The following is a 72,089-nucleotide window of genomic DNA, read 5'->3' on the forward strand; positions in this document are numbered from 1 at the left end:
GGGTACCTGACGCACGTGGGGCTGAAATCTCGCCTATGCTGCTGGCCTAACCTGAGCCAGCAGACTGCATACTTCAGAAGAGTCGCCTTCTCTTAATTAACAGAGATGCGATGGGGCTAGCCTCGGTTCTGATCAATGCCACTGAGTCTCACCACAGCCCTCCAAAGTGACAGAGTAGTTATGACTACCCTGATTTTATACTGCAACAAAACAAAAACAAAAACAAACCCACAGCAGCTCCCACTGGGTACGTGATTTATCTAAGTTGAGAAATGAATTGGTGAGATAAAGATGCAGTTGAGGAAGATATTAGAGTTCAAGTTGAGCAGATTTCATTTGAAGAAAAAGGCAACAGGAGACTGAAGCGTTTCTAAATCAGGCTACATATTGACTTCCACAAAGTAAAACGATAAGTCACACTGTCCATTCGGAATAGATTGCCCTGGGCAGCTTGATGCCTTTCATCCAGCTAAATCATTTATTCTCCAAAACTTTGATCACTTCCTGCATTTGGATCAGACTTTCAGAGGCACCTCAATTTCCCTTGAGGGGTAAATATATAACCACCAGGATTTAAAAAGAGTAAGTCTGAAAGCAAGTATCCCTTCACCTCACTGCCTTTTGTAATTGAATTTTATAGGTCTCTCTCTCTCTCTTTTTTTTTTTTTGAGTTGGAGTCTCACTCTACTGCCCAGGCTGGAGTGCAATGGCATGGCCATGGCCACCACAATGCCGACTTGCTGGGCTCAGGTGATCCGTCTGCCTCAGCCTTCCAAGTAACTGGAACTACAGGCGCATGCCACCAGGTCTGGCTAATTTTTCTTGATTTATTGTAGAGACGAGGTCTCACCAAGTTGCCCAGGCTAGTCTCAAACCCCTGGGCTCAGGCAATCCTCTTGCCTCTGCCTCCCAAAGTGCTGGGATTACAGGTGTGAGCCACTGTGCCTGGCTATAGGTCCTTTTTAATTAGAGAGTTGTAATTGTTGTTGTTACTGTCTTGAGAGTATCTAGTGTTAGGCCCGGGGAGAAGCAGCACTCACCTTCCCCCATCTGCCCCTCCACCCACCAATCCCCTATGCGCCGCTCCACCTTAAACCCACAAACCACATACCAGCTTTCTGAAACCTGCTGGCAGCTGCTGAGAAGGGTCAGACAGAAACTTTCCAGCCCACGCAGGATATGACGCTTTGTCTCCCCACTTCACTGCCACCCCCAACACCCTCCCCAAATACAGCACCCTTAAAAACCAAGCCTGCCCCTCCTTGGGCGCAACTCCCCTGGCCCATCTTCCTGGACCACGGGACCTCGCCCGGGAGTTTCTCCCCCAATAAACGCTTGGTTTATACCGGCCCTTTGTCCTGTGCCTCTTTCGGTATCTTCGAACGTTACATCTAGGACTAGTATTTTTCTGGAGTCTTCTGAATGCTCTTACCTTACAGAGAAATGCTGCCACATGAACCAGATCCCTCAGATATACGAGACCATAGGGGTTTGCCTTTCCTGGGTGAATGTGGCATTTCTTCTTAGATTTACAAGCTTTGCTAGAATCCTTGAGAGAAAAGTGACTGGGTATAAACTAACTCATCTTGCCTCTAAAAATCGCCAGATGATACTGGCGGGCATTTAAAAACCAAACCAAACCAAAAATTCCAAGAGAGCGGTCCTGAAAAATACAATTTAAAATATTGATTTCTGATGAAATGTTTGGAAAATTCTAGACACTCAATCACTTCTTTGGTGCATCATGATACTCTCTGAAAGTACTTCCTTAGAAGTAAGAAATGTTTTTAATTTTTACAAACCTATTGCTGTCCATATTTTTAGCTAAGTGTAGACATTCGACATTAACAAAACTTTTAACAACCTTTTCTTATTTAGCTTTATCGTTTATTAATATCCTGATGAACCAGTGCTCTATGGAACATATTTTGAGCAACCCTGGCTCATAACCACAGATTAAATTGGGTATGGACAGCTAATTTGCTGTTTCAACTCAGAGCTATTTCCTCCCTGAGCCCTGGGCCCGGGGAGTAGTGACAGAAAATGAACCAGGACCTCTCTTGCCGAGGCTGGCAGCAACAGTTTTCAAACCTCAGTGGTGAGTGCTTTGTGCGTGTAAAATAGCAAGGGTGAGGCCAAGCAGGTGAGGCTTTGTTCTTTCTTCCCTTTCTTTGATCCCAGCAGCCCTTCTTTAATCTGCCTTAGATATTAAGATTTCTTGTAAGTTTTCATTAGAAAAATTAAAAAGATTCCATTGGCAAAAAAAGTAAATAAGTAAACAAAGACCCAAACAATCAACAAACCAAAAGAATGGATAGCGGTATTTTAACATCTGTACACAGTGCAAAAATCTAGAAGTGTTAAATACTCTCTGTGACTTCTATAGTCACTCAACCTCTCTGAGACTTGGTGTTCCCATCTGTAAAATGAGATTAATACTATTGTAAGGGGGAGGTGGGTGGCAAAATAATAATAATAATAATGATATTATAAAGATTAACAACTCTTTTTGGTAAAAGTAGAAGCTGTGTGTTTCATTCAAGGGAGAATGGGAGCAGCTAGAGGAGGCAGGACAGTAAACATTTGTTATTTTTTTCAGCTCTCCATCGTCTGAATGGAGACATGTTTGGTGACATCACCAGTGGTGTGGTGGAGTGCCAGTTGGGTGTTCCTATGGGGTTTAACATCAGCGTGAGTGACATAGAGAAACCTGGACCATTTAGGGCTCATCGTGGTAGTGGAGACAGTCACTCTTCAGGGGCAATGGTACCAGCCATGGGGCATCAACCCTAGAACCGGCAAGGCTCAAGCTGAGCTGTTCATGTGGCAGGAGACTTTGTGAGTTTCTTTTGTTTCCTACGTGGGTTTTAAGCCCAATCTCTAGCCTTTCTTTAGAGCCTCTGGGCCTCTCTGTGCTGTGTGATTGAGTTATTGACATCTAAAATTAACCAGAACTCTTCCAACTGAGAACTGCAACAGGCATAGATGGTGGCATGTCTGAGTGTGGGGTTAGTGACAGCTGAGGCAAAAGTAGTTTTAGGTCTAAAACACTCTTAATGTGAGAGTTCAAGCTGATCACTAAAATATGTCTTAAAGGGAATGGGAGAGCTTTGATCCCTAGTTGAAATCCCTACTCTCACAGACCCTAGCAGATATTTCAGCAGGGGAGAGCTTTTCTGCTACCTGACTTCATTTTAAATTTTCTTATGTAATCAAGTAGAGACCCGCAAAACATCTTTTTTATTTTAAACTTTTTCCTGTGCTAGTTTTGTTAGGATCTCATAAAAATTCATCTTTTAAAATGTCTAAAACTAAATTAGAAGAGAGCATATGACATAGCAGAGTAATATAGACTATCATAATGACAGAAAACATAATAAAAAAGAAAGAAAATGTAGATAAAAAATAATTCCCTAGAATCTTAACTCAAACAGCCCCTGACTTTCAGGGACCAGAAAATTCATTTCCCTCTTGCTTTAACCCTGAACTTGTCTTGCTATGTTGAAATCACTATTGCAGCTAATGTCTGTAGGAAGGCTGCCTTCCGGGACAGGGACAGGCAAGAATCCGTGTCCCTGTGCTGTGTCCACTAAAGATCTGGAAGTGTCTCTGCCACCTCATCTGTATTTTCGGGGATGTCACCTCAATCTACTATTAAAATATAGCTGCAGATGAAATCAACAAGTATACACTTTCTTTTTTTCTCCCTGTTCATTTTATTTTAAGGATGTGGGGTACAAGTCAGGATTAGGTCTATAAGTGGTCTATGTTCAGGCAAAGTTTTGACTAACAACTGTACACTTTCCTGCTAGCTTATTCATGTACCTCGGAGAGCCTCCAAAAGCCTAAAACTGTCACGTGGCCTGTGACATCATTATAAAGGGTATGGAAAAATAGGCAGGCAGTGGCATCACCATATCAACTAGGGGCCTTTTAGAAGTGGCTAAGCGTCCTCAAAGAGCTCTTTCTGCGATAGTTCAGTGTCCTGTTGCATTGAAATCCTTTGGCCTTACGAAGACAACTGGAGTTCCTTGCTGGTGGCCCCACCATTAGTACCTTCAGCTTGAAGAGCCAGCATTTAGGATGAAGCCAAAACAATGAGATTATGTTTTGGTTGCCACTTTGCTGTGATGACTTCTAAGGTTGGATATCACCTGACATCACCAGCCACAAATTTGTTGAGTCACTAAAGCCAAAAATAAGAACTCAAACTGTTGAAAGACCTTGACATTTTCAAATACTATGCGTACTGTACTCACCATTGGGGTCACCATTGGGGTCGCCATTTATTGTCACTTCCTTAATGATATAGAAATAGATACTCCCATTACATCTTGGAAGGACAATGGAGTCACAGCAACAATAACATAACAGTAATAATAATAACAGGAGTCAGAACTTACTGAGCACTCGCCATGTGTCAGGTCCTGGGCTTTCCATAGTTTATGGAAAACTTGAATCCTTACAACAAGCAAGACAGGTATTCCTATTTTTTAGATGAGGAAACTATGGCTCGGGTGTTATTTGATCTAAAGTTGCATGCCTGTGATTTGAACGTAGGTCCAGCTGCCTCTCAAGTCTTTGCTTCAGAAGCAGATAACTTATTTCACACCCTTAGTTAGGTGACTGCCAGAACTGGGTGATCACCTGGTCTGAGAGTTCTTGGGTAAAAAGCTCAGTGACCGAACCATAGTTTCAGGATGTGAGACAATAAAAAAGGAGAAAAGAGGGGGTCATTTCTTCCCTTCCACTGAAACAAACCTGGGTTGTATGTGTACACGTGTGAGGGTGAAAGGGGGTTGCCTGGGGAGGAACACAGAGGTGGTGAGGGACCAGGGGCCTAGGATGACCTGGCAGGAGAAGCAGCGACTTGGGTGGAGAAAAACCAACCATAGGCGAAAGGAAAGACTCCATCTTGCCAGGATGTCATAGAGAAAAAACAAGACGAAACTGCAACGGGGCAAAGGGAATCATGGATTAGCCACAAAGATCGTTACTGTCTATTGTTTGTTACACTCAAGTGCTAGTCCTAGTGCTTTACATGTATTCACTCAATATTCGCATTATTGCTAGAAGGTAAGTTCTGATCACAAGGTCACTTTATGGGTGTGGAAACTGTGCCACAGAGAGGTTAAACAATTTGCCCAAGTCACACAAGAAGAGTTGTAGAACCAGAATTTAAATGTAGGTTCTTTGTCTTCAGAGCTTGGTATACCCTCTACCACCATCCTTTAAAGATGCTGGGGGAAATGAACACATGAGGCCAATTGGCAGTGAAATAAACTACCAAGGGAGAGACCAAGATGTCAGACAATGGATATCAAATCAAAACAGAGTCGAATTCCATCTCTGTGTCAACATGGACTTGGTCACACACTTTAGATGGTGGCAACTGCTAAATGGGAACATTGCAGAGGGCCTTGGTATCTGATCATCATGTGTCAGAGGGTGACATGTGGAATGAATTATGATGAAGTCACTCCCTCTCACAGTTGCTAAACCTGAACTCATGTTCTCTATGTCCAAGGGGCCTATTTCTGCCAAATCTCTGCCAGCTGGGAGATGCCTTGTCTTTCCTTTCCTTAATTATTGGAGTCCTACCAAGCTCTCTTAGTTCTTTCTTGGAAATCTTACGATTTTCACTGAGTACAGGTCGCTCTTGCTTCACTTGCATTCATGCTTCATGGGTCACCCTGCCTCTTGTTTCTCCCTTCCAGGCTGAACCAGATGTCTCTGCCGGGTGAACCTTTCAGAGTGGCCTGGAACATTGGAAATTACTGTAAACTACAACTCAGAAGAGCCATGCTCTGGTCTAGCTTTGCCAGTTGGTAAGTGACACTGAGAATTTTTTAACTTTCTGGATCTTAAGAGTCCACAAAGAGAAAGGGGGGAGTTGGAACGGATGCTCTCTAAGGTTCATGTAAGTATATGAATGCCTGAATGAATCAGCTCCTTGCTTTTATACCTGCCTGTGGAGTTGTTTAAATCTTTAATCCTGGTGCTGAAGGCTCTGTATAAAAGTTTCCTCACATCATTTTACAAGATAGTCTTTCCTCCTATCATGCCCTGCTTGTTTCCAAATTCAGCTTTTCTTCCTGCTGTACTTGCTTCCCAGAAAGTCCATTTCTACCCTTTTCACAGCCAAAACCTTAAACCATCATAAAGGTTCTGTTCCAGAGCCTTGTCTTTCCATGACAGCTTTCCTGAGTGACCTCAGGCTGCAATATTTTCGTTCTACAGAAATTGTATGCCCGTGGTAGGCTGTGGCCAAAGAGTCTAGATTCTGGATCCAAGCTGCCTAGAGTAAAGTCCTGGCTGTGCTACTCACTAGCTGCCAGTTAGTTAACTTCTCCATGCCTCAGTTTCTCCATGTCATAATAGAGTCCACTGGGTAAGACTGTTGTAAGGATTGATATAGGTGTTAATGTTTGTAAAAGAATGAAAGAGTTTTAGGGACACAGTAAATACTGTGTAAATATCATCTATTATTATGACTACAACTAAATTTCACACACATTAAATAAATCTTAATAATTAAATTATCTCATTCATGTAGATATTGTCTCCTCAAGTAAATAGCAGGTCTTTATCAATTTCTATTTTTTTCATGTCATGGCAAACAATTCGTGCTTCATAAATGCTATGAACAAAATATGAATTAAGTAAATGAATGAATAAATGAAAGAATTACCATCCAGCCTCAACAAAAGAGGAGAAGCAGGTATAAAGATGAATTTTATATAATTCTGGAGCAAAGAGCCCAAATGGACTTGACTTCTTTAATGTAGTCTATGATTGTTTACTTAATTCTTAAGAGTAGACATTGTACTGTAACTTGTTTTGCAGGAGAAAACTAGATCAGGAAAAAGAAAACAAGAACAAAAATCAATCCAATATTGACTATCTTTGTATATTTTTGACTTTTAGAAAGCGTTTGTTCACAGGAGGTGTCTGCCCACTCATGACTCTCAGAATGATAGTGTATTTACTCAGCTCTTCGGGAAGAACATACGTTCACCATGATGAACTAAAAGATAGGAAAACAATAGCAATGCACAAGCAGAAATTTTAAAAACTGTGGCTCTCGACTGGGCTCAGTGGCGTATGCTTATAATCTCAGCAGTTTCGGAGGCCGAGGTGAGAGGATTGCTTGAGCCCAGGAGTTCAAGACCAACCTGGGCAACATAGCGAGACCTCATCTCTGCAAAAAATTAGCTGGACATGGCGGCGTGTGCCTGTAGTCCCAGCTACTCAGAAGACTGAGGAGGGAGGATCACCTGAGCCCTGGAGGTCAAGGCTACAGCTCAAAAAACAGGCAAAAAACCAACCAAACAAAAGCAGCCAAAAAAAACCATTTCTGGTCTTGAGTATCTGGTAGCCTTCTTTAATAACAAACTTCTGTTTAAAAAATACTTTTCTTTATGACTAAATGCCTTGTCTTAAAATCTAGGAGTCTGTTTCAGATCAACAAAGGACCTCCAGGTCATTAGAAAAACATTGTCACTAGGTCATTAGAAGAACATTGCCGTCAAGTTGATGCAATGGTCCCCAGGGATGGTCCAGTAGGTGACAGGGTAGGACACAGGATTTGCTGTGGGGTGTGAGGAAGGGACGTTAAGGCATCGCCACCACAGCTATTCCTCTAAACAACCACCGAAGGCAGGAAGTGAGGACCTGCTGGTGCTCTGAAATTTTAAACCATTTTGGTTTGACAAACAAAGAAGATTAGGACAGAAACAAACATAATAGAGACCCAGCAGCTGCAGCCCCCGGCATCTCCTTAATACCTTGGTTTCTTTCTGAATTTTTATAGCTGAATTGCTAAGAGCTAGGAAGGAGAATTTCTAATGGATTTACTGACACTACTTTATATAATTCAATGCATAATACAATGAAATTTCTTTGAAAATGCATAGGAGTGCCATTATGTTGTGGCACAGTTATTATAGGAAAGGGGAGAAAGTAAAAAAAATGTAGGGAATAAAATGATACAATTTCCTTATTTCATCAGCTTACCTTTTGACTCCTTTTCGTGAGTCCTAAATTTGGTCAAGATGAAATGTGTCTATTTTGCCTTGGACCTTCTCACTAATGCACCAAAGAGGCATTTCATGAATGCTAAGCTATGCAAATTCCCAGTAAAGCACCCTTAAGAGTGCTCTGGAAGAAAAATTTCTTATAGTTTTAGGTTACATTTCTCACCACCAAGTCAAGCCAAATCCCAATGCCAGGTTACACAGGAAGGGGGTCATGACATCAGACATTCCATCGAAGGTGAGATGACCATTCATAAGCCAGTTTGGTCTGAGGAATGAATGGTCATCTTACCTGTTTGCAAGTGGACCTCATGGGTGACCCAGAAAAATGCACATAGCAGCGGCAGCATGGCATGGGGGGAAGACTTGGAGATTCTTAATAATTCTGAATAGGCTTTGGAAGCGATGTGGGGTCTAGAGCCTTAGAATGGTGTGGTTATAATTCCTGAGGTGAAAATATAACAACACTTCAAAGCCATGATGGATTACAGCTGAGTGTAAAATTATATTCTTGAGTGATGATCACAGGGAAGATGACATCATCCAATGGCTTTTCTCATTAAATGGGATGATCAATGGGCTGACATTTAAGCTATGCTGGTGGATAAGGTCATTGCTGTCATCCTGGTCTCTACTGGATTATGACACATCTCAAAAACAAGGCAAAACAATTCTCCTCCTGCCCTTTCCCAAACAAACAAACAAACAAACCAGAAGCAAACTCTAATGCCTGTTACTCCAGAACACTAGGGAGTTTGACTAGCCATTAGAAAATGACATAGATGTCCACTTTGATTGGTACGTATGACATATTCACAAATATTCCTTGAACCCTACCTAGCTAGGTGTTTGGGTTAGAGAAATAAATAAGACATGACTCCTGCTCTAAGGGAGCATACGGTCTGCTAAGATAAGTTGTTTTGTATCAAAATGGACACATACATGGCCAGCTGGGACTTGATATTTACAGCAGCAGATATATATATATAATTTTTATATATTTTTTGTCTTTCACCTGCTGTGGTTACCTTAAGATAATTTGATATTTTATGTATTTGGGGATGAAATTATTTTCCTAGGATGTATAGCTGTCTAGTTCAAGCCTCATACATTGAATGGGGTTGGGGGAGTGAAATGTAAGTTTCTTTTACTCAACTGAACTTTTTACTAGCACCGCTTGGACCCTCTGAATCTTGGCAACGTGGTAGAATGTGATGCCAAGAATCTGAGTATCTGAAGAACTAAATGAACTTGAACTTTGCATTTTATTGCCTCCTCACAAAATGAACTCAGAAGAGATACAGACATATAAGCTTACTGATTTACAGCTTTCAAAATATGTGTTATGTTTCTCTACAATGTATTTGTTTTAAATATTTGGAATGGGTATTTGGCTGATAAGGATATGCACTATAAATGCTTCCAGAAGATAAGAATTCCTCTAGCTGGGGGAAGAAAGAGAATGAGAATGACTCTGAAACTTCTTGGAAAGGACTCACTTTATTTAATTTCTCCTCTAGACTGTGAGCAACTTGAGGATGGGGCTTCCTTACTCATCTTGGCCACTTCCGCATCTTTTTCAGGTGCTCCCCCCCAAAATGTTTGTTGAATGGATGTATGAATAAGGAATGGATGAATGTCTGGGTCCTGAAGGAAAAAGAGGTAGTGATAAAAAAAAAGACGGGGAAGAGAAAGAGGAGGAGGAAGAAGTGTTTGTACTGTCTGGGACGTGTGGGAGGTGCGTGTTTGGGGAATGCTGGCAAGTTAAATGACATTGGTATGGTTGAATAGGAAGGCATGGGGGCAGAGGAGGCTGCAGACAGACTCTGGGACCACATTGGAAAAGATATCTGCTTTCCATGGTACTGTGGCAACTCATTCATTATTTCCACATCATTTTTCTTTTATTTAATTTTTGAAGGTCACACTAGCTCAAGCTCCAGTAATAGGTATTCATGTGGTTCCCATATTAAGAAGCCTGTCTTTTGGGACTACCAGGTGAAGTGGAACAGGCTGTGCACTGCACAATTCTGGGACGTACTCTCTATATCCAGTACAATGTGTGGCAGCTCTGTGCTCCCTTAACCTCCCTATATGTGGAATGGAATACATTGACACATCGATCAGTTGCTGGAAGGGCAACATGTTTTGAAATGCTTTGAACTATCTTTCCTCTTTATCTATTGTATACGAGGGGCCCCCACAAAACCCAGAACTTATTTATAAAAAATTGTGTATTTATTCTTACATGTTTAAACTTCAGTAGCCTTCAAAGTACTCTTTGTTTGATGCAATATACCTACTAAGATGCTTTTTCCACTGCTCAAAACAGTTTTTGAACTCATCAACCTTGGTGCCTTTTAGCGCTTCCGCCATTTTTTCTTTCACCTCTGCCACATCAGTAAAATGTTTCCCTTTGAGAACTTTTTTCATGGGGGAAACAAAGAAAAAGTCGCTCAGGCAAGATCAGGTGAATAGGAAGGGTAGAGCACTGGCCATGTTGTTTTTGTTCAAGAACTGCTGAACACTCACTGTGGTGTGTAGGTGTGATGCCCATAGGTTCCTAGAACACTTACCTAGAGGAGGAAGCCTGGACTACAAGGGGCTTACCCTCCAAAAAATAATTCTGTTCTTTTGGGGGAGGTCCCCCTTATATTCCTGAAGATCCCATGATTTTTCCATTTTTCTCAACCTGTGAGGGTTTTTTTTTTTCCCTGAGTCGGAGTCTCACTTTGTCATTTAGGCTGGAGTGCCGTGGCATGCTCACGGCCACTACAGCCTCGACCTGCTGGGCTCAGGCAATCCTTCCACCTCAGACTTCCAAGTAGTTGGAACCACAGGCGTGCGCCACCACACCCAGCTAATTTTTGGGATTTACTGTAGAGACAAGGTCTTGCCATGTTGCCCAGGCTGGTCTTGAACCTGTGGGCTCAGGCAATCATCTCACCTCCACCTTCCAAAGTGCTGGATGACAGGCATGAGCCATCGTGCCCGGCTTATCTATGAGGGTTTTACTGTAAAAACAAATTGTGTCACTTTCTTATAATTATTCTACATTCTAACCCTCAATACTCAAAAGGTACTAGTTTTTAATCATTTCTTATTGGGTGAAGTTCTGAGATCTGAGTACTTGGGTTCATATTCAGGCTCCAATACTTACTGTCTGATCTTCTGCAAACTACTTAACTTCTCTGTGCTTCAGTTTCCTTCATTGTAAAATAGGAATAATAAGAGCACCCGCCTTACAGGGTTCATGCAAAGAATGAGATAACCTATGGAAAGTACTTAGCACTGTGGTTGGAACATGGGTGTCTGCAATTAAACTACTAAAATTACTGCTATTGCTGGTACTGGACTTCCAGATTTGGCCTGCTGGGCATTATTCCTTCGGAGCCCCTCCAGCTGGGACTGCCCACCAGAGCCTGCTACTTTCTAATGAGCAGGCAGATATGCACACGCCTCCCGGGCTGCTCATCCAATGAGAGTTAACTAGACATCATCCCTAGCTATGACTGATAGGTCACAAACATATACACACACATGCCATGCACACACACTTTCCTTGTTCAGGAACTGCTAATGGCAATGCTATAAGATCAAGATGCCATTAGGGTCTCTCCTCCCTGTCTCTTTTTCAGTCTAGTCCATTAAACAGAGTTCTTGGATTTGAGAGGAAAATCGGAGAACTTTGAACCCCAGGAACATTTCATGGGTACCAGCAACAGAGCTCTGCCAGGAAACAATGGTTTTTGGTAAAGAGTGAGCCCAGAAAAGAGAGAGAAGACCGTTCTGTTGTTGTTTTTAGTGTGGTGAGTGTGCCTGTGTCAGACTGTGAATGTGATGGAGAATCTATCATACTTGGAGAGGGACCAGGAGATCAATGATCCTGTGGCAGGGACATGGGGGTCTAGGATCAGGTGAACAACGAGAGAGGGTAGACACACTGGCAAATCAAAGACTCGGATTCGACAGTGAGTGAGGGTGGGGAATCGTAACTCCTTCGTCTGACAAATTGTTTTTGTGCATTCACTATGTGCTGGGATGTGTTAGATGCAGGATTCAATAGAGAACAAGGCAGGATTCCTGCTGCCATGGAGCTTATAGCCTGAAGTATACACATCAACACATTCTCAGTGAGACGTTATGCCCCAGAAGTAAGTGTAAGGCATTATAGAGGTGGAAGAGAGAGTGGTCTGATAGAGGTTTTTTTTTTTGGAAGAAATGTAGTGCTTTCAGAGAACAGCCATTAGATCAGCATGGGGTGCATTGTGGGAGTGAAGACAGATGAGGGTGGAGAGGTATACAGGAGAAATATCACAAAAATCATCTCAGAATCAAAGGTTCTGGAATTTGTTCTTTATTTGGAGGGAACTCTGAAACACAAGACTTAAATATGAAATAGATCTCAAGGATTAGAATCCAGGGAGGAAAACAGGATGGCCATTTTCTTGAAAACAATATTATATATGGAGAACTCAACTGAGAATATTTACTGGAAGGCGTCTTCTCCCTCATGTTTTCATGAGAGATGGAAGACTGTCCTTGCCTGTAGCAGGGCAAGCTCTGAAGAGAAGCATCTCTGCCTTTCTAGAGCAAACCTTGTGGCAGCCTATATGTTAGCTGTGGATGAGTTTTCATAAAGCTGTAAAGAAGAAGAAAAGGAAACCTGTCATTTATTAGCTTCCCATAGCCACATCCAGATTCCTAAGCCTGACCTTCAAGGTCATTCAGCTGCTTCTGCCCAAACTCATACTACTTCCCTGCACGGATCCTCCCTCCAGTCAAACAAGTCTCAGAACATGCTTTGTACCTCCCTGCTTTGGTTCTGATCCTGCTTCTATTTCTAGGCTTGCCATCTTTCAGACTCAGTTTCCTCATCTGTAAATTGGGGATAATAATACCTGATTCAAGATGTTATATAGATCATGCATCTGAAAGTATCACGCACAGTGCTTGGCACAAAAACATCATTCAACAAATGCAAGCAGTCATAAAACTCGGGTTCTAGATCCTTGCCCTCATGTCACCAAGTTCAAAATTCAAGAGTTTTCCGGGCTGGGTATGACATGAAGAGTGGGAACCAGAGCAAATAGGAAAGGGCATGCCCTGCTTAGAGGCAATGAACTAAAACCAAAATGTCAACAAACAAATAAAACCATGCCCGGGACCTCATTTGGCTTAAAGTCACCATTTTATAATCCTTTTCACTTTTGCCTCATTACTTTAGATTGTAAGTATCTCTTCTTATGTGATTCTCTTTCATCTACCCTCTGTGCTTACTTTGTATTTATTGTGGTGCTATTTATATTTCAAAGTAAGTTTTTTGATTTTCAGGACTGTTTCAAGAACTAAGTGAAATGACATAGGTAAAGAATCCAGCGCCTGGCATCCGTGGGAGCTTTATTGTTACAGAGTGATAATGATGCTATTAAAAGTCTCTTAAATTCAGACACTGGGTCTCCAAGAGTTCCAGAAATCTCCTTCTTGCTTGTTGGCTTGGCCAAGAACAATAATAACAAGAATAATGGCTACTTCTTATTGGTTGATTAACCACATGACAGGAAATGTTCTGAGTGCTTTATGTGCCTGAACACATGGCTGGATGTTCATGGTAACCTGTGAGTAGGCCCAATTGCTATTATACCTATTGTAGAGGTGAAGATACTGAAGCATCAAAAGATCAAGGGATTAGCCAAGTTATACACCTAGGAAACAGCAGAGCCAGGATTTGAAACAGGTGGGCTGGCCCCAGAGCCCACGCACTGAACTACCGCTCAGATCACTCACTCTTTGACCAACTTCTCTTCATCCTTGAAGGGCCGGGTCACCTACTCCCTCCTCTTTTGACTTCCTGTACAGATTTAGTTACTTCATCCTATGCACTCCCATAGTACTTTGAATACAGCAATTATTCCCAATAGCAATTGTCTCATTAACTTTGTGAAATGTGTATGTTTATTTGCCTGTGAGTTTCTTAAGGAAGAATCTGTGAATCACTCAAGGTTGTATACTTAGCATAGGGCTTGGCAATATCTGATATGCAAAACTATATGTTGAGGTTTAATTGAACTTGTAACTCAGTTAAATTTGATGTCCCTGATGATGGTGGCTGCTGGAGAAAACATGGCTGAATGGAAATGTCAAGTGATACGAGCCACAGTGCTAAGCTATTGAATGTTTGTGCCATGGCTTTGGTGATATTTCTTCTCTTCTTTTCTTGACTGGAGTTCTTAATTGCTTCCTATCAAAGATGTCTCATTTAACCAGAGTCCCAAGCCTTTTTTAACAACGTGTCTTCCCACCCCATCCTTTCCAATAAGGATCATCAGTTCATGGCCGATGTGACTGCTTTGTGAATGCCTCAGAAGAAACAGAGAATGTGCTGAAACCTTTGCCTTGCAATGATTATTAACATTTCACCAGAGGTTATACAAACAAGCCGAAAGAATGACTGGAGGAGGCTCAGCCCCACCCCATCGTGAGCCAAGGATTCCTGTTTTCTTATAACAATGCCTTCCATTGGTATATGCTTAAACATTTATAATCTCTCCCCTCATCTGATTCTTACAGCAGCTCATTGTAGCAGGCAGGAAGGCTCAAGGGGAGGAAGACACTTGCCTAACATTATGTGGCCAGTGGAAGATGGGATCAGGACGAGGACCTGACTTCGGTACAACTATATATGCAACAAACCTGACAAGATGGCCCAAGTATCTAATTTGATGTCAGGAGGTTCCTGCCCCAGAGTGCACACATCTGGACTCTTAGGAGCTGTGAAGACAGAGAAGATTTTGCAGATGGTGGAGATGAAAGCACTGAAGGACTGGGCTGAGGGACAACATGAAGAGGTTCAAAGAAAAGGTGAAGGTCACAAGCTTAGGGATGAAGCATGGGGTGATGTCCACTCACGGGGGGCCAAAAGAGAAGCCCTACCACAGAAGGAGGTCTCATCTTGAATTTTATAGGATAAAAATGTTTAGAAGCATCCTGGTTCAAAAGAAGGGATGAGATAGGCATGTTTGAGATGAGAAGATAGAGGAGATTTAAGTTAGCATGAACCATCTGGGCTAACTACATTAGTTAATGTTCACATGGGTGCTTTAAAAAATTTTTTTTTTAAATTTGTTTTTGGTAGAGATAAGGGCTTGTTATGTTGCCCAGGCTGGTCTTAAACTCCTGGCCTCAAGCGATCCACCCGCTTTAGCCTCCCAAAGTGCTGGGATTACAGGCAGGAGTCACTGCACCCGGGTACACGTGGGCTTTTAAAGGACTCTCTTTTTCCTCTACGTTGTCATGATCTTATAGGGAACCTAAGAGAGCCATAGGATCCCCTGTTCCCACCCATCCCTGGCTTATTGTCTGCACTACAGGAATGTGGAGAAACCCAGAAACAGGAAATGATTCGAATGCCTTCTTTGACGTTGGCACATACGCTTGCTTTGCGAAAGCTCTTGCCTTGTCCCTCTGTCTCCTGCAAACTCTGTGAGCTCTTGTCTCAGACCCTCTTCCTGTGGAACTCTCTCCGGGGTCTCGCACACCAGGTCTGCCCTGATTCTTGGCTGTTCAAAGTCCCCTCTGTCTCAGGTCTGCCACTGCTGATCACAGGCTCAAGCTGGACTTGCTCCATCCTGGCCCCTGAGTACAACCTCTTGCTGCCAGCAGCTCGGTGGACAAGGGTCTCTGATGTACATTTGCTTTCTCTAGGACTACAGGACCACGCCAGACTCAAGGGAGCATTTGCCCCATTTGGAAGTACCTGCTGTTAGGTTTATGTTCAAAAAGTTGCCGCTTATGGTGTGTATGTTGGGGGGGGGGCAGAAAAAGGGAGAGAATGAAGGAGAGAAGAAAGGGAGAGAGAGAATGAAAGAGAAAGAGAATGAGGGAGAGAAGGAGAGAGGGGGAGGAAGAGAGGATGAGAAAAAGAGAATGAGGGAGAGAGGGAGAGAGAGAAAGAGAGGGAGAGAGAGAAGGAGGGAGAAAGGGAGGTAGAGAGAGGAAAAAGAGAAAAAGGGAGAGAATGGAGAAGAGGAGAGGGAGGGAGGAAGGGAGAGACAGAAAATGAAAGAAAACGAGAACGAGGGAGAGAGGAAGAGGGAGGAGGGAAGGGAGAGAGAGAATGAGGGAGAGAGGGAGGAAGAGAGAGAAGAAGGGAGGGAGGAAGAGGGGAGAGAGGTACAGAGAGGGAAAAAGAGAAAAAGGGAGAGAATGAAGGAGTGGAGAAGAGATGGAGGGAGGAAGGGAGAGAAAGAATGAGGGGGTGAGAGGGAGGAAGAGTGAGAGGGAGGAAAGGAGGGAGACGGAGGGGGAGAGAGAGAGAGACAGAGAGAGAGAGAGAGAGAGGAGGGAGAGAGGGAAAAAGAACTGCAGGCATCTGCAAGTGCAAACAACATGGCAGAGACATAGCGCTTTCTAAAATACAGCTGAAAGCACTGCAGCCTGGACAGCTGAATCCCATTAAGAAATCATGAGGAAGCTCTGTATTCCCGCCATTGTGATGAAGAGGAGAAAAATCTCTGAGGGTTTCATAAAGAAAACATTTTCTGACCAGAGACTGAGAGCTCTGTGGAGCCTCATGAAAACGGAAACATCTTGAGAGGCATCCAGCAAGCGCATGAAAGAGCCCTGCAGGCTCCTACAACTCTCATAGCCCTTACCTAGGGAAGCCACAGAAGGGAAATTCCACCCCCTTCTGCCCCAGGAGCATCTGCGGGAGGAAGTCAGAGCCAGGTGGGCCCCTCAGCCATGCAAGACCGAAAGGCCGAAAGGCCGGATGCTAAGGGAGCGCAGACAAAGCTGCCTTTATATTCACAGGTTGTCTTTTTTTTTTTTTTTGAGTTGGAGTCTCACTCGGTCGCCCAGACTGGAGTGCAGTGGCCGCTCCCGGCCCCCGCAGCCTCGACCTACTGGGCTCCGGCGGTCCTTCCGCCTCAGCCTTCCAAGTAGCTGGAACTACAGGCATACACTACCGCACTCGGCTAATTTTTTGATTTATTGTAGAGATGAGGTCTCGCTGCCCAGGCGGGTCTCGAACCCGCGGGCTCAGACCATCCACTCACCTCAGCCTCCCAAAGGCGCGGGATTACAGGCTGAGCCACCGAGCCCGGCTGCAAACTGATCTTACATGAAGGCAACATGTTTACATTGTATTTTTTTTTTTTTTTTTGAATTGGAGTCTCACTCCGTCGCCCAGACTGAAGTGCAGTGGCCGCTCCCGGCCACCGCAGCCTCGACCTGCTGGGCTCCAGCAATCCTTCCGCTTCAGCCTTCCAAGTAGCTGGAACTACAGGCACGCGCTACCACGCCTGGCTAATTTTTTTTTTGATTTATTGTAGAGATGAGGTCTCGCCAAGTTGCCCAGGCGGGTCTCGAACCCGCGGGCTCAGGCAATCCACTCACCTCGGCTTCCCAAAGTGCAGGATTACAGGCTGAGCTCCCGAGCCCAGCTTACATTGTATTTTAATAACACAAAATGCATCTAGATCTCAACAACAACAACAAAAAAGATCTTTTACTAGGGTAAGTTAAAGTCTCGATGGACGTACATATTGTTTTTACATGTACCCTGATAAATGCTTAGAAGACCACAGCTCAGTAAATTCCTGGCCACGACCAGAAGAGGAAACTAGGAAGGCTGAACTACGAGGAGAGAGAGTACATATTATACCGTTCAGTCTGCAAAGGTGGAGGCTGAGGGCACAGAGGATGACTTTATAAAACCATAAGGATAAGGCAGGGCTGGTGGGTCCACACTACCAAGACAGTCCTTGAAGGTTAACCAAAGGTAGTATTTGCTCAAGTAAAGGAAGCATGAAGTCACACGGAGGTTAGTAATTCTATGGAAACATTACCTAAAGAGATGCTTCAATTAGAAAATTTAAAAATAGACTGGGCATGGTGGCTCATGCTTACCATTCCAGCACTTTGGGAGGCAGAGTCGGGAGAATTGCTTGAGCCCAGGAGTTTGTCTCTACAAAAAAAAAAAAAAAAAAAATTAGTCAGGCATAGTGGTGTATGCCTGAAGTCCCAGCTACTCAGGAGGCTGAGGCAGAAGGATCACTTGAGCCCAGAAGGTTGAGGCTGTGGTGAGCTGTGACCATACTACTTCAGCCTGGGCAACAGTGAGACATCTCCCCTTCCCCCAAAAAATGAGTTGAGAAGGATGATGAATTTAATAATAATTAATTACTGTGGGATTCTTGGAAGCATACACGGCATACAAAGCAACCTTCTTTCTTTCTCTCAAACTATTTCTAGTTGTCATTGTAGGGTCAGATTACTTGGTTAGAGAGACCATCAGGTCTGTAGTCTGGCAGATACATGGCCTTTCTTTGGTTCTTTTATGAGAATGATGATCTCAGCAGATCATCTGCCCTCCACCTTGCCTTCTTTAAGAAAGGGTGTCCTGCCTCCTGAATTTAATAATTTGGGCATAGAGATAGATATGAGACATGAGAACTTCTTTATTACCATCTGAATACAAAAGACCAGCATGAGACTGTCTCCACAGTGGCATCATGGGAGTTCAGCATGCCTGCAGAATTTCATAAATACAGCTTCTGCCTAATGCAGGATTCCTTCTATGCCCTCCCTGAGATCTGGCTTCTCATATTTACTCTCTTATAAAGTATTAGAGAAGAGTAGCAAATTGATGAGGGAGAGGCATGCTCCTGGAATATCTGTCGTCTCAAGACATTTTCCTTGTCACTTTGACCTTTCTTTCCTCTCTTCTCTCCTTTTCCTTTGTCTCTTACTAATGTAAAGGGTGGTAAAAGGCCCAGCAAGGGATTGAAATAAGCCAGGGGTCTTCTCAGAATTCCAGCACCAGGTCTCCTCACCTGTAACGCTTACTCGCCTTCCACTAAGTGACAGGTTATGGGCTCAGCAGGGGTATTTGAAAGCATTGACTGAGAACACTGTGGGATTTAAGTGATTCACAACTTCTCCCTATCTTTCCTGGTTGATCTTGGCTAGAATCCTATCCATAGAACGATCAAGTAGCCCTGGATCTTCCCTCAAAATGAAAAACAAAACAAAACAAACAAACAAAAACAAACCTCATCCTATATCTCAGCTGTGTCTGTAATAAAAGGGCCAATGTCAGGGTAGATTCCCTTCTCTTAGATGATTCTTGTGTGTGTGTGGGGGGGGAAGTGTTGACTATGAAAGAATATGATATAACTTAAGAATATGAAGAAAACGAGTCTTCTCGCTCTCTCCAAAAATTGGCTGTTAAATTTCAAGTGGGTCTGCAAGCTTTAACTCTTCAAGTGTGTATTGAAATGGAACAAAAGAACTGGTTTAAGGAGACAGCATTAAGCTTAGTTGATGGAGAGTGAAAACCCTTTGAAAGGATTCCTCGGCACTCTGAATTTAATACATTCTTTTTCAACCATCTTAGGCATTTGTTTTTAATAAGTCTTTACAAAGTAAATGATTCAACAAAGGACCTCAGAACTGTGTTTCTGACCAGCAACATAAGCACAGATTCCAGATGTTTCTCATTTTTCTATGTCACTGATTCAAACTCAGGAATCTCTAGTTCATTGGACACTTATTGAATTGTAATGTTGTACATACCTTTTCTTCCAGGAGTCCCTTTCCTATTTGCATCCGTCCCCTCACCAAAGCCACCTCCTTGTCATAGAGCAATTTGCCATAGACAGAATTGTGCCTTTCCAGCATATTCTTCCTAAGAAATATTTAGACTTATGCCAAAATAAGATTTCATAATCATACGTAACTTATGTTCATTCACTTGAGCATTTATACAAATGTTTAGGGAAACTTCCTTCTTCTGAAATCTTTGAAAATTGATTACGTGTTTTGCTTTGTTAAGTTGAACAGACCTCAGGGAAATAAATTATTTTTGAAGGTCGTCTTCAAGTCTTTTGATCTCCGGATGCCTGCACTTGGGTCACCCAGCTTACCTTTTGGGTTTGCTCCAAGGGCTGATGGGCATTAGAGCCGCTAACAGCAGGCGCTATTCTGTGATGTCCTGGCACTATGGATGATGCTTTTCCATGGTTTATCATAACCCTGGTTCTACCTGGCCTCATGTTGAGGTGCCAGCAGTGGCCGAGAAACTAGAAGAGCAGAGGAGAGGGAGGTGACAAAAACAACAGCAAACCTTCACAGAAAATAAGACACAATAGTGGTAGTTCTGCTGGTTTGGTGGGAAGGGGGTGCACTTCTGGGAGATGAACCATGCAAGGGAGAGGTGCTTCGTGTCTTCTCTGTGTGCTTGTTTTTAATGGGACAAGGTCTGACGTGACATTTTTGAATTTATAATTCTATTATTGAAATTATCTTTTTAAACATTAGTCAATTACATTTTCTTTCTTTTTTTTTTAACAGAGATGAGGTCTCGCTCTGTGCCTAGGCTGGTCTTGAACTCCTGGTCTCAAGTGATTCTCTCACCTTAGCCTCCCAAAATGCTGGGATGGCAGGCTTAAGCCACCATGCCTAGCCAAAATTATCTTTTAAAAAAAATGTATATTCATTTATGTATTTATTTTTTCAAGGTAAGGTAGGCATTTATTTATTTTTGAATCAAGGTCTCACTCTATTGCTCAGGCTGAGTACAGGGGCATGATCATGACTCACTGCAACCTTAACCCCTTGGGCTCATGTGACACTTTTGCTTCAGCCTCTTCAGTAGCTGGGACTACGGGTGCATGCCACCATGCTCAGCTAATTTATTTTTACATTCTTTTTGTAAAGATGGGGTCTTACTATGTTGCCCAGGCTAGTCTCAAACTCCTGGACTTAAGCAGTCCTCCTGTTTTGGTCTCCTAAAGTGCCGAGATTACAAGTGTGAATCACCATGCCCAGCCTAGATTCTATTATTATCTCCATTTTATAAATGAGGAAACTGAGCTTTAGAGACTCTGATACCAACCTGTTGCTCAAGAAATCTGTATGCTATGAGGAAGAAATCATGCACATCTTTGCAAATATGGGGTCATCTTAAGCAAAGGTGCTTTGGGGGCAATATTTAGCAATCATTTCAGAATGTCTGTATCTATAGATATATAATCTTTTTAAATTTAGTAGATGATTAATGCATAGCTTTCCCCAGGGTTACACCAACTCAGATAAGCTTGGAGACCAAATGGCCACTGGGCAACCATCTAGGTTGGCTTCCAGAATCAGCAGTCCTGGATAATGTGGAGAACTCCAACATACCCTAAACACTACACAAGGACAAGATCACGTTTTGGACAATGTAATCCTTTGCAAATGCTTTAGAGGTAACAGTTCAATTCTTCCAGCCCATATAAAAATATTGATTTCACTTGTAAAGAGAAAGTGCTTATGGATGTTAATTATAAAAAGCAACTGCCTTAGAAGTTGGACACCTTATTACAGATGTGTCATCTGTGACTATCTTCTCAGATATAACAAGGGTTTAAACCATTCATTAGCTGACAACTTCAACTGAACACCTGGTTTCAGTGGGGTTCAATGTTAGATAGCATGTAAGGGGTCATAACGAATGTTTGAATTAACTTTAATGAAGTATGATTTTATAAAGCAAACTTTAGCTCACTAAATGAGGAATGGATAAACCTGAAGGAAGAAAAGGCAATGAGGGAAAGAAAGGAAGGGGAGAACTTCATATCCATCAAATGCCATCAATCCAGAGGAGACATTTTCTGTTCTTTTGGCCTGTGAAGCCTATCGAAAACTGGTCCTCAAAACTGTGTGTATATCAGAATCATCTGGGAGGTCTTTTTTAAAGCACAGCAGAGGATCTGAGAATCTACATTTTTAACAAGTTCTTGGGTGAGGCAGATGCTGGTAGTCTAGGGACAAAATTTTCTAAACCACATCTGTAAAATGTATTCTGAATTGTACACGATCGGAGATCCTGTTTGCTCTTACCCAGGCTACATTCTAGGCATCTGTCCATCTTTGGATTTTCTAAACTTGGATTTTTTGGGGGAAACTTCATGTTTTAATAATAAATTCTATTGAATAGAAAGTGACATTGGTATCAGAGTTACAACTAAATATTCTAAACGATGTAAATTAGGTTTATAAAGTTAGCATTTAATACTTTTTTTGTTGTTTTAAGTCAGAGTCTCCCTCTATCGCCCAGGCTGGAGTGCAGAGGCATGCTCACGGCCATACTAGCCTCAACCTGTCCGGCTCAGGCGATCCTTCTTCCTCAGTCTTCCAAGTAGCTGAAACTACAGATGTGTGCCGCCACACCCTCGTAATTTTTAAATTCCTTGTAGAGTTACCCAGGCTGGTCTCGAACCCCTGAGCTCAGGCAATCCTCTTGCCTCTGCGCCCAAAGTGCTGGGATTACAGGCATGAGTCACCGTGCCTAGCCAGTACTTCTTACGTGATGAAATTTTAAACGTTTCCAACCAGAAGAGGCTTCATAAGAAAAGGATAGGCATGAAGGATGTTGAGAGAAAGGAGGGACAATCAAGAAAAGAAATATGTATTTCTCCATTATTATAATGAGCATTAACTTTGAACAGAGCAAACACCATTATCCTAAGGATATATGAGTTGTGTTTTCTGCAGCACTGTTTGTTAGCAACTTAAATCTGCAGTTGAAGGAGACGCAATTACAGTGGCTAGTAAAAAAGGAAATTTCATGATTTAACAATAAATTCTATTGAATAGGAAGTGGCAATAATATCAGTATTACAATTAAATATTCTAAATAGTGTTAATTAATGTTTATTTTGGTACAAATATTGTTTGTCCAAGTTAAGGCACTACTTTTAGTAACTAGAGCATTTTGGTTACCAAAAATTTCTTTTTGCATTCTGAGGTCTATTTCCTAATGAAACACTGCAGTCTGCTTATTTGATGATTTATTTCTTTTTGGGTTGCCAGACAATAGAGGGAAACTATGAGAACCGTAAAGAAGTGTCTGAGAAGCACGTATGTGTGGTGTTTGTGAGGGTGAGTTTGGAGGTAGGACTTCTTCAATGAAAGCCTTTCTGGATATTTTATCAGTGTCTCCGGGTAAGGGAGGAAGCAACCTTTTTCTTTGGTCAGGCAGTCAGTTCACACCAGAGCTGGTCCCGTCCCCTCAGCTTCTGGATTCCCCGTCACATCAAGTGGACTCAGGGATCCACAGGGGTCATCGTGTCCATCCTTTTTCACTCACGAGTGGTGCTGGACAATTCAAACCAAACACCAGGCTCACTCTCAGACCCACCCTTGGGCAGGCTGCATACATGCCCAGCTGTTCTGTAATTTTAGCCTCTTCTTGGCAGTGCGGAAATAACTATAATGGCCAGGACATGGCAAAAGTTGCCATTTCTCAGCCACCCCACCCTCACATTCACATAGGAGCAAAGATACTGGACACTTGTTTCTGGAGCTTCTACACCTGCTTTGGTCCTCCTCCCATCACGCCTGTTGCTGGGTGAAGGCTGATTGCTGCCCATGCTTTGCTTTTCCAAAGCCCTCTAAGAAGGCCTAGAGAGTTCTGAACCGTGAATGCAAATCATGAGCTTGACCTTCTTTAATGGGGCCTACCATTCCTTTGATGTCTAAATCAATGGAAGGTTTCCTGCAGACAAGAATTGGCTCAGAAAATTTCTTTCACTGTCAAGTCTTGGAAAGGACCACACCACCTCCACAGGACGAAATATAGCCTACCATAGTCTTATTCTAGAAAAGACACAATGAACTCCTCCCAGCTATTTGGCCAAGTGTTTTCTTTCTCAAAAATTTAGTACTTGCAAGGCTGAGGCGGAAGGATCGCCGGAGCACAGCAGGTCGAGGCTGCGGTGACCGGGAGCGGCCACTGCACTCCAGTCTGGGCGACAGAGTGAGACTCCAACTCAAAAAAAAAAAAAAAAAAAACTTATGGCAAGCCCTTCTCAGCTCATCAGGGCAAGGTGCCCACAGATGTTAACTTGTTAGCTTGCCTAGGCTAGAAATTCAGGAATTTCAAGAAATTAAGCTCATTCCTAGTGGAAATACATATTTGTGTGTCAGCAAAGGCTATTTTCTCTTTATTAAAACAAAAAGCTGAAAACATTTATTGACCTTTGAGGTTGCCATAAAATAAGTATTTGATATGAGTCTTGCCCTGGAAGTACTTACAATGAAGTCTAAATACAAGATCTGTGCATATGAAATAATTAAAAACAATGAAAGAAGGATAAAGTTAAGCATTAATTGTGCAGCACAGCCCTTACAGACGTATGATGTCAGAATGTTGGGGACAACTTAAAGAAAGAAGTGATTAAGGCAAAGATTAAAGGATGCATATGATTTCTATAAAAAGATGAGTGGTCTTTTCCTGTATTTTATTTAGAAACTAAATGTGCTAGTTTATACAATTTAATACCACTCAATGAATATCACTGTAGGGTCTAGAAGTCTCATGCTGGTAACCAATGGGCCAAAGAACTCTTTTGTTTAACCATCACTTGCAATGTTTTAAAACAAGTTTGAGTCGGTTTCCAACATTAACACGTGGAAGGATTTACATTTAAAAGTCTGGATTTAGCTGGGCTCCGTGGCTCAGCCTGTAATCCCGTGCCTTTGGGAGGCTGAGGTGAGTGGATTGCCTGAACCCGTGGGTTCGAGACCCGCCTGGGCAACTTGGCGAGACCTCATCTCTACAATAAATCAAAATGAGCTGGGCGTGGTAGCACACGCCTCTAGTTCCAGCGACTTGGAAGGCTGAAGCGGAAGGATCGCCGGAGCCCAGCAGGTCGAGGCTGCAGTGGCCGGGAGCAGCCACTGCACTCCAGTCTGGGTGACAGAGTGAGACTTCAACTCAAAAAAAAAAAAAAAAGTCTAGATTTATATTTTCCCTTAAAAAAGTTGAACAGTCTATCCAAACCTGGCCTATGTTTCTGCACGAGAGCCATGAACTGGAGCTGAGCAGTGTCCATCCTACCAACGAGGCCCTTGCTACCCCTCGCCACCGCCCAGACCACGTCCTGTGGCTTCTTCCACTTAACTGGCTTTGCTCATCAGTATCATCTGTGTGGCCCTTGTGAGTATTTGGGGTTTGATTCCTCATGTACAACAGAGCCCTCTGTGCACAAGGGCTGTAGCAAACACTCCACTGCACCAATTCAATGAAAACAAGTGGCTCCTGCCCTCTCAGCCCCAAGTCCGTAAGGTAAAATGACTTAGTCATTGAAAGATACCTCATCAAGTGTTGTTGTCAGTCTAGGGAGGAAACCTTCACAGACAACGCATGTAAAGAGTTCAGCTCGTAGCTGGTCACATCCCCATCTTGAACAGCTGGTTGGGTCCACATCCTCAGTCACCTTGAAGCTCTCACACTCAAACCACTTCACACCTGCTCTGATTGTCCCAGTGAACCAGAAAGAGCCCCTTGACTCCAGAGCCTGCTCAAATTATTCAAACGGACCAATCTTCAGCCTGCCTACCCCGTCTCACCCATCTCTTCCCTTGGAAACTATATTAAAGGCACTTGCCCAGTTTCCCTCTCTCCCTCAACCTTATGAATGACCTTAGTCCTGCCCCACTGACCCTGCATAGTATGCTGAGTTCTCCCCAAGGAGCGGTGAGTATAAAAACTGTAAAATTTTCTGATTTCTTTCGCTTGGTCTGAACCTGGCCTCACCACACTTCAAATCTGGGTGAAGACAATATCTATAAAAGTTATATTACAATGAGTCACCAGGAACATGCAAATTTAAATCACAATGGGAAATTAAAAGGCAACATGCAACATATAAGGGTTTCAGTTTCTCCACATCTTCATTGACAACTCTAATGATCTGAATTTTAATTCTAGCCATGATCACAGGTGTGAAATGATATCTCATTGCTGTTTGAGGCCCATTTCCCTGATGGCTAATGATGTCAAGCATCTTTTCATGTGTTTATTGACTATTTGTATAATTCCTTGGAGAAACATTTATTTGGATCCTTTGCCAATTTTAAAATTGGATGTTTGTGTTTTTATTTGAGTTGTAACAGCTATTCTATATTCTAGAAATGCATCCCTTATCAGATATATGATTTGCAGATATTTTCTCCCCCCCAAAAAAGAGTTTAGCTTTTGGTCCTGAAAGTACATTGGGGATGAGAACTCAAAATGCATATTCTACAAGGGTGGGTCACCTGACTGTGTTGTATAGGAAAGACTGGGGCTTCATGAACTCTTTTAGTATACTTAATTTAGGAAGACCCAGGTGAAGCAAATATTATGGAGGAAAATTTGGATGGATAAAGCCGATGGATTGAGGTTGCTTATTCTATTTTTCAGAAAATGTACATATTTTACAAAGAATTTTTTTAAAACACAGAGTTGTTCACATGTATTTGAAATATACTCAAATCTATCTGTAAAGTAGTGCTTGTGTTCTATAAAACGGCACATCTGTGTGACTATCTACTCTGGACAATCCCTCACTGTTTGCTCTGAGGGCATCCAGATGATCGGGCAATGTAAGCCACATGTGTTAGATTTGGAATGAGTTTTCATGCCCCTAATTAAGCATCATTCACGGGTTCATTCGGCCACCTCAAATGAATGCATTTCTTTAGTCCAGTGAGCTTTGTCTTGGTCTTTTATTTTTTTTTTTTGAGTTGGAGTCTCACTCTGTCGTTTAGACTGGAGTGCAGTGGCATGCTCATGACCACCACAGCCTTCACCTACTGGGCTCAAGCAATCCTTTCACCTCAGTCTTCCAAGTAGCTGGAACTACAGGTGTGCACCATCACCCCTGGCAAATTTTTTGATTTATTGTAGAGATGAGGTCTCACCAAGTTGCCCAGGCTGGTCTGGAACCCCTGGACTCAGGCAATCCTCTTACCTTGGCCTCCCAAAGTGCTGGGATTACAGGCATGAGCCACCACTCCCAACTTCATCTTGGTTTTTCTAGTAACCAGCTCTGTGAACTTGGGAACTCTATTAACCTCTCTGCTTTTTGTTCATCAAATGAAGGAGACATCACAGTCTAATGTGCCACATGTGTGCCTTCCATCTAAGGCCTTGCTACTTCGAGGAAGGAGTGTGGAGGCTCCCTTTCCTTTGTTGTTAATGAAAGTGATTGGGTGAGTGAAAGGAAGAACCTGTAGAAACCTAGAATAAACTTAGTTTGGTCTTTCTGCTTCAGCATAATCATTTTTGCTTAGACTTTACCCCTGAAATACTTTGAATCTAGCTCAGGTTAGACATAGATAAGACAAATTTCCAATAGCAGGTTTTAGGAGGCGTTCAGACATTTAAAAATTCTATTTTATTCCAATTCTTTGCATCTTTCATGCAGCCGAGGGACCGCACACCAGACACTCATACCCCCAGTGGGCCTGACCTAAGGTTCTGGAGGCCCCGCTGGGAGTGTGACCCTAACACTGAGGTCTTCAGAGTCCATTTTGACCATGGCATTCTGTGGTTCTTGGTGATTCATTCAAACAAAACAAGGACAGCCACCACCACCACCATCAAAAACCTCTGCCCACTTCTGAAGATTGAAAGTGAGAAAGAAGGGTTGTTTCTTTTTAAATATTTTAAAACAAACACCAAATTACTGCCGGGCAGGAAGCCCAGAAAAGTATGCCTCACCTCATATCATCAACTCTTGGGACTTGACCTGGTAGGCAAATCTTGTGTTGTTCCAGCAAACCCTGAACCTTACTAGAACTCAGCTAAGCAGCCCCCAAATGGGTTACTGTAGTATTTGGCACATTGAGGCCCAGGTGTTTTCTGTGAAGAAGTCATTTCAGTTTGGGAAAAATCCTGTACTGTGTCCATGCAATTTGCATTGTTCTGAAAGTTGCCCGACTTGTCTTGCCAGACATTCGTGTCTAGAACTTTCATCTTCCTTAGCTCCACCTTCTCTTTCTGGGTTCAGAGCAGGACAAAGGGAGCATGTCCCGAGGCTGAGCCATCAAAGGAGCCAAACCAGGCCTGGGTTTTGAGTGGATGACTTCTGAATTATAAAAGCTTTTCCCCAGAAGTTTTCCCTCAAGACTTTTATGAGCTTTATAAACAGAATGCAAGCTGGGCGGGACATCATGGTGAGTTAAACAGCCTGGACAGGTCCGCCATAACTCCCTTCCATGAAAGACCATTTGTCTGTATTTTATTCTCTTCAACTATATACACATAGGGAACGCATATACATATTTTTCCTTATATTTTTAATTAGGAAATGTCTCACACATGTTGATAAACTTTTTTCTCTGAATGACTTGGTATCTGCTTTTAGCAATACAAGCTTCAGCATGCAAGTGAAGTCACCCTTTAACTATGATGGGAACTGCTTATTTAAACATTTGCTTTCCCTCGTGCTTGGAAGAGGTTGTTGCCCTAGGGCTTTTCAAAAAGGGCCCTTGACCCGGCTTTCTAAGGCTGTTGTGTTGCCCTTCGCAAGGAGGTTGTTAATTATATCCCTTAAACCACCTATTATTCTGGGCTGCTGCTGTTCATAATCTCTTTGTCAAAGCTGTCCTTGGTCTGCTCTCTGGGACCCCAGAGCCCCCTGCTCAAAATGGAGGCCACTTATTCTCCCTGGGCCCCTTCAGGCCAACCCTTTTTACCGCGACCCTTCTCAATGGTGCCAATTTCTTTTTCATCTTGTCATGTAAAAGCCTTTTATGGTTTTTTTTTAAAAGAGATTTTTGCCTAAAATTAGATCATACAGGTTTAAGCCAGATTCATTAATGTAGGGAGGAAACTGAGGCTATGAGACAAACTTAAACCACATAGCGCCTCAAAGATCAAAGACACCAACATGGATGTGTTTTCTCTAGCCCTAATGAGAAGACAACACAAGCTTGGGAGTTTAAATGTTTAAAAATGATGGCAAATATGAGTACTGTGCAGACAGAGACTCAATAAAATGTGGTGTTAAACTTGAACATGACCAAAGGAGGCTTGTGGAGGAAATAGGGCCTCTCTGTGGGGTGGGAAGTAATATTAAGCAAAGAGGAGTACACATAGTCAGTAAAGCTATAATAAATGAAATCAGGACTTAACTACATTCCCAAAAAGAAATTTTCAATAATAAAAAGTGTTAAAATTGGTAATAAAACAATAGTTTTCAAGAGGTAAATGTGTTAGAACTTAGAAGATTTATGACTCGCAATTGTAAAGTTATTTATCTTGCGGGAATTCTGAAAATAAAATTGTTTCTAAATATCTCTATGTTAGAAAACATAATGTAAAGCAAATCTAAAAATTCTTTGACAAAACTAAAAATGGATTTACTATTCGACCCATCAATCTCACAACTGGGCGTATACCCAAAGGAGCACAAATCATTGTTTCAAACAGACACCTTCACTGACATTATTGCAACACTATTCACAATTGCAACGACATGGAACTGACCTAGGTGCCCAACAATAGTGGATTGGTTAAAGAAAATGTAGTATATATACATCATGGAATACTGTGCAGCCATAAAAAAAGAACAAAATCATGTTATTTGCAGCAATATGGATTGGAGCTGGAGGCCATCATTCTAAGTGACTTAACAGAGAAACCAAAAACCAAATACCACATGTTCTCACTTATAGGTGGAAGCCAAACACTGTGCACACATGGGAATTAGGATGGGAACAATAGACACCGGGGATTCCAAAAGGGGGGAGGGAAGGAAGGCTTGAAAAACTCCCCATTGGGTACCACACCTACCACCTGAGTGACAAGCTCGATGGAAGTTCAAATCTCACCATTACACAATATACCCAGTAACACACTTGCACATACACCCCTTGAATCTAAACAAATTTTTAAAAATATAGTACACAGATTTTTAAGAAATTAGATACTTAGAAATTTAAATTTACTTTGATAAAAGTTATAAATGACTTAAATATTTAAAAAGTTCTTTGACACATTGAGGGATGGGGTCATTGACTTCGCCCCTTGAGTTCGGGTTTATAAGCAACAATTCTATTACTGTGGAAATGACTCTGCGTGAAGCTAGGTCAGAAAAGGTCAGAGAGCTTCTGCCTGGGTCTCTTGTGACACTTACTCTGGGCGGAGTGAGCCGCCGTGCTAGAAGTCTAGCTCTTCTGAGCCTGCCATGCTGGCACTTCAGTCAGCAGCCCTACTGAGCTCTCAGCTCACCATCCACATCAACTGCCAAACATGTCAGAAAGAAACTTCAAGATCAGTTCAGCTTCAAGCATCAAGTCACCCCCAACTCACGAGCTCTCTGGCTGAGGTCCCAGACATTGTGGAAAGAGACAATATCCTCCCTATGTCCAGTCTGAATTCTTGACCCATAGAATCCAAAATAATTGCTTTGTGCCACTGAGTTTTGGGGTGGTTTGGTATGCAGCAATAGTAACTGGAACAGTCCATAATCACTGTAACACACTGTGTGTCTTAATCCACCATGTTAACTTAATTCAGGTTACAAAATCTTATGCTGCAAGAAAGCCTGTACTGAGTAAAATATTCTTTTTATATGTTTTTCCAGCCCATTATGATTTAACCACTATATGGAAATTGCACTGGGGTTGGAGAGAGGGATTGCAGGGAGAGGTTGATTTGGACACTTTTTGACAAGAAGCAGACTGGAGAAGCTTTATCTAGGCTGATACTGCAGGGCCTCATGCAGTCACCACACATGATCCCACGCCTATGCATTCTTAACTACCTTGGCATCAGGGTTTTTATGAAATTGTATCTCCAGGATGCATACGCCTGGGACAGCTTGAAGATCCCAGGTTGCATGCGACCTGAACAACGCTCCTGCTATCTTCTACTACCTGATGAATGTCATCACACATGCCCTCCTGGACAAGATGTATTTGTCCTCCTGGGTAAGATCTAGTTCCAGTCTCTTGACCAACTCCCATGAGTCCCTACATCTAGGAAATCTCTGGTTAACAGTTAAAATCTGGTTAAGGCCGGGCTCGGTGGCTCAGCCTGTAATCCCAGCACTTTGCGAGGCTGAGGCGGGTGGATTGCCTGAGCCTGCTGGTTCGAGACCAGTCGGGCAACTTGGTAAGACCCCATCTCTACAACAAATAATAACAACAACAACAAAAAGCCTGTAGCGCGGGCCTGTAGTTCTGGCTACTTGGAAGGCTGAGGCATAGGATCAGCAGGTTGATGCTGGGGTGGCTGTGAGTTGTGAGTGTGCCACCGCACTCCAGCCTGAGTGACAGAGTGAGACTCCAATTAAAAAAAAAAAATTCTGATTAAGAAAGCAAGCTACTCATTTTTGGACTATGGCTCCTACAGATGCAGGGATGGGGCAAGGTAGAGATGCGGAGGTGAAAGATGCTTTGTAGTGACTTATGGTTCCTCAAATACTCATTTCTCAACTCATCTTGAAGTTAATGAACAATTAATGCCAGACTTGGGCCCTGGCAGGCAGAATAAAAGGCCAGCACAAGAATCTTTGATTTCAGCCAAATTCGACAGAATAGGGAAGTAAAAATGAAACTGACCAATTCTGGAAATATATTTATTAATTGGTTTAACACTAGGATCTTTCTACAATATTAGATTTTCTAGGAAAGATAAACTATATATTTATTCAGTTGTGATAAGATTAAAATTAATTTATGCTGACTTCTTCCTTTCTTCCTGTTTTTTTCTCCATGAATCATGACACTGAAAAATTCTATTAAAATAGTTTGAAAGGATCATACATATTATTCAGATGCCGTTGACTTTCATTTTCACTGAATAAAGTTAGAATGTCCATTAACTCTCCTCTGCTGAGAAGTGAGTGCTCTTCAATTCAAGACTGTTTTTCTAAAGTGCATCAAGTCGATGTCAAGTTGGAGTCTTAAAAAAAAACACACCCAAACCTGCTTTCAAATTCGGTATAATCTTTGCGTACAGCAGTCAATTGGTAAGCAAAGATTATACCGAATTTGACAGACATCAGTTCTGCTACTTGAATGATGATTCACAGCTTTTAAACTCTATGGTCCATGGAAGATGATACTTCTCCCCAAGCACTAGTAGATAATTGACAGTACATTCCTAGTGCTGGACCACAGCAGGCACTAGGACAAAGGGGGGGCCTTCTCATGTAGAAGGAACTTCCTTTTTTTTTTTTAAATTTTTAAATATTTTTTTTGAGATGGAATCACCCTCTGTCGCCCAAGCTGGAGTGCAGTGGCATGTTCATGGCCACTGCAGCCTTGACCTGCTGGGCTCAGGCAATCCTTCCACTTCAGCCTTGCCAGTAGCTGGAATTACAGGCATGCACCACCATGCCTGGCTAATTTTTTGATTTATTGTAGAGGTGAGCGCTCACCAAGCTGCCCAGGCTGGTCTCGAACGCCTGAGCTCGGGCAATCCTCTTGCCTCTGCCTCCCAAAGTGCTGGATGACAGGTGTGAGCCACTGTGCCCAGTGAAGGAACTTTCAAATGTAATTGTTTGCCTTCATTCAATTCCATATGCTAGCCCTTGATGATTAAAAATGCCCTCTTTCTAGTAAGATTGTGGTTGGAGGTCATGGGAGGAAGACCATACTGACAGTCTGAGAAGTGAACGTTGTCATTGCTAGAAGAAAACAGCCACAGTGTTTTCTTCCCTCTGTAGTCATGCGTGGCTGAATTAATCGGAATCCTCCTGATTCACCCTTGAACATCAGCTGGTATAACTGCCTCGTACAGAAAGATTTCATCTTAAAAGAATTATCTAGATTCAGAGGGCAAATATTCTAAACTCAGGATTTAGCTTATCTTTACTACCCCATGACATTTCCAAGTGGATTCCAAGTTGTTGACCCATGGTCTTCTGATGGTGGGGAGGGGACTTAGAGAAAGGGACTTCAATGATATCCATGATTCGAAATCCACTTCATTCAATAAAGTTTGTTTATAAAATGCAAACATCAGGTTACTTTCTTCCAAATACCAAAATGGTAGACTGAACATTTTTATGAAGGAGGGACAAAGAGTAATTTTGGAATTTGGAGAAATTCATGGGTGAACAGGTCAGGGTAGAATGTAGGAAGGGCCCATTTGGAAGGACTTTGGATTCCTAAAAGCAAAAAAATAAAAATAAAAAAAGGAGGGCGGATAAATGCAAAGGAGTGGATGTCAGCAGAGATCACCTGCCCACTTGTCTAGCACACCAAGTCCATCTCCCATGCGGCTTCTGACACACTGTTGCTAATCTACGTGAATATGACTGTATTTCTGAGTACTACCACTCCATTCAAGGTGTAATTTGCTACATAAAAATATAGGACACTGATTTAAATGCTTTTATTTTCAGAGCTTTCTTATCAGAGAAAATTAAAATAAGTATAACATTTAATTTAGTTTTGTGTTGAGTAATGTTCATTTCATTGTAAGAGACGAGTCTCTCTGCCTTCTCACACCTTGATTATGGTAGAGAAAATGATGCAAAATATAAATCAATACAAATTTATTTGATGTCAGTAAATGGATTGCAGATTGCCAGTGTTTGCAATTATAAAAGATACAGATGATAGAAGAACTTCAAAACTACAAAAATAAAAGACTGCCAAAAATGCCTTAAAAGGGAAAGGACAAAAAGTAATACATCAAGTTACTATTTACAGTGTAAAGACTCTAGATAGCCTGGAAATGGCTTCTTTATGTCATCTGCTTCATCGTTCTACCTATGAACATGAATGTGCTTACTACCCAGTTCTGAAAAGCTTCCAGAAAAGGTGCTCCCATCACTTTGTGTAACCATCTACCTATCTTTTAGATTCAGAAAAATGGTTAGGCAGATTGCAGGGATTCTATGTGCAGAAGGAAAATGGTTACCTTATTTGTTCCTGATTAGGATAATATTAGTGAAGGACATAAAAATGTTCAAAAGAAGGCTCTGGATTTGGGGGGGTCTGGAGAACAGAAAATTCAAGTAAACGTGGATAAGCAAAATGTGTGAAACTGGAAAAGAAAGCAGAGTTAGGAGAAAGATTGGCAGAGGAGAATTGTGAAGAATGCCAGAGAAGACATAATTGCTTGATGATATAAACTTTAGTATGTCTGAGAATCAGTCACCAGGGGAGCTTGTTTTTACTTTTGTTTTTGAGTTGAAGTTTCATTCTGTCACTGAAGCTGGAGTGCAGTGTCACAATCACAGCTCACCATAGCCTTGACCTCCTGGGCTCAGGAGCTCCTTCTGTCTCAGTCTCCCAAGTAGCTAGGACTACAGGCACATACTACCACACCCAGTTAACTGTTACTTTTCTGATTTTCTAGAGACAGAGTCTCATTATGTTGCCCAGATTGGTCTCAAACTCCAGAGCTCAAGCAATCCTCCTGCCTTGGCCTCCCAAAGTGCTGGGATTACAGGTGTGAGCCACTGCACCCAGCCCAAGGAGTTTATGTTTTTGTTTGTTTGTTCTTTGTGTTTGTTGTTTGTCTGTTTTTTAAATACCTGAACGATATCACCATCACCAAAGGATTCTATAGGGCCTGAGAATCTGCATGTTAACGTGCAATCTGAATGTTCGCATATAGCTGGCCCAAGCACCACACTTTGAAAAAGATGATGGTTGATGTCTTATAGAAGAAGGAAAAAATCATGACTTTGTTTTCCTTTTAGTTTTTTATTTTGAAGACGTGAGGTACAATTCAGGGTTAGGTATACAAATGTTGATTATGCGGGTATCCTTGTTGATGAGGTGTGCCCCTCCCTCCCCTAGCAGTTTCCCTCAACTGCCAATCCCATCCTCCATCCCTGGCAGTTTCCCATTACTGCCAACTCCTTTCTTTTTATTTTTTATTTTTTTGAGTTGGAGTCTCACTCTGTCGCCCAGACTGGAGTGCAGGGGCCGCTCCCCGCCACCGCAGCCTCGACCTGCGGGGCTCCGGCGATCCTTCCGCCTCAGCCTTCCAAGTAGCTGGAACTATAGGCATGCACTACCATGCCCGGCTAATTTTTTGATTTATTGTAGAGATGAGGTCTCGCCAAGTTGCCTAGGCGGGTCTGGAACCCGCGGGCTCAGGCAATACACTCACCTCAGCCTCCCAAAGGCGCGGGATTACAGGCTGAGCCACAGAGCCCAGCTGCCAATTCCTTTCTTAAAGTATAATAATAATTGTTCAAGATCTGTTTATGAGTGAGAACAAAAAATCATGACTTTTAAATAGGAAGAGGTGGAAGAAATAAATAATATTTTCCAACTGAATTTGCAATGACAGATCTTATTTCTTTTCTGAGTGAGAGTTGGTTATATTCTCTAGAATCAGACTTAAGGTGCCAAACGCAAATGAAGCATGATTTGCCATGTCATGTTTCTCTTGTTATGCAACTTTCTTTTCTCTAGCAACTTCATTTATCTGACAGTAAAACTAAAAAAAAATGGGGCAAGAAATGTTTGAGTGGACAAAACTTACTTAAACCAATCCACACACTGTACCCATAAAATAACTCCTCTGAACCTTGCTTTGAACTGAACGATTTTTGTTTTAGAAATGTCTAAAACCTTAGCTATAGGGTTTCCTAACTCATGGCAGTTAAAATCATAAGACTTGGCAAGGAGGGACGAGAGTGGGGGCTGATGCTGAAGGCACAGATACAAGAGACAGCAAGAAAGGACAACTGGCATCTAGACAAAAGAATATGAAAAGCAGGCAAAAGAACTCATTGAGAAGAAGGCACATTTTCAAAACTGATCAATAAAACCTAAGGGCCGCTATGTTCCTGCATGTTACTGAAACTGTCATTTATAATAGTGATCTCTAAGTTTTAAAATAAGTTATGTGTAGGATATTTTGTTGAAAAAGATTTATGACATTTCTGAAGTCCTTTTTCTATTTAAGATGACTAAAACTTTTAGCTCTTAAGAGAGTTAACTTTGGTTTTCCATGCAATATATTGCTGTTCATTCATTCATTTGATTTTTCAAAATGTATTTATTTATTTGCAAATTGTATATATTTATGGGATACAACATGATGTTTTGCTATATGAATACATTGTGGAATGGCTAAATAAAGCTAATTAATATGGCTACTAACTCACTTTTTTTTGTGGTGAGAACATTTAAAATCTATTCTCTTAGTAATTTTCAAGTATACAATACATCATTGTCAACTATAGTCGCCATGTTTTACCCATCTACTTAACTTACATATCCTGTCTAACTGAAATCTTGTATCACTTGAAGAATATTTTCCCCATCTCTCCCTCTGCCCCGTTCACCCCTACCCTTGCCTCTGCTCCTGCCCCTGCGCCTGCCTCCGAGTCTCCCCTACGCCCTGGTAGCCACCATTCTATTCTATGGGTTCAACTTTTTTAAAGATTCCACATCCTTGTTGTTGCAGATGACAGGATTTCCTTCCTTTGAAGGTCTGAATAGTATTCTATTGTGGATATATATCACCTTTTCTTTATTCATTCATCCATTGATGAATTCATACTGGTTTCATATCCTGGCTGTTGTGAATGATGCTGCATTGCTTACTTATGGCTTTTTGTTGTTGTTAGTATTTTCAGAGATGGGCCCTTGCTATGTTTCCCAGACAGGACTCAAACTCCTGGCCTCAAGTGATCCTCCTGCCTTGGCCTCTGAGCAGCTGAGATTACGGGCACTTCACTGTGCCCTGATGACTTTCTTAGTATGCAAGGCGTTCTGCTAAGTGCCAGGAGAAAATAGTATGGTCTTTCATAAAGCACAATTTGAGAGTCTGGAGATGTGGGCATCTAGGATTTAGAATAAAAGTCAGAGGTACAGATCTGGGTTTGGAAACCACTTGAAGTTTTAGTTGAAGCTGTAGAGTGAGGTGGAGGGGGTGGAGAAGGAGACAGGGAAATCTTAGGACAGAAGTAGGTGGTGACTCACTCTTCAATAACCAGTAAGGCTAATATTACTCTGTTGCATAGAAGATGTACATTAATCCTTCTAACAACTAGAATGGACTACAAATTGGGAAGTATGTATATAATCATGGACTAAATCTCTTTTGAAGCAGACACCTAGTCTGATGCTCCACCACTTGAATCCCCTTGCCAACCAAGAACTTGATCTAAGCGCATAATAAGACAAAAAATAAGAGTTGCTGAGAAAGACAAGCTTGACTGAGCCTCGGGCTTGTAAAGCGATTAATTAAATGTCACCACAGAGCCAATTTCAGTGCTTGAGCTTTGACTCTGATCATTAATGCTCTCACCTACTCATGATGGAAAATTTTACAAAGTAAACTGGTGCTATAAAATGTTTTGACACTTGTTAAAGAAAAGAAGTGTCTTCTAATTGTTCAGTGACTGATATAAAAACAGTACATTAAAATACACAATATGCAGTGCATTAAAATACATAAGTCAGTTATGCTTTCCAGATTTTACCATTGATGTTTGCAGGTAGAAAGGAAGCATTAAACGAGACAGAATCTTCTGAGTATGCTGTGATTCTAATGAAGCCTCATAGTAAGTTGTAGGAGCAAGAAAGGCGAATCTTGCTTAATTCATTCACCAAAATGTACTGAACATCTATGTGCAAGCCCTTTGGTAGTGATGTGGGAGATACAAAGATGAAGACTATTTAACCCTGACCTTGAGGAAGCTGATGAGTAGCTGAGGTATGCACAAACAACTGCATCAGCAGCCAAGAGGTGATTATAAAACGTCTCTGTATATCTCTTGTTCAAGCCTTTGAACAAATCATCCAAAGAAGTTTGGACTTTACATAAGAAGTAAACTGAACCCAACATGTAATTAAGTTAACAACATCTTCAAGGGTAGTATCTTTTCTTTAATATATCACTACTATTTATAGATTGCCTTTTTAACCAGAAGCACATAGCACCACAAATCTAATTAAAGCTACAAATTTATAAGAGCTTAGAAAGAATCAGTTCTAAAAGCAATTCCTACACAGCTCAGTTGTGAAAATCAAAGGTACATGGTTAAAATATTTCCTGGCCAATAGTAGGCAATCCTTACATACTAATTGAATGAATAATGAATACAGCTTAGTTTGATGTTGGTATGAACTGAGTTATATATTTATGACATGCACTAATTGCTGTCACTTGAAACTGTTAAAATTATCACATTATTTAGACAGACATAATCTGTGGACCTCTTCTTTGGAGGTAAAATGCTCCCCAACATGTATCTGAAGATCATGGATTCAGCCAGAAAGTCCAGGAGAAGACTTTTGCCAGATGACAGCCATCTGGTGACCCTTAGGTAAAATGATGTCTATGTTTTTATATCACTGCCCTTTTAACCAAGAAATCGACTTGAGAAATCATGCACTGGAGACCAGGGTTCACAGCATGTGGACCATTTGTAATTGCTAGTATGGGCCAGGGTGTTACTTTTTTTAAAAAATAAACATTTTTTAGAGCAGTTTACAGAAAAATTGAAAATTGTGGAAATAGTACAGAGTCCTCATATACCATGTGCCCAGTTTCTCCTATTATTAACATCTTATATTAATGTGGTATATTTGTTAGAATTAATGACCCAGTATCGACACACTCTCTCAAGTCCATAATTCCTTAAGGTTTTACCTAATGTCCTTTTTCTGTCTCAGGATTCCATCCTGGATGCCATACCACATTGTCATATCTCCTTAGGCTCCTCTGGGCTGTGGCAGTCTTTCAGACTTTCCTTGTTTTTCATGACCTTAACAGTCATTTTGAGGAGCACTGATCAGGTAGAATACCCCATTATAGGGATGTGTTTGATGTTTTTCTCACAGCTAGACTGTGGTTATGGGTTTTGGGAAGACAATCACAGATACCTCAGATGCCATTTTCATCATATATCAAGGACACACAGACCAACATGACTTGTCCCTCCTGCTTTTGGTTTTGAGCACCTGGTTGAGGTACTGTTTGTTAGTTTCTCCCACTGTGGAGTCATACTTTTTCCCTCTTTCCATATGTACTCTTTGGGAAGAAGTCACTGTACACAGCCCCCACATAAGGAAATGGGGAGTTACATTCTGTTTCCTTGAGGCCAGGGTATGTTCATAGACTATATATAACTTTTTCTGCTTGGAAGATTTGTCTATTCTACCCTATTTATGTAATCATTTACTTATGTCATATGAACTCTTGGATGTTTATATTTTCATTTTGGGGTTATAATCCAAATACTACTTTATTTATTTGGTTGCTTGAATTGTTCGCCATTGAGAGAGCTTTCAGTTGGCGCCTGTGTCCCACTGACATATCCTCATCACTGTACGGTTTAGCTTTTGTTTTGTTTTGTCATAGGATGGCCTTACTTTCTGGCTTTACAGGATGCTCCGGGTTCACCTTGTACATTTCTTTCCCCCAGTTCTAGAATTGTTCATGTCTCCAAGGATCTTTGGTTCCTTTTATTGGAGAATGACCTTAGGAACCAACATCTGGGCATCAGGTGTGCCTGCTGCTAGTGCGGTATTAGTGTGCTGTTTTGATATCCAGGTGGAAGCTTACCCTAGACCTCCCAGAGGTTCTCATAGGCCCATTTCTCCTTTTTTACTTTGTAAGTTCACAGTTCGCCCCTAACCCTTTTGGTAAAGCCCACTCTTTCCCTTCTTTTAGCTATTTATTATTTGCAACTACTTCTGGGCCAAAGCAGCATAAGAAAGAGCCATTAGAAAAATAAAGTCCTTCAGAAAATTGTATCTCTTAGAACTAGTCAGTTGGTATCCTCAGAGGAAATCTGATCACTACTTCTGCCTCCAGGTAAGTGTTTCAGTTCCGATGCTTTCACATGCAGCATCAAGCATTCACTCACCAGGGAAGAGGACCCTTTCTTAGTAACTAAACATTCAACTCAAAATAAATAATAAAGACATAAAACAATAAACAGTAAAACCAGCTCAAAATTGAACAATAAGAAAATTTCTAGCCAAATCAGTGGCTCAGCAATGACATCCAAACCATAAGATCTTCCTAACTTTCTGCCATGCCATCTTAGTGTGCAGACCTTGTTGTTAGGCCAGGTGCCCTCATGACCTCAAGATGCTAGGAATCACATCTAAACACAGCAAGTCTACTTCTTGCCTTTGGAGTATAAGAAGCAAATTTCTAGAATCCTCCAGGAGACCTCCTCTCATGTCTCATAGGCCCCAATTGGGTCATATGTTCACCTCTAGTCTAATCATTGGTAAATGAAATGGTATTTTCATAATTGTTTTAGATCAAATAGAAAGTATCATTAAACTTCCCTGAAGGGTAGATACTTGAGTAAATTTGGATTCTATTAACTGGGCAGAAGGGGGAAATTACTATTGGATAGGCAACCAAAAATGTCTAGCAGGGCAGGTAAAGCATTATTCCCTTACAATCCTGATCAAGTTGGTTCCATTGTTACACACACACACACACACACACACACACACACACACACTCAGAGTCATTATACTTCTCTATAACCCAGGATCCTTGAAAACAGAGTCTGAGAAAGGCTTACACGAAGGTCGTTTATTTGGGGATTAATCTCAAAAGCAGAAATGGGAAGCTGGGGAAATGAAACAGAGAAGAGGGAAAGCCAGTCAAAGGAGAGATTATGATTTGGCCACTGCTGTGGGCAACTGATTCCTGCTGGGACACTTTGAGAAGCCGAATAAAAATCATCTCAAAACTGCCCACCATGGGATAAAAAGGAGGAGGCCTTAACTTATTAACCTTAATTCCCAAATGAATAAAGGTGGCCCCTGGGAATTCATTTACCCCGACCCCCCCCCCCCACCTCCATGCTAAATAATTGTGAGTTCTGAGCAGGCAACCACATGTCAGCATCCCAGAAGCCCCAGGACAGGAAGCCAGAAGCAGCCCTAGGCTGAGGACAGGTGCTCTCAAATGGTACCTCTGTGCAGTTGGCCAAAGCCTGTCTGGAAATGGTGGCCACAGCAGTGGTTGGATAAGAGGTGGAGCTGGAGGATGTGAGAAAGGTGCAAGAGAGGTGCCTGATACATGGCATTTATCCTGATTATAGTTATTACCATGTGTGGGACTACTTTATATGAGTCTCCACCTGAGTGCAAGCTTTATCAGGACAGAAACTGTGTGTCTGGGTTACTATTTCTGTCCCTGTCCCCAGCACAGAGGCTGCCACATTGTAGATGCTCACTAGAAATATATTGAATGGCTGGACGGATGAATGGATGTCACAAAATGAGGAAAAAAGGAATCTAATCCCCAGACACACGATTTCAAAGAGAAAGTGGTCAGTGATAAACTACAAAATCAGTCCAATCTCACCCAGGTAAAGCCCTAAATCATCTGGGATGCTCCAAGTTCCTGAGATCTGTGAGGGACCGGGTTAAGAACAGGCTAAGTCAGGAAATACACTATGGCAGCTCACTACAGATCCCAGCTAGTGCTTGGTTTTGAGAAAACCGAATGGAAAGCATCCCTTCCAGCCTCATTCCTGTGAGCATTTTGTGTAGTTCTGAAGGAAACACACAAGTTCTCATTCAGGTGCGTTTTCTATGGAGTAGCTCCTAGTATCTGCTAGGATATTGGGAGGCCAGTTCCTGAGGGTTCCTCAGTGTCCGCCTGCCCCACTGAGGTGCCATGGACTGTGGCACATGACCTCCGCACCAGGTCTGGCTTGTTGTACGGCCATAGTCTCAGGGAGTACCCTTGCCAACTCGGGAATGGGAGCAGTGTCAGATATGTGCAGTGCCTCAAAAGTGTGCCAGAGTGGCACAACTGCCATCTCAGGACTCCTAGCATTCACTTACAACTTCCTGCAGGAGCCACTGAGACTCTAGGTCTGGTTTATGAGGGCAGCATGTTGCACCCCTTGATGAAGGCAGGCCCACCCAAGTTTTTGAAGCAGACTTCCACCTGGCATTTAAGTATCTGAGCTCCCTAGCCTAACCCAATGTTCTACCGAGCTCAATGTTCTCAGGTGGATTTTGTTTGGCCTGCATAGTTTTATATATTATGAATTATTTCAGAATTAAGAATTTCACATAAGCATTCAAACTTTTGGCTTGTTTTGAAAAACTGAGAGGATTGGATACCACTGGTGCCCCTGTTGCCACTTGAATGGTGTTCAGTTGTGGTTGCCCTTGGAAAGGGAATGGGCACTCCAGTTTTGCAGTGGATTGACATCTGCACCGTGCCCAGTTCACTTCACATGTGACATCACTACCTGGCCCCTGAAAGCACCAGGGTTTGTGCCTACTGACTGGGGATTCAAGGGCACTTACCACTCTTGTAACTTTTTGCCCAATCCCTGAAAACATGGTACTTAAAGCCCCCACAGTTTAAAGGAAAAATTGTTAATGGATTTGCGGTGTTGAATTAGTCCAAACAGGGTACTAATACTAAATCTGTGTTCAGGTCTAAGATGAAAAGTCTGACACACAGAAGGTCACCAACTGATGTTAGTGAAGACCCGCCTTTGCCTCCCCCTGAATGAGGCTTTTTTTCCATGTAAGCTTTTTATAACAATTTATAAACAAATGGACTTAAAGAAAATCCAACCAAGAAAACTCACAATGTACACAGAAAATAAATTAGGATATGTTTCCTAATTTATTCTAAATATATTTATTCATTGTGTACCGTTTGGACCAAGCAACAGCCTAGGCATTGATTTGCTTAAACAATGACTTATATTTAATAGCACAAGGGATAATCAATTGAAAAAAAGCAAGTCATAAAGCAGTAAGTGCATTAAGATCATGTGTGTGTGTGTGTGTGTGTGTGTGTGTGTGTGTGTGTGTTTGTATTTCTGATAGTTTCTGAAAACATGGAACAGTTAGAGGCAAATACATACCTATACTCAAAATGTTTTAACATATATTTATACATTATATGTTAATGTATTTTATAATATATGCATTTATTTGTACATTTATATGAAGTATATCAGTATGTATGTGTTCATTTATATAAAGATTCAAGAGTTATTCACCAAGATGCCAAATAATGGTTCTTAATGTATGTAAAGATTATGTCTGACCTTTTTCTTCCTTTTTTATCTATATTTAAATCAACTTTTTTCTGTAATGTACCTATACATTTTAAGTTATTTTAAAAGAAAATGATTCATAAAAGTTGGTAATTGCTTCAAAAATGCTAAAAATACTGAACTTTGAAGAGGAAGTACCCTACAAATAAATCTCCTAGATTGTGATATTTTTGAACAAGTCAGATACCAGTAGCAAACAGGGCAAGGTTTGTCCTTAGGAATGGCAGATCCTGGATCTAGAAATATGTGCCAGGTACACCAAGGGTCTAGTGGATGGTCAGAGATGGGCAGAAACTACTGTAGTTCTTGGAAGAGCATCTATGTGGCAGACCATGATTTTAAAACATGGCCATAAGAGACAAATGAAGGTCATCCAATAGAATATGTGACTCTAAAGATATCCTACACAAGGAAATGAGGGTACCAAACAGTATGAGTATGCATGGCACCAGGTCGAGCAAACTGAGAGGGAATTAAAAACATTCATTACGTGCATGAAATGCTCCAATTACTAAAGTATGCAATATTTTTATGCATCGCAACCAGGAAACTGAGGTCCAGAGAGGCAAGGAAAACTGGCATTTGGCAAACGCTCACTCCTTGTCATATGTTGTACAATGTGTTTCACAGAAGTTATGAAAATTGCCAAGGTCACACAAGTAGCGAGTGGAAGAGTTACAATTCAAGTCTCATTTTCTGGTTTCACGTCCAGTACTTCTTCTACTGACTCTACTGCCCTTCTTCTGACTCTATACCATGAAGCATCGTCTCAGGAATCCATTCGGCCCTAGAGCATGAAGTGTCTCCTTTCCAGCTGCTCTTTGATGAGACTGGCACTGGCACTGCCTCTCAGGGAGAAGAACTTGCTGAGGGCAGTGGCAGTGTAGACCCATCAGCACAAATACTGTTTTCATCAAGCTACCCACTGGGGTCTACACAATTTTTGGCGACTCTAATTTCCAACAATTTATTGCAATTTTATTTTATGCAATAAAATGAAACCATAGTAAAAAGACATCTTTCCTACTTCCAAAAGAAACAATGAATTTAGGAATGAGAAAGGGAGGACACAGACTGTCCCTCTCTGGAGTGAATTTCTTCAAGTTGTCATATAGCTCTCGGCATTAGTGGCTCTGGCGTGAGCACCATTATGTGTTGGTCTAGGTGAGTGGTCATGTGCTGAGGGGGGTGGGGGGAGTCAATGTTTCAGGCAGGGCTTTCCCTCCAAAAGGTCTACACTCTGGCTGTGGGGATAGGGCATCGTCAGAAAAAAGGCAGCACAGCAACAGAGGGCACAAATGCAGAGTGTCAGATAAGTTCAGGGAAGGAAAGGTATCTCTTTGCTGGAAGACACACTCTTCCACAAGCCAAACCTGGCTCCATAGGTTGTTGGAGGCCTAAACCCCCCCAATCAGTTTTTAAAATAATACTTTATTGGCCTGCCATGAAGTCTACTGTTACTGAGATATTAAGCAAGCTTACACTATGTAATAAAAAAAAAATTCTGCTTTTAATTGATTTTTTAACTAGTCACTTATTTTAAATTTTCTTAGGGTCTTATCCACCCTTCCTTCCTTCCTTCCTTCCTTCCTTCTTTCCAACCATCCACCCACCCATCCATCCATTCACCCACTTCAATATGCCATACACTGAGCTAGACACTGAGAATCCAAAGACTAGGAAGCCTGGCTTCTGCCTTCAGAGCACACTCTACCTGGGAACCGCACTGCACCCTCTTTCTGAATCTGTTTGGCTACCACACCTGGAATATAAATGCCTCCTAGACAGAAAGATAAACTCTCTAAACGGGTTAAGTATCCCAAGCATGCATTATATCAGTGGCTCTCAAATTGCACTGATTCTAATGAAAATCAACTGGGTCCTTGTTAAAATGCAGATTCTGATACAGGTTTGGCCAAGATGCTGCATTTCTAATCAGCTCCCAGGTGATGCTGATGTTGCTATTTGTCTTTGGACCACACTTCAAAGGGCAAAGTTTTATAGTACATCAAGATGATGTTGAAGTCTGGACTTTTGGACGCCAGAAAATGTTACACTCCTTAAATTCAAGGGTAAATATGCCATCACCAAATTCACTTTTCTTTTCCCACTTTAGGGAAACAGCTTCACAGAAAAATTTTAGCCTTTAACTCACACATCCCCTTCCAAAAACTGAGGGTTTAGTCCACATTTTTTCTGTTTCCCAGATCTTCAATCTTCTCTCAAGAAAGGCAAAATGTGGCTTCAGAAATCTACTAAGAGTTAAGCACACTTCAGAACAAGGAGTGCTAATTACCCTAAGCCTGCCAGGTTGCATTAGGAATCCATCATGATCATGTTTGCCGCCTGTTGCAGACCTGCAGGGGCACCTGGAATTAATTCTGATGGCTACAAGCTATAGGGTACCTAAGAACTTGGGGGTGATTAAGAATGAATTACTAAACTTTCATTTAAACAGTCCCAGGAAGAAAATGGGGACAGATGCCAGATAGGTTTACATTACTTCTGAAACTTAGCTAGGCTCATTTATTTTCTGGCAATGCTTCTTTTCTTCTATAATTTCAGTGGGGCTGGTCCTTTGGGGTCACAGTTGCACAGTCTTAATGACACTTCTGTAAGTAATGGGAAATCTTTGAATATCATTTTTTGCATGAGAAAGTAAATTGGTAATTATCCCCACTGTTTGGTCCTGGCACATACTGTATTTTTCTTAATAAAAGATGATTTCCTAGCATCACCTTATTAACATTTCTGTATATTTCAAAACAAATGTTACATGATACTGTTTATAAACTCTGGACTGGTATGCAGTTTCTAGTTCAATTACAAAAGACCTATGACAGTTTGTTTCATGGCCACACAGGGTGCCAACATCCATCAGATCTCAAAATCATTGGAAATACGCCCACCCCATGCCCCCCAAATGCTTACATATGTGCCTCTTTTGGGTAAAATAAGTACTCTTCTTCTGTGGAGTGTCTCCTTGCCTTAGTCACAAGACTATACGGTATGTCATGTTTAATGGTGAAAATAAAGGTGAGCCTAACAATAATTTTTTTTTAAATCACATTTAGGTGGGATACTATAAGAAAGAAAGTTCTCAGAGGATTAAAAAACTCGTGTCATTAAGTCACTTTACACTAATAAGCACTGCAGGGCTCTCAATGCACATCCCCAGTTGAGAAGATGCTTTTGGTTAGGGCACACCAGGTTAGGATATGAATCATAGAATGCTATTCCAAGTCTATTACAGAATCCATGTATGATATAAACCAGAAAAGGCTGCATTTTCACCTCTGTGACTCATGCTTTGCAGCCTTTGGCTTCAAGAGGAGGCTTAGAATCAGGATGACATCTGACTCAGGCCAAGTGAACTTCCAGCCAAGAGAAACAGAAGCATCAACTCCCCAGCAGAAAGCAGGATGCACGGAGCTTCATACTTATATTAGGTAGAATTATGTAACCTGGCAATGGTTGAGACTCTGGGCTGGAGGGCTTGTGCTTTTTTTATTTTTCTGGTGTAAATATTTGAGCTTCTCCATAACATTAGATTTAGAACCGACTTTCCTGAAATGAAATTTTAAAACAAATGGACAGCCAAACACTGCATGGAATTTCTAAATGCCAATAGGTTTGTTTCCATTACAGGACATGCAGTTTTTAACCTCTCTTGCTTTTCACGGTGTTACCACTTCCAATATTTCTAAGGTCACTGGACCATGGGGCTCTGGTTCTTGATTAACAAGGAAGGCACCAAGCACATACTAGGAATATTTGCCTATTAGCTGAACTTTTGACTTGAACACTGCCTGTTAGGAGATGTTATAAAAATTATTTTTATTTTGCTATCATTTGGTTTTGAACACTTTTTTTTTTTCTGAGTCGGAGTCTCACTCTGTTGCCCAGGCTGGAGTGCAGTGGCACACTCACAGCCACTGCTTCAACTTGCTGGGCTCAGGTGATCCTTCCATCTCAACCTTCCAAGTAACTGCTAGAATCACAGGCATATGCCACTATGCCTGGCTAATTTTTTATTTATTTTCTCGCCAAGTTGCCCAGGCTGATCTGGAACCCCTGGACTCAGGCAACCCTTTCGCCTCGGTCTCCCAAAGTGCTGGGATTAAAAGCATGAGCCACCACGCCAGTCTTGCTTTTTGACTCTCGTTTACCTGGGTTTCTCAAATCAGTTCCCTGTAGACATACTGTCTCTATTCTTTCTTCTTTCCAACTAAGATCTTTAATGGCTTCAGAAGTGCCCAGGGCTGAAACCCAACCTAAGCAGGTAATTATCAGAACTTTATACAAAGAGAAGGCAGTGTGCTTATGTTCTACATGTGTACATGAGTTGTCATTGGCATGTATTCAATTAAAGTGAAGACGATTTATAGTAGACAACTGTTTTGGGGTTGTTGGACATCCATTCCATCTTCTTAGTCTAATAGCACCCCAGTGTTTTGAAGGATAAACTATTTCTATTTTTTTTTTTTTGAGTTGGAGTCTCACTCTCGCCCAGGCTGGAGTGCAGTGGCATGCTTATGGCTCCGGCGATCCTTCCGTCTCAGTCTTCCAAGTAGCCAGAACTATGGGCACACACTACCACACCCGGCTAATTTTTTATTTTTATTGTAGAGACGGGGTCTCGCCAAGTTGCCCCGGGGTTGGTCTCAAACCCGCGGACTCAGGCAATCCACTCGCCTTGGCCTCCCAAAGTGCTGGGATTGCAGGCTGAGCCACCGAGCCCGGCCAGGATAAACTATTCCTACCCTGTTAGATATAGTCTGTTAGGATCCCCAGACAGGAGCCAGGCATGTGACTAAAGCCATGCAGTCAACTTCAGGAATTTTACAGGAACTCCAAGAAAGGTGGATTCTTCTTTCTCGAAAGGGTGTGATTTTGGAAAGACCTTTTCACTTTTAAAGGCAGAGTTTGGAGCTGCTGGGGCTGCCACACGGAGAACAGGAATGGGATTAACCTAACAAAGGGCAGAGTATTATATCCTGGTTAAGTATTATGACCTGGTAAGAGTTTGCATCAAGCTGTGTTCAAAAACAGACCTCTTCCTTTTTTTTTGTTTTAAACCTCTGAAATTTACAAGAAGCAATTAGTCCCTTTTCTGCCTAAGTTAATTTGTGCCAGGATTTTTTTTTTTTTAGTTGGGGTCTCACTGTGTCACTCAGGCTGGAGTGCAGTGGCACAATAGCAGCTCACTGCAGCCTCGACCTTCTGGGCTCAGGCTGGGCTCAGGCGATTCTCCCTCCTCAGTCTCCTGAGTAGCTGGGACTACAGGAGCATGCCACCACGCCCAGATAATTTATTTTTATTTTTATTTTTTGTAGAGAGAATTTCTCACTATATTGCCCAAACTGGTCTCAAACTCCCAGACTCAAGCAATCCTCATGCCTTGGTCTCCTTAATTGCTGGGATTACAGGCATGAGCCACCGTGTACAGTCAGGAATTCTATTATTTGTTATAGAAATCCAGAATTGTCATATTTTTCTACCAAGTGTTAAAAATTATTTGTTTTTCCATTTGCTATTTCTAATGAAATTTTAGTGAGCCATTTCATGAAAGACAAAAGTATAGTGAACATTTTGAATTTAGACATAATCCCATTTTCATTCTTTCCACAATTTTCGTTCTTTTATTTCTCTAAGCAGGTTTTTTTTTTGGTCAAGAATAACTCATAAGCATGACAAGTTGATAAGATTTTCATTTTTTCTATGTCTGAACATATTTCCTTGTATGCAAAAATTGTCAAATTAAGGCAACAAACAAACACACATAGGACCTAGATGATTTAAAATTTGATAAATAAGACAACGAAATTTGGTTGCATTTATTTTCAATGGCAAATAATAATGATAACAACAATAATAGCGAGCATTTATCGACTGCTTTCTGTATGAGGAGCACTAGACAAAGTGTTTTACACAAACTAAGTCATTCTATCCTCAAAACTATCTAACTGGTAGGCGGTGGTGAGCTGGTAAACCAGCTCCAGGAGATGGAGAGGGAACGCTGATTGTCAGAGTTTACTGATTTCTATGGTATAAACACTGCCACCTTGGCTGATTTCAAGCAACAAAGGGTTATACACTGGTTTGCAACATTCTAACATATTTCACAATCAGCTCTTGGGAGCAGGTAAAATAGACCCCAGTATGTCACTAGAAGACCCTGAATCAGAGAGAGGCTACAAGGCTTACCCACATCCAGTGCTTCCAAAACTTGGGTTTGTACTACTCTGGAACACAAGGTCTTGACCTCTTTTTTTCTTTCTAATCATAAGGCAGGTTTCCACTACGTTTAAAGAGCACTTATGTTTTCTATATTTTGCAAGTAAAGAATAAGAATCTATATTAGATTGACAGTAGTTGATATCTGCCTGGGAAAGCGGGGGCACACCTCATCAACAAGGGTACCTGCACAGTGAATATTTGTATACATAACCCTGAATTGTATACATAACCACAATTTAAAAAAAGATTCTATATTAAATATCCCACTTGTCAATCTCTTTGGTTAGCAGATACTAAGCTCTTCTGCTGCAGAATGTTTTAAAGATAACCTTGTTGGGTGCATGTCTGGGAATGGTAACAAAAATGGAAGAAATGATCAAAAAGGATAAAACATCAATTAAGAGTGATCTATCAGCATATTTCAGCCCTAAACCCTGTCCTAATTCATTGTCATGTTTCTTAATCTTACTACAATACTTTCTAAGCGGTTCAGGAAATTTATGGGTAGGTTTTGAGTCCATGGAAAATGCTGATCTATAATTATCATGGATTTAAAATCTTTATATATGTGTGTGTGCGCGCGCATGTATGTATGTGTGTGCATAAATGCCAACTATTCCCATACTATAGAAAATTAAGTAAATTGTAACTGATAATATGTTAACTTATTTCCTTTCATCACTAATGCAGGCTTGACTACAAAGTCTTTCTTGGCTCACAAGCAGAGGATTTTGCATATACTGTTTATTATTTCATTCCAAACCCAAAAGCCGCAACAAAGTAAAATTGATAACAATTGTAAACATTAGACATCTTTGAACAGCAGAACTCTCAAAGTTCACTAGATAATAGGCAGGAAAGTACTTTGGAAAATTTAAGGCATGACATCAATGTGAGGAATTATTATCGGAAAAAAAACTCAAAGCTTAAATTTCTCAACAGCTCAGTTTATGCACATTATTTTCAACTATGAGTATATAACAAATAAAGCAGCAACTTCCCTGCTAAACACACACTTAGTAGAAGAGCTAATGACTAATCTGGCTCTGGGAGCTATATAACTTGTGTGTATTTTTAAAAGCATCAGTTTGGTTTTTAAGAAACTTGAGGCTGGGCATGGTGTCTCATGCCTGTAATCCCAGCACTTTGAGAGGCAGAGGTGGGAAGATTGGTTGAGCCCAGGAGTCTGAGACCAGCCTGGGCAACATAATGACTGAGACCGCATTCTACAAAATCAATAAACAAATAAATAAAAATTAGCCGGGCATGTTGGCATGCGCCTGTAGTTCCAGTAGTGGGGGGGCTGAGATGGGAGGATCACTTGAGCCCAGGAGGTCAAGTAGTGGTGAGCCATCATGGTGCCACTGCACTCTAGCCTGGGTGACAGAGTGAGACCCTGTCTCAAAAAAAAAAAGTAACGTGATCACCCCTAAATCCCCTACCAAACGTATTAAGGAAAAAAATTCTTTGTAGGAAATAAGACAAAAATTTATATGTGAATATATATCAATCCTTGTGTTTTAAAAACTTCATACCATTAAGAAATTATTATTATAAACCTTATTTAGGCAGGATAATGGTATGGAGCTAGAGTTTATAAAAGAGTACTTACATGTTGGGGTTTCATTAAAAGCTTTTACAGGTGAAATAATATGATGCCTGAGATCTGAGTCAAAATATCTGGGAAAGAGGGGTTGAGGCATAGATGAAATGAGACCCACCCTTTTTTTTAGACCTGCCCTGTTTTTGACAACATTCGAAGCTGTGCTGAGGGTACAAGGAAGGATTCTATATATGTTTCAAACTTTCTATAATAAACGTTTAAGAAAACCCACCTCATATCAACATCTGAAGCATTTTAGAATATTTCTAAGGGCTGAACACAACAACATGGGGAGAATTCATTGCCAAAATACCCATGCTTACTGATATCACAGTCTACTCTTGCACTGCTTCATTGCTGCCAGAATGATGTTTTGAAACATTCAGTTAGTTTGTGGAATTCCCTTGTCCAAATACCTCTTTTGAGTTTCTATTACTTAAAGAATACTGTTTGGAATTTTTCCTTTTGTGACAGTGGCCTTCTTCTCTTACAGAAATTTCCTGTGTAGTGTGATATTTCCTGCTCCCATGTTTTCATGTCCTGTAAGACTGTGAGATTCAGGAGGACAGATCATGTCTTTAGCTTTCTATCTTGAGTGCTTGACACATTGTTCAGCATATGGTAGATACTCAATACATTTTTGGTGAGTAAAATACAAACAGATTATATAAAAGTAAATGTTTAGACCAATGAAACTATAACAGGTAATTACTGTGGCCAGTTTGTACTTAAAAGCTTTTTATTTCTGTTTTAACCCTTCTAAGTAATGCATGATATTTATTTATAATCAAAATTAATGTGGAACCGATACTTATGCTAACAAAAATATGCTTTAATTGAAAAACAGGTGAATAAATGTGTGTACTTTTTTTGGTACTCTTAAATATGCACACTTAAAGCAAATCTAGCTGTTATGAATATGTTATCTTTAACAGATAATATTTTGGTAATACTTTCAGTGCAATGTTGGTTGTTTCAGTATAACAATTATAATCATAAAAATCATAATCAACTTGGGTGGTTTTCTATAAGCAATAAAAGCAAAAATAGATAAATTGGACTTCATCACAATGAAAAACTTGTTCATCAAAGGACGCTACCAACAGAGTGAAAAGAATGGAAGAAAATATTTGCAAATCGTATTTCTGACAAGGGTCTAGTATCCAGAAAAAATAAAAATCTCCCATAAATCAATAACAAAAAGACAAAGAACCCAGTTAAAAAATTTTCACAGGATGTGAATAGAACTAGATAATCTAATGCCAACAAGTACATGGAAAGATATTCAATGTCATTAATCATTAGGGAAATGCAAGTCAAAACCACAATAAAATACTGCTTCACACTCACTTAGGATGGCTATAATTTAAAAAATGGAATATAACAAGTGTTGAGGATGTGCAGAAATTGAAACCACATATGTTGCTGGTGGGAATGTAAAGTGGTATAACCACTGTCCACAACATTTGGCATTGCTTGAATAAGTTAAACACTGGATTACCATATGGCCTACCAATTCCATTTCTAGGTATACAAACGAAAGAATGGAAGACAAGAGTTCAAACAGACACTTGTACTCAAATGTTTATAGAACTATTCACAATAGACAAAAGGAAGAAACAACCTAGATAATCTATTATTTGGTGACTAGATAAGCAAAATTCTGTATATCATACTATGGAATATTATTCAGTCCTAATAATGTGTGATTTGTGATTTATGATACAAATGGATGAATCTTGAAATCCTTATGCTAAGAGAAAAAAGCCAGAACAATAGGTAACATATTATATAATTCCATTTGTAAAAAATATCCAGAATAAGAAAATCCATAGATACTGAATGCAGATTGGTAGTTATCAGAGACTGGGGGGAGGTAAGGGGTGACTGACTGCTTCATGGGCTTTGTTTTTGGGGTGACAAAATATCCTTGGAACTACATAGTGATGATAGTTTTGCAACATTGTTACTAAATGTTACTGAATTTATACTTTGAAATGATGTTTTATGTTAAGTGTATTTTACCAAAATACAACAACAACAAAAAAAGAGAAGCTTTCTAAATCCAAATTCCAGAGATTCTATTGTGAGGCACCAGCTATGGGGCTTAGGAGCACGTAGTTTTAACAAGTATCAAGGTTATATGATGCAGATGGTCTTGGGATTAAACTTTGAGAAACAATGATGTACTGTTTCTATGGGTATTTAAATTACTTCCATGGTAAAAAGCCTCATACCATATAAATTAGCAAGGTAAATATCTCAGAGGCATCACACAGTATTACCCTTCACTCTAAATGACACTTTTCCAGGGCCTGCTTACATAAGCATACTTTCAGTCTCTCCACTCAAGACTCTTCTTCCTGTGACATCTGGAGTCACAATTCTGTTCCCTGATCATGGTTAATCTCTCCTATGCCCTTGATTGCATTTTTTCCTTTCCTTCATGTTTTCAACACTTTTTCTTTTTACCACTTCCTTCCTTGCAGCCTAAAATCATACATTCATTTCTGCATCCGAATAGAAATGGTTATATATGTGTATGCTACATATGTTCAGGTCCATATGAGGGGGTGAATCCCCCCCAAAATGAAATTATTTTTTGGAGGGCAGGCCCCTTGTAATACAGGCCTCCCACGACAGGTACGTGTTCTAGGAGCCCATCGGCATGAGTGTACATGCTAGTATTGTTGGAAGAAGCTGCGTTTGGCTTCAATGAATTTTTTTTTTTTTTTTGGTCCTTCTTTAGTACTTTTGCCCATTTCATGATGGGTGATTTATGAGCACATCTGCCCACACTGTGCTGAGTGTTCTGCAGTTTTTGATTAAAAAAAAAAAAAACAACAGCATGACACCTGTGCCTCACCCTTGCTTTTCACCTGATCTTGCCCCAAGTGACTTTCTTTTGTTTCTCCAGATGAAGAAAAGTCCTCAGAGGGAAATGTTTTTGCCTATGTGGAAGAGGTGTAACAAAAGAGAGAAGCATTAAAAGGAATCAAGATTGATGAGTTCAAAAACTGTTTTGAGCGGTGGAGAAGCATCTTGATAGGTGCATTGCATCAAAGGGTACTTTGAAGGTGACTGAAGTTTAAACATGTAAGAATAAACACACATTTTTAAAATAAATTCCAGTTTTTTGAGGTCCAGTTTTTTGTATATTGGCAAGATCTTGGAAAAGCCAGTGGATGTTTTCTTTCTCAGTTTTTTTCTCTGCCTTTCCCCTCCCTCCTACCCTGTCACTGAATCCTCGGAGCAACCCTATGAGACACGTACGGTTTTTATTTCATTTTACTGTGGTGGAAATAATAAGCTCTACCCGACATAAACTCCATGGGAACAGAAGCTTTGGACCTTAGTCATTCCTCTTTTCCCAGAATCTAGAAGAGTACTTCAGTCAATGCTCAATGAATATTTATAGAATCAAAATAGCATCTAAATAACAGGCACCGCTTTGAGAGTAGAGGAAATCTAAGGAAAAAAATTCAAGTTCATTGATCTTGACCCATTTAGAGATGTGACAATTTGTAAATTCTTGAAGTCAGGTCATCCCAATTTAGAGGTATCTTACCGTTTTTTCCCAGATAACTTTGTTAGGAAGCAACTGAAAACTTGCCCAGAAGTCCTCAACAAGTTCAAGTCTAAGATACTTCACATCAATATTCCTGATAGGGTTTAGAAAAATTCAGGAGAAAGAACTCAAATTGTGATTCTGTTTCATTATTATAGAGGAATTCGGAAATAGGAGGGAAGATAAGAGAGGGAAGCTCTTGAATGGTAGTTACTTTCATCCGTTAGCCTAAGAAAGTAAATGTGTTTCTGAGAACTGTACTTTCATAAACTTACTTTCCATTCTCGTTTCAATATAAACTCCTTGTGTTTTAAACTTTCCTTTGACAAGGAAGCTAGAAAACACATCTAGTAAGTTATGTTTTCCACTTTTGAATCATTTTCTTTCCAATTTTATTGACAGCAAATCAATTCTTTGATTTATATGCTTGTGGAATTTATTCATACTTAATTACCTACCTCGAATAACTAAAAATTAAGTACTCTAAATATTTGTGCCCTGTGACATAGAAGACAGAAGTGGGGATAAACATAAAGATAAATTAAAATCATAGGAAATGAACTTAGTTCACAGGGCGTAAAATCTAATTTGCAACACTAGTTTGGTGAGCACTGTCTTAAGACATGCTGTCCAGTTTTTGCTGAGCCCCTACCCTGGGCCAGGCACTGTGGTGCGTAATGGAAATATAAGGTAGTGTGGTCTCTACCACGATGGTCTTATGGTTTCATCATTAAATGCTTCGCCATGTCTATAAGGTCTCAAAACCCCTGGAGGAGAACACCATTTCAGATGTGTAAGGAACATCTCAGAGTGGAAAATGTCTACTTCCCAAAATGCAAACATTTTCCTTCTATCTGGCCTAAAAACTAGAACATGGATTCCAAGAATAGGACAGGAAGCTCATCACACACCAGCAAAGCTGCAGGCCCACCTCAGTGAACTCCATTTTCCTGAGCTGCTCTTCCCTGGGTTTTATGCCTCCCTCAACCTTTCACCTGTTTCCATGGGATTTATATTGCCACTAAAGCACCAGAGTTCAACCCAGACTTTTAAGCATATTCCAATCAAGAAAAAACAACCAACCAAACAAAAACAACCAGGTATGGTGGCTCATGCCTTTAATCCAAGCACACTGAGATGCTGAGGCAGGAGAAACACTTAAATCCAGGAGTTAGAGACCAGCCTGGGCAACATAGTGAGACCTTGTCTTTACACAAACTTTAAAAATAATTAGCCAGGCATGGTGGCATGTACTTGGAGTTCCAGCTACTCAGGAGGCTGATGCAGGACGATTGCTGGAGCCCAGGAGTTAAAGGCTGTGATGAACCATGATCGTGCCACTGCACTCCAACCTGGGCAACAGAGAGGCCCTGACTATAAAAAAAAAGCAAAACAAAACTCAATCGTGTTCCAACTATTGTCACTGATATTTAGAAAGCATTTAGGATGGGCAGTAAATGGAAGGCTCTAGAGCATTCTTTAAAGACTGCCAAAACACAAAGTATATCTTCTTTCAGAGTGTTCCAAGGGAATATTTTTCTTGCTAGTCACTGGAACAGCTGGTTGGGGATTTCCCTATTTTGTCAGAGTGAATTAATTTGGCAAGGAAAATAAACAAGTCTTTTCAACTCCCCCTTCCTTGACTCCCCCGCCCCCATAAGTCAGCTGTACCTCAGGAAAGGTAAGAAGCAAACATGAAGTCAAACGGGGTTATTCATCTACAAATGACTCAGATGGCTGATTTTTCTTTTTGGGTTTTCCACCATCAGACAGGGAACTTCAGTAGGAAAAAAAAAAAAAAAGAGAGAGAGAGAAGAAGAAGGGGGAGGAGGGGGCGGAGGAAGAAAAGGAGGAGGAGGAAGAAGAAGAAATGGTGCTGGCTACACCCCCAATGCCTCTGCTCTTTCAAGACAATCGCATTCCATTCTGGAATGTAATTCTCCAGAAGAAGGTCATATTGGTTACACAGATTGTATGTGGTATGTGCCCCACCTTCAATTTGCCCCTATTTCCGTCCCAAATTTCTTAACAACGGCTGTATTTTCCCAAAGCTAACTTTTCTTTCTTTCTCTCTTTCTTTTTCTTTCTTTCTTCCTTTCTTCCCTCCCTCCCTCTCTCCCTCTCTCCCTCCTTCCTTTCTTTCATTCATTCATTCAACTGCTTGTTAAGTATCTCTTTGAAGTGCCAGGTACTATGTAGATGCTGAGGATTATAATAGTGAGAAAACAGGGGCTGATAATCTGATGAGGAAAATGACTTGGGTCAAAATATAACACAAGGAAGGCTAAGTAAATATTGAGGAGAAACACAGTACTGGCAGGGCTTGCAAAAAGAGAAGACCTGTGGAATAAGGTGGTAGCCGCTCAGGAAGATAGAACTGAAGGATGAATTTACCAGGTAGAGGAAAATCAGAAGAAGGGTGAGATCCAGACAGAAGAAACAGCATGAGCAAAGGCTCTGTGACAAGGGGGGGTTGCATGTTAGAGAAACTGAAAAATGATCACAGATGCTGTAATTCAGACACAAGTAGGACAGTAGTGCAAAGTGATCCATAAAAAATAAACCTACGAGGACTAATACATGAGTTCAGCTAGGTTTTGGGATATAGGATCAATATATAAGCGTCAATTGTGTTTCTAAACACTAACAATGAACCATCAAAAAATGAAATTAAGGAAACAACCTCATTTAAAATAACATCAAAGATTTTTTTTTTTAAATTTTTTTTTTGAGTTGGAGTCTCACTCCGTCGCCCAGACTGGAGTGCAGTGGCCGCTCCCGGCCACCGCAGCCTCGACCTGCTGGGCTCCGGCGATCCTTCCACCTCAGCCTTCCGAGTAGCCGGAATTACAGGCATACACTACCACACCGGCTGTTTTTTTGATTTATTGTAGAGATGAGGTCTCGCTGCCCAGGCGGGTCTTGAACCCGCGAGCTCAGGCAATCCACTCACCTCAGCCTCCCAAAGGCGCGAGATTACAGGCTGAGCCACCGAGTCCGGCTGATAATTTTTTTTTAAGTGTAAAATTTAGTCCAAAAGCCATACAACATTGTTGAAAGATATGTAAAAAGACTTAAAAGCATTCCATGTTTATAAATTGGAAGATTTAATATTATTAAGATGGCATTACTTCTCAAACTGATCTACAGATTCAATGCAATCTCTATCAGTATCCCAGATTATTTCTTGGCAGAAATCGACAAACTGATTCTAAAATTCATATGAAAATTCAAGGGACTCAGAATAACCAAAGCAATCTTAAAGATGAAAAAGTAGAGGACACTCTTCTCAATTTCAAAACTTGCTACAAAGCTATAGTCAAGACAGTTTGATACTGGTATGAGGATGGACATACAGATCAGTAGAATATCACTGAGAGTCCAAAAACAAATTGTCTAGATTGGTTGTCTAGGCACATGGGTGCCAAGAGAAAAAAATTTTTTTTTCAATAAACTGTGCCAGAACAACTAAATACCCACATGAAAAAGAACGAAGTTGAACCAGTACCTCACATCATATATAAAAACTAACTCAAAATGTGCAATTGACCTAAATATAAGAGTCTGTAAAGCTCAGAAGAAAACATAGGAATAAGTCTTCTTGATCTCGGATTAGGCAATTATTCCTTAGCTACAACACCAAATTCACAAATGAAAAAAAAAAAAACAGTCAAATTAGGCTTTACTAAGATTAAAGACTTTTGCGCTTCAAAGTACACTATCAAAAAAGTGAAAAGACAACCTACAGAATGGGAGAAAATATTCTCAAATCACATATCAGATGAGGGTCTCTTTAGCTAAGATATATAAGGTATTCTTAAAACTTAACAATAATCAAGAAAAACAGCCCAATTTAAAAATGTTCAAAGTTCACATGCAGAAAAATGAATCTAGACACAGACCTTGCACCTTTCACAATGAACTCAAAATGCATCATAGAACTAAATGCAAAATGCACAAATACAAAACTCCCAGAAGAGAACATAGAAAATCTAGATGACCTTGAACATGATAATAACTTTTAAAATACAATATCAAAGGCATGATTCAGGAAAGAAATAATTGATAAGCTGGATTTTATTAAAATGAAACCTTTTACTGTGTGAAAGATACTGTCAAGAGAACAAAAACACAAGCCACAGATTGGGAGAAAATAGTTACAAAAGTCATATCTGCTAAAAGTCTTTTTATCAAAATATACAGGAAGCTCTTAAAAACTCAACAACAAAAAGTGAACAAGCCAATTAAAAAATGGGCAAAGGACCTGAACATTTCATCCAAAAAGACACAGAGATGGCAAATCAGCATATGAAAGGCTGCTCGTTATCACTCAATTTCTCATTAGGAAATTGCAAATTAAAGCAACAACGAGATACTATCACACACCTATTGGAATGGCCAAAGCCCAAAATATAAAACCAAATGCTTGTGAGGATGTGTAGAAACAGAAACTCATTCATGGTTGTTGGGAGTGCAAAATTGTGCAACCACACTGGAAGACAGTTTGGCCATTCCCTACAAAACGAAATGCACTCTGATTATAGAATCCAGCTATGACCCTCTTTAGTATTTACCCAAATGAATTGAAAGCTTGTGTCTACACAAAAACCTGCACACAGATGTTTATAGCAGCTTCATTAATAATTGCCCAAATTTGGAAGCAACTACAATATCCTTCAATAGGTGATGGATAAATGAACTGTGTGGTACAGCCGTAGGATAAAATGTTATTCATGAGCTCTCAAGTCATGAAAAGACATGGAGGAAACTTCAATGCATATTACTAAGCAAAAGTAGCCAATCTGAAAGGCTACGCACTGTACAATTCCAACTATATGGCATTCTGGAGAAGGTAAAACTATGGAGACTATGTAAAGATCAATGTCTAGGAGAGGGAGGGACGAAAACGTGAAGCACAGATTTTTAAAGCTGTGAGACTACTCTGTATGATATTACAATGGTGGATACATGTCATTATACACTTGTTAAAACCCATAGAATGCACAACATCAAGAGTGAACCCTTACATAAACTACAGGTTTTGTGTGATAATAACGTGTCAATGTAGGCTCATTAACCTTAACAAATGTGCCACTCTAATGAGGGATGTCGAGGGTGGGAGAGGCATGTGTGGGGGCAAAAGGTACATAGGATATCTCTGTAACTTCCTCTTAATTTTGCTGTGAACCTAAAACTGCTTTTTTAAAAAAGCCCATTTTAAAAGAAACTCACCCAAATATATATATATTTAAAAACTGCATTCTCCATATCATTTTACCATGTAAAATATTATTCCTAAAGCTGCTAGACTGGTTTATGAATGATCATAACTGGAAAGTAAAATGTTTTCTTAAAACTTTTAAAAATATAGACAAAGAATGTGAATAGACATTTCATCAAAGGAGAATAAACACATGATTAGATGTATTTATTGATAAAGCCAATAAACACATGATAAGATGCTTGACATCATTATTCACAAAAGAAATGCAAATCAAAACCACCATGAGGTACCACCACACATCTACCAGGATCGCTTAAAATAAAAAAGACAGACAATAATAAGTGTAGACAAGGGTGTAGGGAAATTGGAACTCTCATACCTTGCTGGTGGGACTGTTAATGGTGTAGTCACTTTGGGAAAAAGTTTGACAGTGTTTCAAAAGTGAAATACAGAATTAATATATAATCCAGCAATTTCACTCTAAGAGAACTGAAAACATATGTCTACACAAAGATACATACACAAATATTCACAGCAACATTACTCATTAATAGCCAAATAATGAAAACAATCCAAATGTCCATCACCTAGTGAATGGATCAACAAAATGTGGTATATACACACAATGGAATATTATTTGGCATAAAACTGAATGTATGGCTTCAGCAGGGATGATCCTTGAAAACACTTTGCTACATGAAAGACACCAGTCGCCAAACACCACATAGTCCATGTCCAGAATAGGCAAATTATAGAAACTGAAATCTATAGATGGTTCTGTATCTCTAGTGGTTGTTTATGGGGACTGAAGGTAGGGGACATGGGCTGTTGTTAAACGGTATGGAGTTTCTTTTTGAGGATCAAAAATGTCCTAAAATTGACTGTGGTGATTGTTGCACATATCTGTGAATATACTAAAAAAATACTGCATTGTACACTTTAAGTTTTTATTTTTATTTTTTTGAGATCATATTTCACTATTTTTCCAGGCTGATCTTGAACTCCTGACCTCAAGCGATCCTTCTGCCTTGGCCTCCCAAAGCACTGGAATTACAGACATAAGCCACTGTGTCCATCCTGTATCATACACTTTAAAGGGATGAATTATATACATAAATTATATTTCAATAAGCTGTTTTTTGTTTGCTTGTTTGTTTTTTGAGTAGAGTCTCGCTGTTTCGCCCAGGCCAGAGGGCAGTGGCACGCTGATGGCCACCGTGGTCTGAACCTGCTGGGCTCCGGCGATCCTTCCGCTTCAGCCCTCCAAGTAGCTGGAACTACAGGCGTGCGCCACCATGCTTGGCTAATTTTTTGACTTATTGTAGAGACAAGGTCTCGCCATGTTGCCCAGGCTGGTCTCAAACCTGTGGGTTCAGACAATCCTCTTGCCTCCGCCTCCCAAAGTGTTGGGATGACAGGCGTGAGCCACTGTGCCCAGCTAGCTGTTGTTTTTTTCAAATTGGGCTAGAAAAGGTTGGCAGGCTCTGCAAACCCTGGAAGTCCCGAGTTCCCCTGATTTCAATCAAAAGATGCCTGAATAGGCTCAAAATGTCCTTGTAGCTCCCTGCACTTTGGAAGAGGAAACTTTTCTAGAATATACAGCTGCATAGTTCACTTACCGCGAGGAATGGCTGGGTCACGATTGCCTGTGGAGGAACAACTCACTGCTTTTTCTTTCTCCTGAATGGAATCTTTTTTTCACCTCGAGGAACACCCTGGGTCGACATACTCCATCTAATGGAGGGGCTGCCCCGGGAACCTGCAATCTCCACTGGAGAGTACCTGGCTCACCTTCTAGTCTTATCTGGGCTCTTCTTCCTCTGCCTGGCTTGTCAACTTTTTGTGAACCAGCAGGAAAGCCTGACCTTTTGGGTCACACACATGACCTTGGTGTTCAGCCAAAGGCAGGCCTTTGTCCAACCGCTTCCTGCCCCACTTCCCGTGGTGGCAGATATTGATTTTTCTCATGACAAAGCAATTATTCACCCGTTCTGGAAGGCTGGGAATTTTAATCCCTAGGTTTAGAGGAGGGATCTCGGCACTGGCAACCCCTTTAAGTAGAATGTTGTGGAAGGAAAAGCTGAATAAAGTGACTGCTGTGTGGGCAGAGAGGACAGAGAGACAGCGATTTGTACATAGATCTGATGGGTATTCACATAGGAAAGGTAGAAAGGAGGTTGTAAAAGGAAAACATCTTAGATTGTGCCCCAGAGAAAGAACTTCCTGTTGCCATGCCCCAAGCACTTTTCCAAAAAAAACCCCAACCATCACAAGAAACAACTCATTCTCCAATCACGCAGCACTGTTGTGACTGAGCTGTGAGTACTGGTGACTAAGTCACACACTACCACGGTGAAGTAGAAGACCCTTCTTTTGTAGTGGTATCATGTGGGTAATAGCGGCATATGCCGGGGAAGGTGGGTTAAGCCTGTGGCTCAAGAAAACACAACCAGTTAGTCGCCTTTAGAGTGGACTGAGATCTACGGCCATCTGAACCACGTGGGCAAGTCCCTGCAGGCAGACAGGAGCAGGGCGAGTTCTCAGGGCAGCCCCATCCTCCACGGACTTGCCTCTTCAGTTGTGCAAGGGGCTGGCAGGGTTGCCTCACTCACACGCCACAACCGGGCCACCCAAGCCTGCAAATGAGGTCCTCTCCCACCCCTCCCGGAAGCTGCAATTCTGCTCTTCCCCAAAGCACTTTCCTCTATTGATCTCACCATTGGAGATAAAGGGATCCATACTGCAGCTAGTCGCCCACAAGGAAGACCACCAGTGGCCCAGTTGTGGTATGTGACAAGTCACACAAGTGTAATGTGGAACCTGCTTTAACCTTTTTTTTTTTTCTCTTTTGAGTTGGAGTCTCACTGGATCGCCCAGACTGGAGTGCAGTGGCTGCTCCCGGCCACCGCAGCCTCGACCTGCTGGACTCCGGCGATCCTTCCGCCTCAGCCTTCCCAGTTGCCGGAATTACAGGCGCTCTCTACCATGCCCGGCTGATTTTCTTTTGATTTAATGTAGAGATGAGTTCTCGCTGCCCAGGCAGGTCTCGAACCCGCGGGCTCAGGCAATCCACTCACTTCAGCCTCCCAAAGGCGCGGGATTACAGGCTGAGCCACTGAGCCCAGCTGAGACAGATTCTTACTCTGTCACCGGGACTGGAGTGCAGTGGCATGATTATGGCTTACTGCAGCCTTGACCTCCTGGGCTCAAGTGATCCTCCCACTTCAGCCTCCCCAGTAACTGGGATTACAGGAGTGCACCACCACCCCTGGCTAATTTTTTTTATTTTTATTTTTGTAGAGATGTGATCTCATTACTTTGCCCAGGCTAGTCTCACACGCCTGGGCTCAAGTGATCCTCCTGCCTCAGCCTCCCAAAGTGCTGGGATTCTAGGCATGAGCTGCCGGATTGTCTTGGTGTGTCTTTTTTAAAGGATGAAATTAGTAGATATGACAAACCAGGTAGGAATGTCTGGAGATGATTATTTCCCAGTTTCCTGCTTGGTGAATGAGTTGAAAATCATCAACATTTAGTGAGACTCAGTAGTAGGTCAGACATTTTTCAGAACAGAAAGGCAGCTGTGATCTTTATGCATCGGCTCCCATAAAAATACCAGCAAGTTACTCAGACTCTGAGCTAATAGCCTCAGGAAAAATAATTTATGCCATTCAGGACAACTCATACAAGTGTAATGTGGAACCTGCTTTAACCAACTTTTTTTTAAGGGAATTTTTCTGTAAATCAAACCACTCTAAGAAATAAATCCTTGTAAACACTTGCAAGCAATTGCCAAAAGGCCTCTAGCAGAGCAGTTCACTACCATCAACCTGCTCTTCCGCCTTTCTGCAGGAAGAACTTCAGACTCTTCCGGAAGCATAACAAAAATCTAAGTGGGTCATTCACTTTTCTCTTTGTTTCTTTGCTTTGTTCATCCAGCATTATGATTCCTCTGAATGGTGCTCTCTCTTTCTTTTAGGTAAAACCAAGAAAGCAGTAAAGGGCATGTAACCCAAGTACATGACAGACATGGAGGAGGCAGACTCAATGATTGCTTGTAGGACATCACAGTTTCTGAGCTATTCTAGGGAAGCAGTCTTTAGAGTGAGCTAATAGCAGTTTCAGGTCTCTGAAAGGGCTGGAAGACATTCACTCAGGTTCTACTAAGAGCCCCACCATGTTCCATGTTCCAGACACTGACTTGTCAAAGATTTACAAAATGAGATTGAATGGGCTTTAGGATAACGTAAACTAGGCTCTATTTCTTCACTATTATCACAGTTGAGAATGTTAATTTGTTGTTTTTAGTAGTGAAATCAAGGGATGAGAGGTATTGTGCAAATATAGATTATAATGATATTGATCCTTCTGTCTGAAAGGCTCAGAAATAAAAAGTTTAGAGACAAATAATTTGCTTAAAGGTTAAAGACTAATGTTGACGAAAGTAGTACATTCATTCATTTTACTACTGTTCGTTCATTTTAAGAAGCAATTAATTAATATTTACTGAATATATATTAAGGTACTAGGATGATAGAAGCATAAGAAGTAGCCAGTAGGGGCTTAAAGTCATTAGAGAGTTATCACAAAAATACACACACGATCCGACAATCTAATATATAATGTAATCGCCAAATAATGGTACCCCCAAGAAGTAATATAGGAGTTGCAAGAAGAAGAAGACAGAGGCTTCATACAGAACTTCATGGAAGTGGTAGGAAGAACTGACATTGTGCCTGGTAAACAGGCAGGATTCATCTGGGCAGGGAGGAAGGGAGAAGTTACTCCAGGCAGGAATAGAATGATGGAAAGAGATGAAAAGCAAGGAGGAAAAAGGTCCAGAAAGCCATGTGTCCAGCAGACGAGCCATGGCAAAGAGGATGGTGATGGCAATGATAACTCTAATGTTTGCAAAAGTAGCACGGCTCAGATTGAGAACTAGATCTGAAGACTGATATGAACTCAGTCAAAGAGCTGGATGTAATCCAAAAAGGAAAAAGTGATTCTGAAAACGACTACAGAACAGAATAGAGAGTATGGGTCAATGTAGGTGGTTGTTTATGTGGAAGACATCTTCAGACTCAATAAATTATGAAACAAGCAAGCAGAAAAAATTTTTTTTTCTAATTTAAATCATATTGTGCTTCAAAACTTCCACTTGAAAAGTTGACTCCAGGACTCCGAATGAAGTTCACATATAACGATTGCCATTACAATCAGTGGTGGATAGGCAGTGAGGTGCCCTGGACACTGGAGGCTGGTGTGGGGAAGATACTTTTACCTACTTTCCTTAGTCTGAATGAATATCATTGCTGTCAACAAAATCTCAAGAAGGTCACCAGACACAGATACCAATACAATGTCAAACCAGAGTATAAAAAATGTACATTCACAAAAATGACAAATTCAAAGTGATGATTTGCTTTACCAAGGCATACTTAACCTTATCAAAGGTATTTATAGTAAAAGTCTAAACAAAAAAGTATTTTTCTGTGCAAATAATGGATTATCAAGTTAGGAGAATTGCATGAGGCCAGGCATTCGAGATTAGTCTGAACAACATAACAATACCCTGTCTCTAAGAATAAATAAATAATAAAAGAATGGAAGAATGGATGTGGTTAATAATTTCTTGAAAAAAATCCCCAGATAAGGATAAATGAGTAATTTTGACAAATACTCAGTGATGTGTTGGTAAATGTTCAACAACTGATTCTAAAAAAAATAGCGTATGTTTTTGATATAAAGGATGAGTAGCCCATGCACAAATACTACAAGCAATGCAAGTTTATTAATACCCAGAGTGCTTTTGTTGACTTTTGCCAATCTTGTATCCATAGTCAATCTATGGTTACAATTAACAAATAAATATATTTCTCATATAAATATTGGTTAGTTATTTTTGTCTATGTTAATGAGTAAGGCAAAAGTGAAATGACAAAGACCATGTCAGGACTTCACTCGTTAAACAATGACATGAGAAAATTTTTTGCCAAACTGGATTCTAGTCATTGCACACTGGAAAAATTTTGTGTGCTATTCATTATATAATGGCTAGGGAGGCCATATACTTCGTTTACATTTTCTTTTGAAATCACTTGCACTTACAGTTAAGTTGTAAGTGTCAAAACTAAGTAATTACATTGGTATAATACTATTAGTCTAATTACAAACTTGATTCCGATTTCCAGGCTCCCACATTGCATTTAGTTGTCATGTCTCCTTGCCACTGTGACAATGCCTCAGTATGTCTTTGTCTTTCAAGACCTTGATATCTTTGAAAAGGATGGCCAGTTGCTTTGTAGATTATCCCTCAATTTTGGTCTGTTTGACATGTTCTTATGATTATGTTAAGATCACACATTTGATGCAAGAATATGCCAGAAGGAACACACCCTTCCAAGCACATCACATCAAGGGGTACATGATGTTGAACTATCTTATTTCCTGTCAGCCTTGGTCACTGGTATCATTTGAATGTGCTCCCCAAACACAAGTTGGAAACTGAATCCCCAAGGCAACAATGCTGAGGGATGGAGCTTAATTGGAGGGGATGGGTCATGAGGGCACCACAACTATGAATAGATTAATGCCTATTATAAAAGGACTGAAAGCAGGACGTTCACTCTGTTGCTCTCTCTCGCCCTCTTTGCCCTTATGCCATGGGATAAAGCAGCAAGAACCCTTGCTAGATGCTGGTGCGTCAATCGTGGACTTCCCAGCCTCCAAAATCATAAGCCAAGAAATATCTATTCATCATAAATCACCCAGTCTTGGGTGTTTTGTTATAGCAACACAAAATGGGCGAAGACAATCTCTCTGTTAAAATGGTACCTGCCAGGCCTCTGAATCCTATCGTTACTATTTGTCCTTTTCTAGTTAATGAATTATTAATGAATTTCTAATGAACAAATTTATCTTGAGGTAGGTACAATTAATTTTTAAGCTAATCTATATTGTTAACATCTTCCAGTTATTTTCTTAAATCTATATAATCAACAAAACAATAAAGCAAACCCTGATTTGTGGCATTTGCCAGTTTCTGAGGTATAGATATTCCTACGATGGCCTGTTTCAGGTTCCGGTGTGATACTTGAGACTTGGAAGACAGGTAGTGTGGCCCAGCAACGTACAGGATGTCCATAATACAGATACAATGGATGTTAGTAACTTGGCAAGCATAGGTAATAACAAAATGTAGTACAATGATTGGAAAGTGATGCATTGATTCTTTATTGTCTTTCTTTAGAATATAATTAATAAAAAGGTCACATAATATAATTTTTAATAATGACTATGTTTAACAACAACCTCAAAACATTCCTGAAAATATCCCAGTTGTCTCTCATAAGCTGGTGGGGGCTGACTCCGGCACACCACTGCAGGCGTCACTGCCTGCAGCTGGGGGGGCCCACCCAGGGCAACTTGTCACAAAGCTGGGAATGAGAACTGAAGTCTCTCTTAGATTTTTGTGGTCTGGCATTGATTCCAGTCACAGGAAACGTGTATTTTAACCGGAGGAAAGGACAAAAATGGTTGTATACGTTCTTCATTATGACATGGTTCAATTCCATTCTGCTCTGATATAAACTGTCAGGTGCCTTTGCCAGGTAAGATGTAAAAGTCATGTGTTTGGCAAGCCAGAGTGAACTGTGGTGAGATGCTGAGACTAGGGAACAAAGCTTCCAATTTTATGCCTAAAGTTGCTTGGGGAGACATTTCAGTTCTTTTCCCCGATCTGCAAGGGTGAGATGATTGCTAGTAGGTATATAATAAATACACAGATACAAGTAATATTGATTAAATGCCTGGCCCAGTGCCTGGATAATTGTAGGCACTCTCTCTTTCCCTCTCTCTCTCTATATATAAAATAACACACAAATGTGTGTGTGTGTGTGTATTTTTATTGGCAGACACTTCTGTAATGCTTGTTTATTAAATGGCAGGGTCTTTATATGCATGAACATGTATTAACTCATTTAATATTTGTAACAATCCTGAGAGGAAGATAGGTATTTTAATTATTATCATTATTCTCTTCTTATAGCTATGTAGACTTAGGCACAGAGAAGTTAAGGAACTTGTCCAAGTCCAAAAAGTTAGTCAGAAGTACACCAGGACTTAAGCCCAGGGAATCTAGCACTGTAATATGTGCTTTCAGATATTATCAAGTGTTTTCTTCCCCATTTAAAGGAATGCCATGAAATGAAAACACGAAGCATCACATTTCTAGGTCTATGGGGCTGTTCTGCCAGCAGGTTCCACAAAGCTATTAATCTTGTATGCCTTGGAAAGAGTGACTTACTGAGAGTTACAGAGGTTTCTGAATATGAAAGGTGGCTTGTAAACTGGAGATTCTTTACAATTAAGTTAACAGAAGAGGAGAAAGTTGCACACCCTTTGCCAGGAAAGCTCTGCTGAGCCTTAATGGCATGTGGGAACTGGTGGGGCAGGTGTGTGTGGGGGTGGGTATTACTGGTTCTAGGAATCTTCCCAGGAGCTCTTGATTGACTAACTCGTTTTGCTGGAGGGTTTCTCTACACTGACATGGTTCAATTCCATTCTGCTCTGATATAAAAGAATCAGGATGTCAGAACTATTAAACAATTTTTTTAAATGTTTTGAAAGTTAGGAAATGCAGATTTCAAGACCAGTGATTTTCAAACTTTTTTTTTTTAAGTCAGTAGATGCCCACCCTCCCTCCTCCACTCCATGCAATCTTATATGAAAGTCCAACGTAGAAAAGAGAGAACAGAAACCGGGCTTGGTGGCTCAGCCTGTAATCCCGCGCTTTGAGAGGCTGAGGTGAATGGATTGCCTGAACCTGTGGGTTTGAGACCTGCCTGGGCAACTTGGGGAGACTTCATCTCTACAATAAATCAAAAAATCAGCCGGGCATGGTAGCACGCGCCTGTAGTTCCAGCTACTTAGAAGGCTGAGGCGGAAGGATCACTGGAGCCCAGCGGGTCGAGGCTGCAGTGGCCGGGAACGGCCACTACACTCCAGCCTGGCTGACAGAGTGAGACTCCAACTAAAAAAAAAAAAAAGAAAAGAAAAGAGAGAACAGAAAAAGTAAAAGAACTGATTGTAGCTGAGTTGGGGACTTTGGTGTTTGCCTTCAGGGACTTTTTAAATGACTCCTGAGAAATCTGGGATGCAGGGGTTTCATGGTACAGACAGGGGTTTCATGGTACAGATGAAAGATTACAGAGTTATCTAAAATCCCTCACGAGAGACAAAGAAAGGAATTTTTCCAAAGCCACGGAGCAGGCACAACCAGGATGAGAATCTGCCAGTTCCTAGCGCTCCTAGTGCCATGTGGTGATAACGACTTTGGTGCTCTCTGGGGACTAGCCTGGAGAGACAACACAAGTCACTCACACCCCTCAGCTGGGTGACCCACCAGCCAAAGAGGGAATTCACCCATGAATCCCAGGGCGTGAGCAGGAGCAGCTGGCATCTCCTGACCAGTGGGTGTCTGCTGCGAGTCTTGCAGAAGGAATCCATCTACGTTTGCAAAGCAGATGCTGAAACGGAGGGATCATATTTTACCGTAATGGAAACCGTTTGAATGTATACCTTACCCATCTGTCTTTCATAAAGGTGCAGAAGCCTTTCTGCTTTATCTGGCTACAAGGTACAGTTTGTTTTATTGTCAGAAGCATGAAAAATAGGGGGTCACTTGAGTGGGCTTCTGTGGAATGCACAGAGAGGAGCTATGGAGCACAGAGCAAATGCTTAATATTCCATGATGCCTGTTATTTGGTGGCACTTTTCCCAGAGACTCCACTGGGAATCCCAGATTGCTTCTATGAGGAGCGGGAAGGGAGGAGACAGGACTATTTTCCTTCTGGGTCTGCCTATTTGATCTATTTGTCTCATCTACCCAAATATTTACACAGGACTATCTCTTGATGACTCACTTGCCAAATGGTCACCTGTTTCTTGCCCCCAACCCTGGATGTTTGGGAACAAACTGTTTAGCCGTTCCAGACCTCAGTTTATTCATTCATGTAAAGAACCAGTCTGGATGTTGTCACAAGGAATATGTTGAGCTCGTGTTTATAAACCATGATGATGTCCTCAGATGAAAGATGTTCCATGAATATAAAAATACTCCACTGTGATGACTAATGCGTGATCTTTGCCAATGAGATTATTTAAATGATGGAACAGTGGCTACTATTTTAATCATATAGAGTCTTCCTGGAGTTTCAAAGCACTTTTCTGACACTAAATCATGACAAGTGTTATTTAAGCTCCACTTTAGAGATAGAGAATTTGAAGCACAGTAACACAGTCGCTTTAGCCATGGGCAGGGATTACATGGTATTGTGGATAAGTGATCAAGGTGGCTCCTCTCCTCTCTTCCTTCCAGAAACCATTCCTCATCTACTCTGTCCTTGCTGCATTTCGGAAAATATCTTGAGCTGAAGCATTCTCCCTGGAAGAAGATTGCAGAGCCTACAGGAATTACATTTAGCAAGCATTTTGGGGGCCTGAAGAGACAAAGATGAGAAATGTGGTCCATATCCTCAAAAGCCTTACAATTCGAGAGAGACAGAACAGCAAGTATATGGTGCGCTGAGCCCGTGACAGATCCATGAGTGGAAACGGAGAGGGAGAGCGTCTAAGGGCAGGGGGCAGAATGTAGGGCTAATGTAAGTAGTGGCGTTTTGTTTGTTTGCTGCAAATGGGCTTGCCCATGAGTCGAAAGCTGGGTTCCCTCAGAAGCAGATGCTCAGACAAGAATTTAGTACAAGAATTTGTTGCAAAAGGAAGGTGAAGAAAGCATCATTAAGGAACTGGGAAAACTGAGACAGGGCAGGGAAGGGAGCTATCATTGTGTGCAACTGGGGCTTATTTCTGGGGAAACGCACAACTCAGAATCATCCCAGCCGAGGGGCGAAGGAGCTGAGCTGGGGTCTTTATATGACTACTTGAGTGCAAAGTACTCTTCTCTAGTGCATCCCTTCAGCTCTGGTTTCTAGTCAGCTGTTTAGCTGTAGAGTGCAGACAATAGAGTACTGGTGAAAAGGAAAAATCAGCTTAAGATGTACTGCTTAGATTTGTGCAAGACACAGCTCACTGCTGTTGTCCTTCAGATTCCAGAGTAGATACGACCTCCTTAGCCTTCTTCCAGACCTCTCTGGTTCCCATAGGACTCTGAATACCCCCCTTTCGTGGTGGTTATAACACCTTCCTGCACTTGGGTAGCTCCTCATTCGTCTCCTTCAAAAGGCTCTCAACTTCCTGAGGACACGGGTCATGATGCCGTTAGCACAAACGGAGGCGATGGGAAAGAGGGAGGGCCACAGGGTGATATTTACTAGGGGTGAAAAGCAAAACATCACGTGAAGAAAGAGGGTCTTTAAAAACAAGTCTGAGATTCATTTTCCCTTCTATTTGTATTTAAAAAAACAAAAACAAAAAACTGTCTCTCTGTCATCTCTCTATCATCTATCTATCCTAGTAATTTATCCATCCATCCTGGGTTGTGTGTTTTTTAAGAAAGACACACAAAAAAGAAAAAAAGTACAAATCTTTTTGTGTGATGGTAAACTAAATTTAGACTAAAGCTACCTCCTTTTAAGTTTAGCCTAAAGCTTTTTCAAAACGTGGTGGACGTTAGCTTAATTAGCTGTGTAACCTAATTCTTGTGTCAGTCACTGAGTTTCGGCCAATCACAGGTAGCCAAGGTGGCCACTGTTCAAATAAGGCAAACGTGGCACTATAACCAAGCCTGCTGTATCTGTGACTCATTTCTGTGTTCTACATGTCGCTTTCCTTTTTCTGCCCGTAAATCCTCTCTGACCACGAGGCAGCCCTGGAGTCTCTCTGAATCCATTCTGGTTCGATGGACTGGCTGATTGGCAAATCATTCTTTGCTCAACTAAACTGTTAAACTTAATTTGCCTAAAATTTTTCTTTTAACAGCCATAACCCCTGCTGTCGTAAAAATAAACAGTAATCCATAGGAAAGTTAAGCAAACTCAATGGTAGAGAACAGTACAGAATGGAAAGGATCTCTCTGTGTCCACAAAAGATTCTCTCCTACAAAAAATACCTGCTAAGGTTTCATAACATTCCCTCTGGAAAATAAGTATGACCTCAAAATAGTAAGACCTATCTATGAGAAACTCATAGCCAGCATACTGCCAAACAGAAATTTGAAACATTTTCCCTGAAAACTGGAACAAGACAATGATGCCAACTCTCATCCCTCCTTTTCAACATAGTTTTGGAAGTCCTAGCTTGAACAATCAGACAAGAAATGGAAATCAGGGGTATCCAAATAGGAAAATAGGAAGTCAAGTTATCCCTCTTTGCAGACGACATGATTCTATACCTTGAAAGTCCAAGAGAATCTGTCAAAAACCTTCTTGCACTGATAAAGAACTTTGGCAAGATCTCAGAGTATAAAATAAATGTGCAAAAAGACAGATTTCTATACACCAACAATAAACAAACAGAAATCCAAATAAAAAGCACAATCCCATTCACAATAGCCATACACACAAAAAAATCAAGTACCTTGGCATCTTCCTAACCAGAGACATGAAAAAACTTTACATCAAAAACTCAAAGAAATCAAAGATGATGCAAACAA

The 72,089-nt window shown here is 41.0% G+C and overlaps 1 long non-coding RNA gene across 1 annotated transcript; it reads left to right on the plus strand.

The window, feature by feature from the left end:
- The first annotated feature begins 5,763 nt into the window (after positions 1 to 5,763).
- Positions 5,764 to 53,694, plus strand: LOC110595572. Its single transcript, XR_002481925.1, has 3 exons — positions 5,764 to 5,828; positions 51,184 to 51,333; positions 53,608 to 53,694. It is a non-coding gene; the product is annotated as an uncharacterized LOC110595572 (long non-coding RNA).
- Positions 53,695 to 72,089: the final 18,395 nt, after the last annotated feature.

This window comes from Carlito syrichta, unplaced genomic scaffold (genome assembly GCF_000164805.1).
Source record: "Carlito syrichta isolate Samal-C Ts95f unplaced genomic scaffold, Tarsius_syrichta-2.0.1 Scaffold302927, whole genome shotgun sequence".
NCBI lineage: Eukaryota > Metazoa > Chordata > Mammalia > Primates > Tarsiidae > Carlito > Carlito syrichta.